At 40.4% G+C, this 72,089-nt stretch overlaps 1 protein-coding gene across 1 annotated transcript; it reads left to right on the top strand.

Annotated features, from left to right (window-relative positions):
* The first annotated feature begins 24,677 nt into the window (after positions 1-24,677).
* SLC27A6 (solute carrier family 27 member 6) lies at positions 24,678-64,364 on the top strand. Its single transcript, XM_051643663.1, has 10 exons — positions 24,678-25,191; positions 33,312-33,518; positions 34,485-34,643; positions 37,645-37,769; positions 49,939-50,133; positions 55,097-55,187; positions 57,138-57,336; positions 57,943-58,040; positions 62,082-62,212; positions 64,188-64,364. The coding sequence occupies exons 1-10, from the start codon at positions 24,678-24,680 to the stop codon at positions 64,362-64,364; spliced, it is 1,896 nt and encodes a 631-aa protein (XP_051499623.1).
* Positions 64,365-72,089: the final 7,725 nt, after the last annotated feature.

Genomic DNA, 72,089 nt, shown 5'->3' with positions numbered 1-72,089 from the left:
CCACTCATGAGGAAAAAAGAGGTGGGTTTTATGTTTGCTGGTTAGTTTTGTATTACCATTGCAGTCTCAGGACCTACCACTAAAATTTGTGAATGTACATGAATCACAGAACCAAAGAATTTCATGCAGAGTGAGGGGAGGTGGGTATTTATTCTGGAGGAAGAAAGGCATTCCCTTTCATAAAACTGGTTTCTGTGGCTCTGCTGACAAGGCTGATATTGTAGTTATATGTACAAGCTTCTTGGATGCTGCAGTTGTGACCACCCACAGATCTAAGGGGAAAGATGACTAAATGAAAGTGTAAGTGAACTTAGAACTTAAGGAATTTGTCTCAAAAAAAAAAAAAATCTTACCAGTAAGCATTTCTAAAACATTAATTAACTTACACCTTCTAGAACATTTCAGGGGAGGTTCAGGTCGCACGTTAGGAAAAGGTTCTTCTCTGAGAGGGTGGTCCATCACTGGGACAGGCTCCGGAGGGGAGTGATACCAAGCCTGTCAGAGTTCATTAAAGACAAGTCTTTTTACCATGCATACAGAAAAGCAGATTACAACCCTGTGATTGCAGTAAGTGGAAGGGAATTCTTAGTGTACTTTAAAAGAGAGAAGCACAAGGCAATGACAATATGCTTCTCAAGCAAAACACACAAAAAAACCCCCTTTTCACTGCATGGGGTTTTTTGGAATTTGGCAGAAGTTTTGTACTCGGAATTGTCAGGTCACTGAGGAGTCAAAACATTATGCAGCAAACTCTACTTCGTGCTTTAGTTATGGCTATCCAGTGTGCCTGTCATTTAAATAATAATAATAATAATAATAATAATAATAATAATAATAATAATATTTCCACCTGTAATAAAAGCATTTTCAACAGAAAGGCTGTTGTTTTACCCAGTGATTTGTCCTAATTCCGTATTTGGCTATTGCCTTGTGTCTAACCAAACATTCTTTACTTTCAAGTTTGACGTGAGAGATTCATTTCCTGCTCTGTCCTGGACTGCTAGAAGGTGTTACTAATACAGAAGTAGTAGTAACGTGGCCTGCACACGGCTTCTTTTCAGTCACAAGAACAGGATGAACACACACGTTGCAGTGTCAGGATGCCAACAAATGTTACTGTGTGGTCATCTCAAGGCTGCTAATATACGCACATCGCTGTTGCTAGCCCTTCTGTCAATCAACGGGTAACTCTGGGAGCTTTCTGGCTTCCAGGAACAGCCTGAAACGTTGTTTCAAATACCCTGAATCCTCCTGTCTTTTATTTCTGCTTTTCCTGGATGGGAGATAACCCTGTTCGGAGCGCTTCAGGCGGTTCCTCCTTCCCATCAGGGACATAGGGCGGGTTCGCCTCCCGAGGCACGTGACGCTCCTTCACACCTGGCGTGCAGGTGGCTCCGGATTCGCGGCGCGCGCCGCCTGCCCCTGTGGGGCTGCGCCGGGGCACCCAGCAGCGCAACGCGGCCTGAGGAGAGGCAGCCTTCACCTAGTTAAAAGGCCCGTGTGCCTAATCAACCTACATGAAACTAGATCTGAGGTAGTTTCCCAGCTGTTGGACCACGGGGGCTCCATCACTAAGAATCCTCCTCCATTTCTCTGAGCCAGCAGCTCCCGCCGAGAGCTCCAGCCGCGCCCTGGGACGCGGGGGAGCAAGGCAACCTGCTGCCGCACTGCTTACCGGGGGAAGCAGCTCCATCTTCCCTGGGAGTTCGCGCTCAGCCGGCGAGCACGAAGGCCTGACGCTGCAGGGGCAGCAGAGGCGCAGCTGCGGCTCTGGGGGCCCCTGCGGGCTCTGCCGCGCCCCCCACGCCGCGCTCGCTGCCCTCTGCGCCTGTAGCGCCTCCGCAGGGGCCGCGGCTCAGCAGGCTCAGCCCCCAGCCCCGCTCAGCGGCTGTTTCTGGGCAGCGCGGTCGCATCCATCACTCCTTGTCCGCCCGCTCCTCGGCGCCTGCTTCCTCCTCATGCCCCGACTGCGCGACGCTGCCTCGCCCGCTCCTCACGCAGACCCGCCTCTCCCCGCCGCCGGCGCGCCCGGGGAGGCTGGAGCTGCCGGTTCCGCGGGGCAACTACGGGCGGGATGTCGGTCCCTTGGCATCTCGGGCTTGTCTGGGCTACCTCGGGCGTGCCGGCACAGGGCTCACCTGCGGAATCACCCTGCAGGGGCATCCGGGCGCTGCCCGGAGGCCTCCCCGGGCTGGAGCAGGGCAGGGCAGGCAGAGCAGGGCAGGGCGGAGCAGGGCAAGCAGGCCCGCTCTGCCCGCAGTCACATCTCCAGGTTCCGTCCGGCACCATTTACCCTGAATTTTTATTTTTAGCCATATTGCTGCATTGCCTGGCTAAATACCTTTTTTTTTCTTTAGTGTGGGAAAATTTTAATCACTGATTATTGGAAAGCAGAAAATGGGAGCTGATTAATGCTGAAGAATTCAGAAGTCTAAAGGACCTTGAATAAATCCAAGTTTAACTGTTGTTGGGAGGGTGGAAGGGAGGAGGGCCAGAGATCCACAAGAGCTGAGCCCCTATTCCCAGACCTGCATGTGTTCTCGCTTGTTTCATAAGCCTGGAAGTGCATTTTTTCCACGCATTAGTGTGTTTCACAACCTTGAGGCATAAACTAGTTTGTAGTTACATTTCACTCTTAAGTTCTTGGAGTTTAATACTAGCTCTAATGTTGGGCACAGAGCTGAGTTTTAGTTATTTACTCACAAAGGTGTTCTTAGGCACAACTTAAGACATGACAACAGCCCATCCTCAAAGGAAAACCTTATATTAAGGTATTAAATTAGCAAAACTTTTATTTTAATAGCATGAAATGTCCTGACAACTTTGTTTCTAAGCACTGACACTGCCAGGCATATATTTAAATATATTAAAGAAACACGAACTATCACATAGCTGACTCTGCTGTGCTTAGTGTCATGCAGAGACTGCAGCAAGACCAGAATAACTTTTTTTTTTTTTTTTTTTTTTTTTTTTTGGGATTCACATCAGTTACTTTCACCATTCTTAATTTTTTCCAATCCAAAATCCTTAATTAATATGATACATTCCTGTGAAGAAGGAGAGCTAAAATAAAATCATGCTTCATTACATGTACAGAACCTTAAATATCTGGATTTTCCTGTTAAAACCAGTTTTAAGATAATACAATGGGAACTATTCATACAGATGAAGTTAGGTGTGGAGATAATTTCACAGGAGAACTTACTTGAATCTGTCCAACATTAGAAGAATAAGGGTTTCAGTGTAGTTTTGTATAACATCATTTATAACAGAATTGAACAGAATTGAAAGTCCAGCTTTGCTGGAGTTGTTAAAAAGTTAGAGTTTCTACAGTATGATAAAAAAATAAATCAGTGTCCAAAATTTTACAGATCCTTTTCACTATAATATAGTCATTACATGTATAACGTATGTACAGGGTTTAGTTACAGTTTAGTGGTATCAGTAATTGATAAAAGTGAATAATTTGCTCTTTTTTCAAACCTTAAGAGAACTATTACCACAGTTTCAATAAAATATTTCTTTAATTGTTCAAAGCTCTAAATAAGGGCTTAAAGCATCTGCAATGATTTATGTTTACTTTTGTTTTGGCAGCCTATATTCAGCAGTATCTTAACTAAATCTTTTCCATGGGGTAAAAAATGATTGGTATCAAGCCTACCTCTTCATCTTTGAAGGCCTGCCTTCCCTAGAGAATGCTTGAGATATTTCATAGAATCATAGAATCCTAGGGGTTGGAAGGGACCTCGAAAGATCATATAGTCCAACCCCCCTGCCAGAGCAGGGTCACCTAGAGTACATCACACAGGAAGGCGTCTAGGCGGGTTTTGAATGTCTCCAGTGAAGAAGACTCCACAACCTCTCTGTTCCAGTGCTCTGTCACTCTCACAGTAAAAAAAAAATATCTGATATTCACCTTAAACCTCCTATGCTCCAATTTGTATCCATTACTCCTTGTCCTATCACTGGTCATCACTGAAAAAAGCTTAACTCCATCTTCTTGACACTCACCCTTTACGTATTTGTAAACATTGATGAGGTCACCCCTCAGTCTCCTTTTCTCCAAACTAAAGAGACCCAGCTCCCTCAGCCTTTCCTCAGAAGGGAGATGTTCCACTCCCTTCATCATCTCTGTGGCTCTGCGCTGGACTCTTTCAAGCACTTCCCTGTCCTTCTTGAACTGAGGGGCCCAGAACTGGACACAATACTCCAGATGCGGCCTCACCAATGCAGAATAGAGGGAGAGGAGAACCTCTCTTGACAGACTAACCACACCCTTACTAATGCACCCCAGGATGCCATTGGCCTTCTTAGCCACAAGGGCACACTGCTGGCTCTTGGTCATCCTCCTGTTCACCAGGACTCCCAGGTCCCTCTCTCCCACACTGCTCTCCAGCAGGTCTGCCCCCAACCTGTACTGGTACATGGCGTTTTTCTTCCCCAAATGCAGAACTCTACACTTGCCCTTGTTGAACTTCATCAGGTTTTTCCTCGCCCAACTCTCCAGCCTGTCTAAGTCTCTCTGAATGGCAGCACAGCCTCCAACTAGATTCTGCCCCATTGACTACAACTCTGACTTCTTCCTTTCAACCAGTTCTTGATCCACCTCACTGCCTGATCATCAAACCCATACTTGATCAACTTATCTACAAGGATGCTGTGGGAGACGATGTCAAATGCTTTACTGAAATCAAGATAGACCACATCCACCGCTCTACCATCATCTATCCACCTAGTAATTTCCTCATAGAAGGCTATAAGGTTAGTCAAACATGACTTACCCTTGGTAAAACCACGTTGACTGCTCTTGATGACCCCCATGTCCTTGATATGCCTAGAGATAGTGCCAAGGACAAGTTGTTCCATCACCTTTCCAGGGATGGAGGTGAGGCTGACCAGTCTATAGTTACCCGGGTTCACCTTCTTGCCCTTCTTGTAGACTGGAGTGACATTTGCTATCCTCCAGTCCTCAGGCACCTCTCCTGTTACCCATGACTTGCTGAAGATGATGGAGAGTGGACTAGCAATGACCTCTACCAGCTCCCTCAGCACCCTTGGATGCATTTCATCCAGACCCACCGATTTATGGATGTCCAGACTACTCAACTGATCCCTAACCCAATCCTCATCTACCTTGGCAAACTCCTCCTTTATCTTGACTTCTTCTGGGGCTATATGAAACTGGGGCTCATGGGGAAAGCCTGCAGGAGTAAAGACAGAGGCAAAGAAGGCATTCAGCACCTCTGCCTTCTTTATATCCTCTGTCACCAGGGCACCCACCTCATTCAACAGTGGGCCTATATTGCCTCTGGTATTAATTTTGTCAGCTATGTATTTGAAAAAGCCCTTTCTATTACCCTTAACCCGACTTGCAAGGTTAAGTTCCAAGGAGGCCTTAGCTTTCCTAGTTGCCTCCCTACATTCTCTGACAACATTCCTATATTCCTCCCAAGTAACCAGCCCCTCCTTCCATGATCTATAGATTTTCCGTTTCCACTTGAGTTTGCCCAGCAGTTCCTTTTTTAACCACACTGGTCTCCTAGCTCCCTTACTGGATTTTCTACCCATTGGGACACACTGATCCTGTGCTTGCAAGAAGTGGTCCTTGAATGTTGACCAGCTATCTTGAGCCCCTTTACCTTCTAGCACCCTGTCCCATGGGACTTCCCTTAACAATTGATTGAAGAGGCCGAAGTTTGCTCTGTGGAAGTCCAGGGTTCTGGTCCTGCTGGGTATTCTGTTCCTTCCACACAGGATCCTGAACTCCACCATCTCGTGGTCACTGCAGCCAAGGCTGCCATTGACCACCACTGCTTCAACAAGGCCCTCCTTGCTGGTGAGCACAAGATCCAGCAGCGCTCCTCTTCTAGTCAGCTTGTCCACCATTTGCATTAAGAAGTTGTCATCAATGCACTGGAGGAACCTCCTAGACTGTGAAAGGCTGGCTGTGTAAGTCTTCCAGCAGATATCGGGATAGTTAAAATCTCCCATGAGGACCAAGGACTGTAGTTGTGAGGCTGCTTTCAGCTGCCTGTAGAAAGCCTCATCAACTTCCTCATCTTGATCAGGAGGTCTGTAGTAGACCCCCACAACTGCATCATCCATACCACCCTGCCCTTTAACTCTTACCCACAAACTTTCAACTTGCCCCTCATCAGCCCCTGCACAAAACTCGATACATTCTAGCTGCTCTCTCACATAAAGAGCAACTCCACCACCTCGCTTCACCGACCAATCTTTCCTAAAAAGCACACAGCCATCCATGGCCACATTCCAGTCATGTGAGCTGTCCCACCATGTCTCTGTTATTGCTACCAGATCATAACCCTTGGACGGCACACAGACCTCTAACTCTTCCTGTTCATTCCCCATGCTGTGTGCATTGGTGTACAGGCATTTCAGGAAGCAAGCAGAGCACACTGGTGGGACCAAATCCTCCTTAGACCACCCCCCTTCAGGCCCTGGTATGTTCCTCTTGGGCTTGTCCCTAACAGACCCAGTTTTCTCCCCTTCCCCCTTCACATCTAGTTTAAAGCTCTCTCAATGAGCCCTGCTAAGTCCTGCCCCAAAAGCCTTTTCCCCCTCTGGGACAGGTGCATCCCACCTGCCACCATCAGGCCAGGTGTCTCATAGAGCAGCCCATGATCAAAAAAACCAAAGCCCTGCCTTTGGCACCAGTCTCGTAGCCATTCATTGATAAGTAAACTCTTCCTGTTTATCTCTCCACCCATTCTTACAGGAGGTATGGAGGCAAACACTACTTGCGCTCCAGACCGCCTAACCAGCCGTCCCAGGGCCCTGAAGTCTCTCTTCATTGCCCTTACATTTCTTGTAATTATTTCATCACTGCCAACCTGAAAAATCAGCAGTGGGTAGTAACTGGAGGAATTTACAAGATTAGGGAGTTTCCTTTTAACATCTCTAATGCGAGCCCCAGGGAGGCAGCAGACCTCCCTGTGGGATGGGTCTGCTTGACAGATGGGCCCTTCTGTTCCCCTCAGAAGGGAGTCTCCCACCACAATTACCCTCCTTTCCTTCTTATTTGAAGAAATCCTAAGGCGTGGAGCTGAGCAACAAGTCCTAGGTGCTTCACTAGACACATCTACCACTCCAACTTCGTTTTCCTGTCCTTGAAGTTCCAAGGCCTCATACCTATTCTTCAAGGGCAATTCGGAGGGTGGAGGGGGTTGGGAGGGTTTTTTCTTGCCTCTCCGAGGACGGACCTCCCTCCATTCCTCCATGTCCCTAACGTTCTCTCCTTCTGTCTGAGGACAGGAGGGGAGGGGATCCATCACTTGTTCAATAACCTCTTCTTTCTGCCCTTGCCTCAGGGTTTGGCTCCACCAATCTATTTCGCTCTCACATTCTCTGATAGTTCTTAGTCTTTCAACCTCCTCCATCAGTTTAACCACCTGTCTAAGGAGATCATTGATTTGCTCACACCGCACACACGCGGTGCCACTGGCTCCCTCTGGTACCAGTGCCAGGCTCAGGCATTCGCTGCAGCCAGAGACCTGCACAGCTGCGTGCCTACTCGGAACCTCCGTCTGAGTTCCCACGTCCTTTTTCAATATGGTTTTAGGGCGTGTTGTCACCATGCTAGAGAAAGCTACCGGTGTCTTCTTTTCCCTGCCTCCCCTCGCGCCGCTCTCCACGTGCCCTTGCGCCACTCCCTGCTCCTGCTGCTCTCCGCTCTGCGCTGCCGCATGCTCAGCTTTTAGGACTCACTCTATGTTGTTTTAATCTCCTGGCATTGTGTAAATTAAGTTGAAAATGTTGCCTTTTGTCTAGTTCACTTCCTACAAGGGTGTAGGGACTGAAGGCTGAAAGCAATTGATAAATGGTCCCTCTGCAATTCCATCACCTTTATTGCTCCCTGTATCTGTGATTATGACAGTTCCTTGCTTCTGACAGATACCTACATTATGAGTAACTGCTACGGAAAAAAAGTTGAAAAGAAAATATAATTTATTTTAAAAAAAACCCACACAAAAAAACCCCAACAAAAAAAAACAAACAAACAAAAAAAAAACAAACCAAAAAAAACCCCTACACACCAAAAAACCCAAAACCAAACCAAACAAACACAACCACAAAAAAAAAAAAAAAAAAAATTAAAATCACATGAAAAGCACTGCTCAGTAGTAAATCTGTATTCCTAGCTATCTGGCTATGCCAGAAGATTGATGCACCTTGGGTAACACCAAGTTGCCTGTCAGAGGTCATCTGAAGAGAAGACAAGCACCTATGGCTTCCTTAAGAGTTTAGTGGGTGAGATGAAAACCGTCTGTGATAATCAGGCCATTTTCATGTTGGACTTAGATTTAGAGATCTGACATTGCTTTACAAATTTATATTTGCAAGTGTTTGTTTATATTTTTCCTTCGAAGGCTCATGGCATACTGTAAGAGCTGCAAAGAATTTAAATTAGCTGAGAATATATGCCACTGAAGACAAGTTACTGGGCAGTTCAAGGTTCAGGGTGCTTGTTGGTAATAGTAACCTCCAGCATTTTTTTATTTTCATGAGCTGAAGGAACAAAAAGCGAACAAGTCAGGAGGAAAAAATATTTTTACTAAAATAAAAGCAAACTGAGTTAAAATGTTTTACACTGAAACTGGAGACACAAACAGTAAGGAAGACCCTCCTGGATCATGGGGTTCAGGACCCTCCTGCTTTCCAAACTCCTTATGGAGCCTAGGAGTGGCTAGGTCTAATCTTATTCTCAGACTTGGACCATGGTTTATGCCTAATCGAATTATCTATACAATGTTCATATTAACATTGAGTAGCTGCATTGATTAGTAACATTTCATTAGTATTAATTCAGCATGCAATCAGTCACTTACTGAGGGTCTATCATGGGTAAGGGATCTCTCTGTTTTGGGAAAGAAATGATCTCTTAGTCTCAGGCAAGGAATCTCAAACCTTGTGAGGCATCCCTGCTCAAGAGGAGGGTCATCTGCTGTGCAGTCTAGCTGTGATTAAGGAAGAGATCAAATTTGGTGCACCATGATAATAATGTTTATAGAGTGAAGTAGGTGGCTGTTAGTTAATAGCATAGTCAAGACAGATGCCTTCGTTTTAACTCTGGTCCAACTGGAAGATGGACGCACTAAATAGACATTTTCTGAACAACCATAGTCCTCAAATGCAAAGTCTCATGCCAGTTGTCAACATTTGTCAACATCCTCTTAGTAAGCACCTTTTGCTTTTCCCATCAGCTCTTGAAGAAACAAATGTATGTGTGGCAGTTACTCAAGGGTATCAGCAGGGTAGAGCCACTGGAAAAATGCTGGAGCATCTGCGTGATGACAGGGATGAAAACCACACCGTGGTTTCACAAGGGTCTGCTACATGGAAGAGAAGACACAACTGCTGCAAGGAAATTATGTCAACAGCAACAGAGGCCCAGTCATCCTGATGGTAACAATGGAGATACTGTTTGAAGATTTGGTTAACGTGATCCCTCAGACTCTGTGGGTCATATGGAGTAGAAACATCAAGTTGTGCCTCCAGAGCCGGGCAGAAAACTGGTCCTTTTCTCACTACAGTGTCCTGCAGGCCATGGCAATGACACACATGATGCAGCAAAAAATGTGCCATCTGAGGGGCTGAGGGCAGGTTCTTCAGTGGAATAAAAATTGCAATCTAAACAAGTCTACCACCAAAAGGACCGCTGTACTCCCCTGAGATGTAGGAAAATCCACAATAAAATACACTGCAATAATTTTACATGGCCACTCAGGAGTCAGCAGGGTCCAGTAGCCTCAGTGGCTTTCTCTTCACCTGGACACAAACACTGCAAGAGCAAACATAGTTTGTAACATCAGCATGCAACACAGGCCACCAGTAGCTTCACATGACTTGATGGAGAGTCTTCCAACAATCACCACACAGCACTGTCAATGTATCATGACAGTGCTGAAGGGACCTGTGTGCACAGCACACTGTGCAGATCCTGCCCATGGTGGGAAAATCCATCTGTGGTCCGTTCAGTGCTGCACAAACTCAACATTTTCAGCATCTGAAGGGATGTAAAATTTACTCATTTTCTATATTTACTTTCTTATTAAAACAAATACTTTATGAAGCCATTTGTTGGCTGGCCTCTCTTATTGAGATCTAGAAAGAGCCACAAGGATCTCACTGTTTCTTACTGTGCCCATTACCCTGCCAACACAGAACACTGTCTGCAATTGCAGTAGCTTCCTCTGAGCTAGTCATGGAAACAGAAACAGCAGAATTAGCAGGTATGAGCCATTAAATTATGAGTTAATATGAGTTAATGAGTTAATTATAATAAATGAGTTAATGCAAACGTAATAAACCAGAACATGAAGAGAACAAATTTGGTTCTAGACCAGCAGTTGATCAATACAGACCTTCTGATTTTGAGAGTTTTCTTCTTTCTGTGTGCCCCAGTCTAACATAAGCAAAACCAGGTTTATTTGTACATTTATTTGGACAAAGTAAAGAAGATACCTTAGGTAATTTTTTTCCCTTCCATAATACAGTAACTAATTTACAGATGTATAACATCTTGCTGAAGATGGATGTTGGGGCTCTTATGTTGAACATAAGGGGTCAGGTCCAGCACTTGGCCTAGTGAGAACCATCCTGCACTGGAAAGAGGAAACATACACAATTTCAAAACACTAGCATGTGTTCCTGTTTGGTTGTTCTTAGCAAAATGCCTCACTCTTACACTGTATGGTATGAAGAGTTCAGGGCTGTAGATGCTGAGACCTTCCCAACTATGCTGCTGACTAAGAACCTTCTGAAGTCTTTTGAGCTTGGAGGTTTGTGCAACTCATTCAACTGAAGTTTGAATTTTCCAAGCTTTGAATCTCACAACACTTATTTTTCATGTCTCTAACAGTCCAATACTACTACTTACCTTACATTTCTATACTGTGTTTAGATGGCAAAGTTTTGGTAGTGGGGGCAGCCACAGGGGTGACCCCTGTGAGACGAGACCAGGCTCTGTCCCCATGTCAGACACAGCTGGTTCCAGCCAGCTCAAAAATGGATCAACTGTCAGGCAAAGCTGGTTCCTCTGTGAAAATATATTTTTAAAAGGGTAAATAGATATGAGAGTGAGGAGTGGAAAAAAAAAAAAAAAAAAAAAAAAAAGGTAGGAAACAATTCTGCAGACGTTAAGGTCAGGGAAGACAGTGTTCCAGGCTCCAAAGCAAATGTCTCACTGCAGCCCATGGAGAGGACCACTTCAGCCCGTGGAACACATAACCACCCTGCAGCACACCTAAGCAGGTAGATATGCTCTAAACTCAGCCCTATCAGAAATTCCCTGTAATGGAATAATGCTCAGAGGAGATGGGCAAAGGCTATAATAATCGTATTGGTATTGTGATTGAACTGCGTAATGCAATTGCTGAATTTTGCTAAGTGTAACTTACATTTGTATTGTGATGTCATTATCTTTTTTATCATGCTAATAAATAAAAAATCCCATGTAATATCAACTATCTTCAAATAAATTTGGTATGGACGTCACACCCTCCATACATATGTAAAAGAAGCTGGTCAGAGAATATTAGAATATTAGGCCCTCCAACACTGGAAGTTTTCAAGACTAGACCAGAAAAAATCATAAGCATCCTGGTTTGACGTCCCAGCTCATTCTGCTTTAAGCAGCGGTTCAAAGAGGAATGGTGACCTCTAGAGCTCTCTTTCAAGATCATTTGTTCTACATGTTTACATTTCTAATAAAATAGCCTAACTTTACAGTGTACTAAAAATAAGGCGGTACAGGAAACACCTGTGCTATTTTCCTCTGTTTAATTTTATCCCATGATAAATCCTTGCCTTCAAAGCAGGATTCTGCTTTATCATTATACAAACAAAAAAATCAACATTAATACATTCTTTTGTAGATAAAATATACCATGAGAAACATCTTTGCAAAATATAATGCAGAAGGATTTTTAACGTAAATTACACATCTTATTTTGAGTGAGTTTGACTGACTTAGAAACAGAGAACAAACAAAAATGTTTTCAGATATTTTGAGGTTTCTAAAAATGAAATGAAATTAAAACATTTAAGAAAAGACATTTTCTGTGGGAGAAAGAAAACTTGCCAAGTATGTGTGATTTTTTTTCTCAGCAAGCTAGTACCAGACTTCATCAGTTTTAGTATTTATGATCCCATTTGCAGGCTAGCTCCATAACTGACCTCTACATTAATTGGAAAGAAGCACTTAATCTAACACTACTCCAAATAGAAACCTGAATAAAACCTGCCTCTCTTCTTAGGGGCTGCTGCATCTCTTTGAGCTGTCTCTTGCACTCTGATTGAGTTTTATTACACTCTAAAGTTTTGTTTCTTCATCTGCAAAGAATGCAGGACAAAACCCATTCTAAACCAAATCTGTTGTGCTTCCAGTTCCTGCACTTCTGGAAATTATGTTCCAAAATCCATCCTTCATTTATCTGATTTCAATATTTATTTATTTTTTTGCTGGACTGAATGTTCTCATTGGCCAAAAAAAAAGATTAAGTTCTACATAAAAACTCATCCAAGCTATCAAAACTATGTTTTGGAATGAAGAAATTATTTTCACAACTTTTGTTTAAGCAACACAGTGGATAGCTCTTCTGGACAATTCTTGCCACTTCTAGATTTTGCAGAAGAAACAGAAATTAAGAGAATCTATGGATCATGGAAGGAGGGGCTGGCCACTTGAGAGGAATATAGGACTGTTGTCAGAGGATGTAGGGAGGCAATTAGGAAAACTAAGGCCTCCTTGGAACTAAACATTGCTAGTGAGGTCAACGGCAATAGAAAGGGCTTCTTCAAATACATAACTGACAAAACTAATACCAGAGGCAATATAGGCCCACTGCTGAATGAGGTGGGTGCCCTGGTAACAGAGGATAAAAAGAAGGCAGAGGTACTGAATGCCTTCTTTGCCTCCGTCTATGCTGCTGCAGACTCTTTTTAGGAGCCCCAGATCCTTAAAGCCCCAGAAGAAGTCAGGATAAAGGAGGAGTTTGCTTTGGTAGATGAGGATTGGGTTAGGGATCAGTTAAGCAGTCTGGACATCCATAAATCAATGGGTCTGGATGGAATACACCCACGGGTGCTGAGGGAGCTGGCAGAGGTCATTGCTAGGCCACTCTCCATCATCTTTGGTAAGTCGTGGGCAACAGGAGAGGTGCCTGAGGACTGGAGGAAAGCAAATGTCACTCCAGTCTACAAGAAGGGCAAGAAGGAGGACCGAGATAACTATAGACTGGTCAGCCTCACCTCCATCCCTGGAAAGGTGATGGAAAAACTTGTTCTTGTCGCTATGTCTAGGCATACCAAGCATGAGGGGGTCATTAAGAGCAGTCAACATGGTTTTACCAAGGGGAAGTCATGTTTGACCAACCTTATTGCCTTCTATGAGGAAGTAACTAGGTGGATAGATGATGGTAGGGTGGTAGATGTGGTTTATCTTGATTTCAGTAAAGCATTTGACACTGTCTCCCACAGCATCCTCATAGATAAACTGAGGAAGTGTGCTCTTGATGGTCAGGTAGTGAGGCAGATCATGAACTGGTTGAAAGGAAGAAGTCAGAGAGTTGTGGTCAATGGGACAGAATCTAGCTGGAGGTCTGTGACTAGTGCAGTCCCTCAGGGGTCGGTACTGGGACTGGGACTGTTCAATATCTTCATCAATGACCTGCACGAGGGAACAGAGTGTGCCCTCAGCAAGTTTGCTGATGACACTAAACTGGAAGGAGTGGCTGACACACCAGAAGGCTGTGTTGCCATTCAGCGAGACCTGGACAGGCTGGAGACTTGGGCAGGGAGAAACTTGATGAAATTCAACAAGGGCAAGTGTAGAGTCTTGCATCTGGGGAAGAACAACCCCATGTACCAGTACAGGTTGGGGGCTGACCTGCTTGAGAGCAGTGTAGGAGAGAGGGACCTGGAGGTGCTGCTGGACAGGAGGATGGCCATGAGCCAGCAATGTGCCCTTGTGGCCAAGAAGGCCAATGGCATCCTGGGGTGTGTTAGAAAGGGTGTGGTTAGTAGGTCAAGGGAGGTTCTCCTCCCCCTCTATTCTGCCTTGGTGTGGCCACATCTGGTATCTTGTGTCCAGTTCTGGGCCCTTCAGTTCAGGAAAGACAGGGAACTGTTTGAGAGAGTCCAGTGCAGAGCCACAGAGATGATGAAGGGAGTGGAACATCTCCCTTATGAGGAAAGGCTGAGGGAGCTGGGTCTCTTTAGCTTGGAGAAGAGAATGAGGGGCGACCTCATCAATATTTATAAATACATTAAGGGTGAGGGTCAGGAGGATGGCACCAGGCTCTTCTCAGTGATGACCAGTGATAGGACAAGGGGCAACGGGTGCATAGGAGGAGCATAGAAGATTCCACGTAAACATCAGAAAAAACTTCATTCCTGTGAGAGTGACAGAGCACTGGAACGGGCTGCCCAGAGAGGTTGTGGAGTCTCCTTCACTGGGGACATTCAAAACCCGCCTGGACACGTTTCTGTGTGATGTACTCTAGGTGATTCTGCTCTGGCAGGGGGGTTGGACTAGATGATCTTTCGAGGTCCCTTCCAACCCCTAAGATTCTGTGATTGTGTGGTTCTCACAGGAATTGCCCCTGTGGCCCTTCCCCTGCTATCAAAGCCTCTCTACCAAAGCCTTACTACACAGTGCCAAAACACCGAAGAAAACAACAGCTCTAGCTTAACAGACCAGAGCAGCAAAAGAAAGTAGTCGCAGCATAAAACAAAATCAGTCGAAGTAGGGATCTTAAAATCTGAAAGCCCTTCTTTGCTACAGGAAGGCTCATTGCCTAAGGCCACAGTCCCTACTTAACACTTTGTGGCAAACATGAATCTTGAGGAGGAAGGCCTTTGTCATTGAACTAAAATTGCTTTCCAAACACATTTCTGGTCAAGGTCTGATTTAGAAACTTTGTAACAGTAATAATGACACATTCACCAACCCAGAGCAATTATAGCAGGGCCTATTGTGATTGTGTGTGCTTGCTTGTTTCATGTAGAGATTAATTAATTAATCAAAAGCTTAATTTAGCTTTTTGTAAACTTAATGTTAATGCAATATTCATCATATTCCACTTTTTCCTTCATGCTGAGTTTTTTTTGTTACTGAATCCTAGCATTTTGGTGATTTCAACAACAACAACAAGCAAGAAACTGTGTTTAGCTTGCTTGTGGTTATTTCAGTTTTCATTTTTTTGTCTCTTCAGCTGGATTTCTGCTTCCCTTCCTCTTAATTTTGCAATCCTCCTCCTTCTGCAACCAACTAAAAAAGCTTAAATCTTAATGCCCAATAATTGGCACCCTCCCTAGAGTCGGCTACCCACCTTGTACTGGAGGGAACCCAATTCTGAGGGGTGCGCAGCACCCAAAATCTTATTCCTTAATATTCCTAGTGGAAAAGAAACCAGTGTCAGGAACTCCACACACTTTCAAAAGTCCTCAACTCTTGTGTCCTCCACTTTTCAAAGAAACTAGGTGGCCGGGATCTTGCATGCTACACTTCAGCACTTCTCCCAGGCTTGTTACAATCCCACTACTAAAAAGAACATTGATGTTTTGGATCATCTGTCCTATGGACACCTATGTTCATCTGGCACATAGCTCCTAAGCACTGTCTGTAAAGGAACTTAAGCTTCGGGAATTGAAACTAGAAAAAAATTTACTATAACACAAGATAAAATGTAAAACGTGGGGGAAGAACAGGTAAGTATCTATATACAAAACCAATCTTGAGGATGGCAGGGATATGGGAAAGGCAGGGCAGCTCCAGGGGAAGGTCCACGGCTCCCCTCAGCACCCTATGCAGTTGCATTCTGGAGCCAGCTGGCGGGAAGCTGAAGGAACCAGCAGCAGCCCCAGCAGGGAGAAAGCAGCAGAAAGGGAGAAGGGCCTGGCTTCCAGCTCTCCTGGCTTTTATAGATTGTGACAGGAACTGACGGGAATACTGACACTTCCAGTCTGTCAGGGGCCAAAGGACCCTCTCTCTCTGTAGGTTCTGATACTGTGCCGGGGTCTCCCAAACCATAACAATAACTCAGGGCAGGACTAAGTGCTTAGGGCTGAGCATAAATCGGGTTTCCAGGCAGAGGTTGCACAAGTGATTTTCCCTGAGGCCCTAGGACAATTTACAGCAGCCACCTTGGGGCTGGTCCTTCCAACGTCTGCTTGACAGATGGCGGGCGCTCTCTTAGCAGCCCCGTGCAGTCCTGTGCCTCCTCTTGCCTCGCAGGAGCACCCGGCCCCTTCTCCCAGAGCAATATCGTGCATCCTCCCTCCCCCGTGCAGCCACCTCCCCCCGCCGTGCTGCACCGGAGTCAGCACGGGTTCAGAGCAGCACCTCAGGAACCCCGAGAGGACGCGTAGGACCAGGCTGAGCGCCCCTGCTCTGAGGGGGCCCTGAGGAGTCTGACAGGGATCCAGGGCCACCTGGTGCCTCTGGCTTTGCCAGCAGCTGGGCTGGAAGCACCTCAGTGACTGTCCTCATGTAGTTGTGACTGCAACTCTCCCTGGCCTGTATTTATCTGTACAGTGCAATGGAAGGGCTTAAATCTAGATATATAAGCTGAGAACAATAAATGACAGGCATGGGCTTTTTATAACTTGAAATTACTTTTTAATTAAAGAATTAAAATAGAATTAAACAAAAAAGGGGGGAGGGATACCTGCTGCCATCAGCTCATGAGTACCTGCCATGCCCACTGTGCCTCCTGCCAGCTGAAGCCTCATAGCACTGCTCAGCCCTTCTGCCCTGGGCTTCCCTGGGGGCTCTACAAGTGCAGAGGGGAAAGGCAGAGGCAGGGGTCAGCAAAAAAATAAAGAAAAAACTCCTCAAGCTGAGGCTGATAAAAGGGCTTGCTCTCCTGCCAACCAGTGCTGAGGTCTGACCAGTGGGGGAAAATGGCAGCGCAGCGCCAGGTAGAGTGGGCACAGTGACCCAGCCCCACCTGCCAACAGGAGCAGCGGTGTCAATGTGGCAGTGGCAAATTGTCCTTTTCCCTCCCATGGGAGGCCACCTGGGGCAATAAAAGATTGTTAGTACCCTCAGGGACCTGACCCTGTGGTATTGATAAGCAAAAGGAAAATACCAGACCGAAGCAAAGAAATATTAAGCTGTGTTATACTTGCTTTATTCTGTGACAATGGTGCAGTTCCATGGTCAGGCCATTCCTCTGAACTGATAACAGCTGATGTGAGGAATAAAACTCCATAGCCCCGAGAAGCTGTAAAGTAGGTATTCTTTATTGCAGCTCTGGGGGATCATGCCTTCCATACACACACACCAACAGATAAAAGTGATACATATTTATTCACTTAAAGCATACATATGCATTACTTTTCTAAAAGATAGGCAGGATTAAACGGATTAGTTCCCAGAATTCATGATAATATTTAAATTATTTTCCCCAAATCATTAACTTAAAGCTACGCCCATTCCTGCATGCGCACTGCCTCTTGGTAGTCATGGGCAGGTGTCTCTTGGAGGAAGGCTCGTACTCCTCTTCACTGTGCTGGGTCATGTTGTTCCTTATTCTTGCAAGTTGGCTGATGTACCCAGCTGAATCCTGCTTCTTGGGCTCTCAGGTGAGACACATCCTAGTTCAACACAATACCCCTAATAAACATTAACAGATTCTATTCCACAGCATCATATAGGCTTAGAAATTTAACCCCTAAGTCTCTAATTCAATACAAATGCTTAGTACTGCTGTTTTAGATGACAAAACCAAACTCTCCACTGTATTATTTTAAACCAGTCATGTGTGAAGGTGGAGGTCAGGGATTCTTCCATTCAGGTCCAAGGCTAGGCAGTTTCAAACAAAAGGTTTTTGCTTTACTCTTTCCAAAATTCTTTGTCTTTCTTGAAATGTAAGCCCCAGAACTGCACACAGTACTCCAGGTGAGGCCTCACCAGGGCAGAGTAGAGAGAGAGGATAACATTTCTTGACCTGCTGGTCACACTCTTCTTAATGCACCCCAGGATGACATTGGCCATCTTGGCCAAAATGGCACATTGCTGTGTCATGGTTAACTTGTCCACTAAGTCTCTTAAGTCCTTCTCCCCAGAGCTGCTTTCTAGCAGGTCAGCCCTTAACCTGCAGTGGTGCCTGGGCTTATTCCTCCTCAGGTGCAGGACCCTACATTTGCCTTTGTTGACCCTCATGAGGCTCCTCTCCACCCAACACTCTGGCCTGTCCAGGCCCTGCTGAATGGCAGCACTGCCTTCTGGTGTATCAGCTACTCCTCCTACTTTTGTATCATAAGCAAACTTGTGGCAGGTATACTCTGTCCCTTCATCCAGGTCGTTGGTGATTATGTTGAACAAGACCAGACGAAGCACTGAGCTCTGAGGGCACAACAGGCCTCCAGGGGACAGGTAATTTATGAGGACCACAAAGAAATAGTGAAGTTATGCAGAGGGAAAATCAGAAGGACAAAGCCCCAGTAGAACTCAACACCACTGCAGTTAAAGACTAAAAGAACAAGGAAGACACACCAGGGTTGAAAGAGTGGCGTGTTAGTAAGGGCCTTCCAGTTGTTGCCCTGAGGCATGCTGTGGACACTGCAGCACAGGCATAGTCTTACAGAGATGACCCACGGACTCCATAAGAAATAGGAGACATCAGTGTAGCATCTATGAAGCACCTTAGGGGAATAAAGGGGTATGTCTGCAAGAAGGTGACATGGCTGGCAGCCCAGCTAAAGTGCCTCTACCTAAATGCATGCAGCATGGGCAACAAACAGGAGAGGCTGGAAATTACTGTGCTACAGGAAAGCTACAAGATAGTGGCCATTACAGAAACTTGGTGGGATGAATCCTATGACTGGAGTATGGCTATCGATGGCTACAAGATATTCAGAAGGGACAGGAGAGGAAGAAGGGTTGGAGGTGTTGCCCTCTATGTAAAGAAGTGGGTAGAGTGTAAGGAGTTGTGCCTAAAGAATAGCCATGAGCAGGTCAAAAGCTTATGGCTAGGAATTAGGGATAGAGATAACAAAGGGAGCCTTGTAGCTGGAGTCCACTACAAGCCTCTCGATCAAGTGGAGCCTATTGACGAAGCTTTCTTACTCCAGCTCCAGGACACATCGCGCTCACAGGCTCTCATCCTGCTGGGGGATTTCAACCACCCCAACATCTGTTGGAAAAGTAGCATGGCAAGCTGTAGGCAGTCCAGGAGACTCCTGAGGTGCCTTGATGACACCTTCTTAAGACAAGAAATTGACAGCCCTACCCAAGAGGATATGTTATTTGACCTAATGGTCATAAATGCAGGTGTGATCATTTTAACATCAGGGATGTCAAAGTTGAAGGCAGCCCGGGTTGCAGTGATCACACACTAGTGCAGCTGACTGTCCTAAGGGGTATGAGGCAGATGAGAAGCATAGTCAAGACTCTACATTTTAGGAAAGCGAACTTCCAGCTCTCCAAGGAGTTAGCAAATCCCGTGGGAAACAGCCCCTAGGGACAAGGGAGCAGAAGAGAGTTTTTAGATCCATAAGGATGCTTTTAATAGGGTGCAAGAGATCTCAGTCCCCAGGTGCAAGAGATCAGGCAAGGAAGACAAGAGACCAGCATGGCTGAGTCAAGACCTGCTGGTCAAACTAAAAGGCAAGATGGAACTACACAAACAGTGGAAGCAGGGACAGGTATCCTGGGAAGAGTATAGGGATGTTGCTCGGTAGTGTAGGCATGAGGGCAGGAAGGCCAAGGTGCAACTGGAGCTGAACTTGGCAAGGGATGTAAAGAAAAACAAGAAGATCTTTGACAGGTATGTAAACCAGAAAAGGAAGGCTAAAGAAAGTGTTACCCTCCTGATGAGCAACAGTGAAGTATTCTCTGCATGATCAGGAAGTTAATTCACTTTTGAAATAAAGGATGTGTCTTGGGAAATAGTTAATCCTAGCTGAGAGTGGCACATAAAAATATGAAATTTTCTTCCGAAATTGGATTTAAGATAAAATAAATCTTGAAAATTTTTCAGCAGTCCATCTGTAGGCTCTTTCTATTATGACTCATAATCATGGTTGACTGATTTTGTGGAAACTAGACTGCAAGTTGTTTTTCTCAACTTTTCTTACTCGAGAAGAAAAGCAGAGGCCTGGGAACAATAATGGAAAGAACCAGGATACTCTGAAACTCTGAGATAGTAGCCTTTTCACTCTACTTTTGCTAACTTCTTGTTTGCAAAAGACATTAGAAACAGGTTTCTAAAAGCACCCGGGGAGTTATTTCATTTTGAGTAATTTCTCATCTGTTTTTTTCTGGGCTTTGGTTTTTGTTTTTCAAAACTCGCATTTCCATGTAGAAATATCTGACTTTATTAAAATAACATCGGGGGAAATTAAGCAGAAAATCTCAGTTATCTGTATTCATAATACATATTAAAAACAGTTATTACCTGTCTTTATTAAAGTTTTATCATTGCAACTTTAAAAATAATTACTAAGACAAATTCAAGCTAACAATCTGAAGCAATCCCACATAGAGGTGATTGAACATTATTACCATGTGGCAGTTATTCAGTCTTTGTGTGAAGTGATTTGGTGGTCTAAGCATGGTTCCTGTCATAAGTGCTGCAAAAAGAGAGAATGAACTGGTTTAGCTCAGAAGCCAAAGACTAAATTACCTTGGAGTTGTGGAAATGGAGTAGCAGTGTGAAGAGGCATGTTACAGATCGAGACAGAAAAACAGCTAAGAGCTGAAAAATGGCCTGTCTCAGCATGAGAACTAAAAATAAATGTTTGCCACATTGAAAGCACCCAACAAGTAGTAACAATGCTTGAGAACAATGTGTTTTAAACCTTCCCCTTTAATGAGAGCCATATTTTAAATGAGATTGTTTTTTATATCACTTCTGCTCTCATAGACAGACTACTGTGTGCAGACCAATTTGTTAATGAATTGGCATTTGAATAACTGCTGCACAGCTACTGCTTACACAGAAGCATAACTCAGGAGGGCATTTAAAATAGTTGTTTTTAATGTATTATATGAAGTTTAGCAGATGAAAATGAGAGGCTATCCAGTAAAATCAGTCAGCTCTCTGCAGGACATCACCAAATGTCCCAGAAACAAAAGATTTTGTCATTAGCTGCACTAATAAAAGTTAAAGAAATGCTCATACTGATCTTGTCCCCAAGCAGGATCCATTTACCTGGTGTGCAATATTCAAGTTCACACACAGGGTTGAGATACTTGCTTTATTCCTGTTCTACACAGAAAGGGGTGCTAGGTCGTAAGTCCACAAACCAATCACACCTCCCTTGTAACACAGGATTTCTCTTATATACCAAAAAACGTAAAATTATTCCATCTCTAAGTATGTCAATATAATTAATCTACGTGATTGGTTGACTAATTCTTCACCTTAGCCCAATCTGGTAGCACTTCTACTGCATGCTCAGCTTCTGTGTGGTCAATCCAACTCACAGCTAAACAGTATATCTTGGCAAACACGGGAAGTGTTCTGCAGGTTTTCCTGAGGCTGCAAAACACCGAGGGAGTGGAGTGACAGAGACAGCAGCTGCAAAAGTAACATGGCAAGCTGTAGACAAATGCATGAGACTTCTGGAGTGCGCTGAGGACAACTTCTTGAGCCAGGTAATATACACCCCTACCAGAGACAATGTGATACTGGATCCAATGCAAGTGAGCTAATTGATGACAGCAAGACTGGGGGCAACCTGGGCTGCAGTGATCAGCTACCAGTGGAGTTTTCAATCCTGAGGGATAGGGGTCAGGCAAAGAGTATATTTAAGGACACCAAACTTTAGGAAAGCAAAATTCCAGCTCTTCAAGGAATTAATCAATAGGACTCCCTGGGAAACTACCCTCAGGGACAAGAGAGCAGAGCTGGCAGATATTTATGGATGCTTTCCATGGAGTGCAAGAGCTCTCAGTCTCCAGGTGTAAGAAAACTGGCAAGGAAGGCAAAGGACCAGCACGGTTGGGTTGAGACCTGCTGGCCAAACTAAAGGGCAAGAAGGCAAAAAGAAAATGCAAAAGCAGATGGTTATCCTAAGAAGAATATGGGGACACTGCCCAGTTGTGTAGTGATGAAGTCAGGCAGATCAAGGCACAGATGGAGCTGAACCTGGCAAGGAATGCAAAGACTAAAAAGAAGAGCTTCTACACGTATGTCTGCTAGAAAAGGAAGATCAAAGAAAGAGTTCCCACTCCAATGAGTAAGACTGACAAAGTATTAGCAAAGGATGAGAATGCTGTGGTTCTCAGCAACTTTTTTGCCTCAGTTTTCACTGGAAACCTCTCTTCCCACACCTCTCAGGTGGATGGACTGCAAGGCAGGGACTGAGGGAGCAAAGTCCCTCCTACTATAAGAGAAAATCAGGTTCTCTGGCAGTCTGAAGAGCCAGCTGTCTATTTTTAAGTCATAGGCATTCTTCTAGGAATTTCTTTTTCATCTTTTACTGCTGTAGAACTCAAAACTTCTATTCCAGAAGGGCAGTCACTACTTCAAGTATCTGTAGATTACTTCCTTAGTATCTGTGGAGTATTTTCTATATTAAAATGCATAATATGTCAAAATTATAATATCAAAACTACACGGCTTTTGCACTACAGAAGCATTTCACTAATGTGTGTCTACTTTGCAGCATTGCAGCATTGAGATGTTACAGGGAAATGTTTTAGCTAACCACATTTTTTTTAAATAATTTTTTCTTCCATCTGAGTTTTACCAGAAGAAAATTAAACTCATTTATATTTCATTCCTGGAGCATAACATACTTTCAAGCATCAAAATATTTTCCATTGAAGAGAAATTAAGAAGAATAAATACTGCATACTAAATAATTCAGTGGTCAGTGATTTATCTGTGGTAGGAGTTTATGAGTTCTACATAACATCAAGAGAAAAATAGATTTGAGCTCATGACATAAAACAAGGAGCTGATTTCTTGCTACACAATTGGGGTTTTATTTACTTGAAAAGAAATAACACTAAATATAATAATAATAAAGAATATATTATAAAATATTAAATATATTATATATAATAGTTATATATTATATAATATATAAAATTATTATTATATTAATAATAATTATTATTATATAATATTTAAATAATACTACAGAGACCCAACTGCATCCTGGGCTGCATCAAAAGAAGAGTGGCCAGCAGGGCCAAGAGGCGATTCTGCCCTTCTGCTCTGCTCTGGTTGAGACCTCACCTGGAATACTGTGTACAGTTCTGGTGCCCTCAGAACAAGAAAGATATGGACCTGTTTGGAGAGGGTCCAGAGAAGGGCCGCCAAGGTGATCAAAGGCCTGGAGCACCTCTGCTATGAAGGCAGGCTGAAAGAATTGGGGTTGTTCAGTCTGGAGAAGAGAAAGCTCTGGGGAGACCTTATAGCACCTTCCAGTACTTGAAGGGGCTACAGGAAAGCTGGGGAGGGGCTTTTCACCAGAGAAGATAGTGATAGGACAAGGGGTAATGGTTTTAAACTGAGAGTGGGGAGATTTAGGTGAGATATTAGGAAGAAATTCTTCACTATAAGGGTGGTGAGGAACTGGAATGGGTTGCCCAGGGAGGTTGTGGAGGTGCGGAACATGACAAGATTCTAAGCTATTCTAGTGTGATACTGTCAACAGGCAGACAGAGAAGTTTGTACTGTGAACTACCTTTAGTTATGGTCTTGCAACTTCAGAACAGTCTGACTTACTCAAAAGCACAGTCATATCCTCTTTAAAAATGTAATTGCTGTAGGCTACAGTTTTAAAGTAAGTACATACCTTCTTATGTTTTGTCATGGTGCACGAGAGTAATTAATGGCCAAAATAAGGACAGAAAATGTGTCACATGTAAAATGAGCTCTCACTGTCCACGGAACTCCGGACTCAGCGGCGCTAAAACACACGAGCACCACAGAATGCTCTCCCAGGGGCTGCAGCTGTGGGTGCCTTGGATGGCAGAGGAACATCGGGCGGTGTCAGTGCCTGGGCTTGACAGACCGCAGCAGCAGCTGGATCGCAGGTGTGACTGCTCCTTGCCCTCGGCGTCCCTTCAGCAAGAAGACGACAGTGACATGTTACTCGCCCTCACCGGCGCGTCCCACCGTCCTCCTCGGGACCGCAGCCCCAGCCCCCGTTCTGCCGCCACCGCCGCGGCAACGACCACCCCGGGGCGAGGCTTCTCACCCGGGAGCCAACCGAGCCCCCGCCGCCGGGGGTGGGGTGAGGCAGCTTATGCAACCGGCTCAGGGAGCAGCCGCCCCCGCTGCACCAGCCGCTCGGTCCACCAGCTCCCTGAGACCCGGGCAGAGGGAGCCGGGGATCCGGCCCCAGCCCGCTGCTGCCCCGGGCGTGACCCCCCGCAGCTGAGGGGGCCGCCGCAGCACCGGGAGGCCTGAGGGCGGCCTGAGGCGGGCGGATGGGCGGGCGGCCCCGGGCGGGGGCCCCGCGGGCAGAGCCGGACGGCGGGGTCGGCGTGTGCCGGCTTGTCCGACTCCTCCTGCCCTGCTGCTGCCTGGCCGGGAGGTGCTGCGTGCTTCCAGGGCGGCGGAGCAGCTCTCCGGAGGAGAAGAGAGAGGGAAGATCCTGAGCCCGTACCAGCTTTCTCGTCCTTCGCCCCCTGACCGGCTGCAATCCGCGTCCGGGCGCCGTGCGTCGAGCCGCCGGGCCGTGGGGAAATGAGTGGGTGGTACGACCTTTGTTCCCTTCTAGTGCTGCCCTCCTGGGTACCGAGCACTGCTGCTGGGATTGTCTCCTTGCACCTCATTCAGAAACTCCTCTTCCCCTACTTTTGGGCTGACCTGAGATACCTGCTGAAAGTATTGATCTATGGGCTGAGAGTGGAGATGTACCAGCTGCAAGGCAGGATTGTCACCGTCCTGGACAAGTTTGTGAAGCTCTCTGAGAAGCAGCCCCACAAGCCGTTCCTCATCTATGAAGGGAAGGTGCACACCTACCGGGATGTAGACAGAAGGAGTAACAGAATAGCACAGGTCTTCCTACATCACGGCTGTCTGAAGAAGGGAGACACGGTGGCCTTGCTGATGGGAAACGAGCCAGACTTCATCCACGTGTGGTTTGGACTGGCCAAGCTGGGCTGTGTGGTGGCTTTCCTAAACTTCAATGTCCGCTCCAGATCTCTCCTGCATTGTGTCAATAGCTGTGAGCCCAAGATGCTTGTAGTGGGAGCAGGTAGAGTATATGCCTGATTCATACATTCAAAGCTTTTGCTGTTACATCTCCACAGTGTATATCTCCCTCTAGCTCCTTTATTGAAAACCTAATTTTCAGATGTTGACAGAATAAAAGAAGTGTAGGGTTAGAAGGAGTTCAAGGAATGGTAAGGCTGAAGCCTCTCAAGCATGGTGTACATGATTTGGGGACATATGTTAAAGCTTTCCTTAAAAGTATGAGTTGCAGGAAAGTTTTCAACATCAAAGTACTGCCTGTTTCAAGCATTTAATCACTTCAATAGTTTCTTAATGTCTTAGAAAACATTGAAATTATATATTAAGGATAATTTTCCATTTAATTCCTTTTTTAGATAGTAATTTTTCATCTTATTTATGTCACATGCTTTCTTCTGTAACATCTCCACATCTTTCTAGTGGTCAAAACCACTGAAAACTAGGTCTGTGCTCAGACTGTAAAACCTTTACTGTACAGCTGTTCACAGAGGTACAGCAGTCTTCCAGGGACTAAAACTGAGAGGGTATTTTACAGGTGTAGCACAGAGGAGGTTGATTTATAATAAGCAACTTCTGTTGGTGTTGTAGAAGAAATCACTGTCATTGAATAGGAGCTAAGAGTGTGTGATGTGTAGGTTTCCAGACTATTACAGTTTTATTAAGTGCTTTGAAAGAATGTAATATATTGATGTAGGTATAACGTGCATTGTATATGCAAACTGGGTTTCAATTATGTACATGTATAAACTGAAGACAGGTTGAAAACCTAAACTTGCCTCAGCTTTTATAATCAAGTGCAAATGAACCTGCAATGGTAAAAGATCACACAGAACCTTGATGTTTGGTCAGAGGAGGAGATTTCAAAATACTAAATATTAATGTTGTCCTGGCACTCTATTATTTCTAGTCTACTTTACCTTATTTGTCTTTCAAAACTTCTTGCCTTTCTCCTCTTATACAGGTTGTGGGGTTTGCATCAATGACACATAAATGTTGGAATTCCTTTCCATCTGTTCTCTGCTGCTGCAAATTTCTGCTTTCAAAAATGTTTTTAAATTTTTCCCTTGCATATTTTTAATTACAAGTGTTGGCATTCTGATTTTATATGGTATGCTGGTTTAAGAATGTTGAACCAACTTGTTGTAGAAGACAGTCCCTGTTCACAAAAGGGTTACGTGCAAACTGGTAATACAATAGCGACATAAGCTGACATTTTATGCATGGGTTTTATTCTCTGTATTAAGTTTGTCAGTCCCTTGAGCCTGCAAGGCTCCACAGTATTCTTCTTTGGGTTGTTGAGGCTTTTTAAAATCTGTATCTATGAAAAAAAGTTGAAGACCTGTTAGGTCCTTGTTTATTGGCCATGTCATATGGAAAAGGAGCCTCTCCAAAGGAGTCAAGGTTTTGCAACTCACAGTTCATGTACCTGTTGGTGACTGTGAAAACTAAGTCCTAGCACTCTTGAAACAAAACCATACATAACTATTGTACATAATAATTTCCCTCTAATGTTCGCAATTTGCAGGGCAGTATTTAACACTGAGGTTATACAACCAGTGAGGTAATTTCAGAGGTCAATTACATCTTTTTTGACCAGTGTTAGTGTGTGTTTCAAAGGACCCTTCCTTATCAGTAGGCACGACTGGAACTTTCTTGAGTGTTTTGCTCTTGTGGCACTGTTTTCCATAGGATTGTGCATAGCTGGAGCATAGTTGGTTTTGTTTTTTTCCCCCTCCCTTACATATATTTATTTATTTATATTTACACCAAAAAAAATCAATGTCTGGTTCAGTATCTATCTTTGTCATCATAGTCAGACATGATGTTTGGCAACTAAGATTGTTTTCTTAATCAGAGATTAGTATGTAATGTTATTGTTTCAGGATAGTGGAAACTAATTTTCAAAAATATGTTGACTTTTTACCCTCCACAAACAAACATAGGCTTGACCTAGGAAATCCCTTTCTTGTAACTGTTATAAAACTATCTTTTTAATATGTTGGATGACCCTTGATCATGTTTATATACTGCAGCACAACAGAAATCATGGTGTTAACAACTTGACCATGAACTGGCTGTGCTCAGCAGGACCAAAGTAGCTTTTGAAATCCTGAAATGGCACATTAAAACAGGAACCCATATTCAAATCCACTTAATAGAAAGGATTCATTTGTCCTGGAGGAAGATGTCTGTTTCTGCTGGTATCTGGAACAGTTTCCACAGATAATACTTTATTCCTAAATCTTCCCTACTCAGAATGGTGGTGTAGGCTTCCTCTGCATGAGTTGATTGCATCTTACAGCTTCATTTGGTACATCTTGTCATTTTTTTAAAAAAAAATTGTGTTGTTTTTTTTTTGCAAATGTGATACCTCTACCCAAATAGGCTAAGTACTATTTATTGCTGCAATTTCTTCCACACATTGTTCAGTCTTTCATGCTGCATCTTGCAAAATCACTTTCATTTGTGAAATTTCTACTCTTCAGTTTTGTTTTGAGCCTGCATATTTTTCCGAGGTTGTGGTTTGGTAACCTGGTCCACCTAGTATAATCTTGTCTTTCCTTCAGCACTTGCAGTCAGACTTTCTTCTGGTCTGACAATTCTCTGATATTTCAGTCACTTTTTCTAACTTTAGATTAGAGTCTTCCAATAGTACTTAAGTTCTGAGGGTTTGATTTTGACTTAGGTATTCTACAAACACTTTAAAATTCAATGTTTTAATCTTAAGTCTCAGATAAGTTATAAATACTTCAAAATTTCTCCCTCTTGTCAGTTCTTATATGAAATGGGTATGTCTACAAGGTTGATTTTTTTTCTATGACAGCAACGTTCTTTTAATTCATTTAGCATGATCTACTAACTTGTTTGTTTGTTTTCCCTTTTCATCCAACTGCAGGCTTTGAGGCAAATATAGGTTCTCTGATTTGTCCGTATTTAGACTTCGTGTTCCTTCCCGGTATATTCAGTTGCCTTTTTGGCATAGAGGGCATTTTTCTTTAACTACTTTAATTTCTCTGCCGTGTTCTCAGATCATTTAGCTCTTGCTTTAATTTGTTACACAACATGCTCACTCTTCCGTTCCCAGAAACCCTGTCTGTTACCACTCCCATTCTGGGGAACGCTTGTTGAAAGAGATTAAAAACTTGGAGTTCAAAACTGCATTTTTAGCAAAACAGTAGTTAATTAACATATAAGTAAATGAGGAGCTTTTAAAAGACAAAAAGAAGCAATATACTTTTCTCTATCAGACTGCCAGTATTAACTTACTCGAACAGCAGTTTGGCCTGTTTAAAAGTCATTAATCCTTAGTACTTTGTTACCGGATTATGCCACCTATTTTGTTTAAAAACTACAGGTTAAACAGAGGAGGAAGTAATTGCTTAAAATGAAGACACTTTTTAAGGCTACACTTATATTCATTGGAGTCTTGCTTGACCAAGGGGTTATATTTTATCTTTGGAGCTGACTTGTACTTTCTATTATTATTGCTTAGTGACCATAAGTGCTGAGTGTAAGGAAATACTTAGGGCATCAAGTACAAGTAATAATTACTTTCTGAGGCCAGACAGTGTGGGAAAGTTTGGATTTGCCATAGGTTACTGAAAATATCAACCAGGGAACACATCAAAATTATATAAAGACCATTTCATACAGTTTTCCATCTGAGTAACTTTCTGTTCGGTACAAGCTGATTTCATAATCTGATGTGTTCTTTTCATCTGTGTAAAACTGTGTCCTTGCCAACACGATGCACGATTTCTTTGCTAGAAAATAACATAAAAACCCTTTTGTGTGACTTGAAGGCTAGAAAAATAGTTCAAAACCCGAACATATTTTCCTTGCTTTCTCAAAAGATGTAATCAAGTTGTATATGAATGCAAATTTAATTCAACAGTTTCACAAACTTTTTGTTGAATAATGAAATGCTTGAAAGTAAAAGGGGAAAAAAGCAAAAACAGTGAATATGCATATTCATCTTGATCCATTACAGATGTTTTTCTTTCCTGGGGAAGCCAAATAGTTAGCAAATGGTGATATTCATATACAAATTATGTAAACAATGCACAGAGAACTGACTACATTGCCAAATTTAAATAAGCGGTAATTTCTTCCAAAACAAATAAACCAAAACCTGAATATACTTCCATAGTTTAAAAAGCAAATAGATACTTGAGAGAAATTACAGGCTTAAATAGCTGATTTTCTTTACTGTAATAGCTTTCCTATACAATAAAGTACACATACCATGTACCTCTAGAAATAAACAAACTATAGTTCCTCAAAAAAAGGTCTTCTTTTTTTTTTTTCTTCCTGACACATGGACAAGATGATATGTAAACACCAATGAGGCCTACTCAACATCTGGCACAGATGTTCATGGAATGAAACAGTAGTTGACTGGCATCAGAATTATTCTTTGGAAGTACGTTAGTACAATTGAGAGTTATCTTCAAACACCCTGTGCTCCTGTGTGTTTCAGAAGTAATTTTCAGTTCCTGGCACTTTGAATACAGCTGTTTTAAATTACCTTTTATATTCAGGAAGTAACTTACTGTTTCTGCTGTTCTCTACTAGCTAACTAGATATTTCAAGATAATGTGTAATTACAAGCTCTTTACATATTGTTCCAAGTACTAGAAACCTGAGCACAGTATTCTCTGTTCATAGTTCAGCAGAAGTAAAAAAAAAACAACAAGCAAGCCTCTGTGCAAAAACAAAAAATGCAGGTTTTATGAGTGAGTATTGAGAGAACAAATACTGTGTATGTTTAATTTGAAGGTTGATCTTAAATAGAGTAAGTATGTTTCAGTCTACTAAAAGGGACGTAGGCCATCCTGTCATTCTTGAATCTTAAAGGATTAAGTTAAAATTAATAGTTGCCATCTTTCTTCCTTTGAAGGAAAGGAAACAAAAGATGGAAAAACAAAAATAAGAGGTAAGTCCTCTTCTTTTGGACACACCTGCACTTCCTATTACGGAAATACACAGAGAACTTGGTGCACATCTTACCTAGAAATTCTGAATACTAAAAAAAACTATAAATATTTGTGAAATGTCATGCAGTCCTAAATAAAAATGTCTTCTATAGAGAAGTTAAGAGTTTGTAGGTAGTACAGCTTCGTCTTCATCACTTTCGAAGATCTAAAAAATAAAACAGTTCAGGGAAATGAAAGAAGGAATGAATTTAACTATTGAAAATGAGGAAACGCTGCAATGATTCCACTGGTATCTGTGGTCATTGAAAAGAGTGATACTCACTGAGGGGGGTTTTTTTTTGCCAGGCCTTTTGCAAGAGAATAGTTTTTAGTTAAACAATAGGGGAAATTTAATGTAGAATGACACAGTTACACAGGATAATTTTGTGTGATAGCTTTTTTTGGGCAGCTTTGCTCAGTATTGGTACATCACATTTTCTAACCAGAAAGGACACTACATAGGATGGACAGCAGAATCTGGCTTAGGTGATTACTGGAAGCTGGAGAAGCCAAGAAATTCTTAACATTCTGTAACAATGTACAATGCTTAACATCTTTGCTGGCACTGTAGTTGGATCCAGTGCACCAATAAAGACAGATATATGCCTTTATCCTTTTTGAGAACAGAAGTGGGACTCAAACCACTTCTAATACTGTGTTTGTTTTGCTTGATTCTCAGCCTAACTTGTACCTACAGAAACTATCCTTAGTATTATTTAGGAGACATACACATACAGTTATGTATAGTAGGAAAACACGAATCAGAATTAGATGACAAAAAATATATTGGTATTCTGTCACATTGGTTTGTTACTAGCTGTTTTTCATTATAAATAATACTGTTATATTTTCATATTTATTACATGAAAAAAACCCACCCTAATTTTATTATATGATAGCGAAAGAGAACTAATATGCCAATGAACCCTGAATTTTAGTGCATTAAGTTTCCTGCAGTTAACACTATCATTCTTAACATTATTTTTTATTCTTATTTTTTCATTCTATTGCTATGTGCAGTGGAAGGGGACTGTACTCTAATGATTCAAACTGAAAGCTATTAAAAGAAGAGTGGCCAGCAGGGCCAGGGAGGTGATTCTGCCCCTCTGCTCTGATTGAGGCCCCACCTGGAGTACTGTGTACAGTTCTGGTGCCCTCAGCACAAGAAAGATATAGGCCTGTTGGAGAGGGTCCAGAGAAGGGCCACCAAGATGATCGAAGTCCTGGAGCACCTCTGCTATGAAGGCAGGCTGAGAGTTGGGGCTGTTCAACCTAGAGAAGAGAAGGCTCCAGGGAGACTTTACAGCACCTTCCAGTACTTGAAGGGGTTACAGGAAAGCTGGGGAGGGGCTTTTCATCAGAGAAGATAGTGATAGGACAAGGGGTAATAGTTTTACTGAGAGTGGGGAGATTTAGGTTAGATATTAGGAAGAAGTTCTCCAGTGGTGAGGAACTGGAATGGGTTGCCCAGGGAGGTTGTTGATGCCCCATCCCTGGAGGTTTTTAAGGCCAGGTTGGATGAGGTTTTGTGCAACCTGATCTAGTGGCAGGGTTCCCTGATCATGGTGGGGGGTTGGAACTGATGATCTTTAAGGTCTCTTCCAACCTTAATGATTCTATGATTCTATAATTCTATCTGTCTTTGGGGTTTTCATCAGTATTTGAGTGATTTCTTTGTGAAGTTATTCTGCAGTGAAGGAAGGCTGGAACACAAATAATTTAATGTCACACTCCACCAGATCTATTAGCTACATGTCCATAAAATATATAAATCTTGTACTTTATAGGCTTTAGGTTTTTGAAATGTATGTTTAGTTGGCAAGAGTGGGCTATACCTCAGTTCTAGTAGTAGAGATTAATATAGCATTCATTAAAGTATATATGGCAGTCTGTACTTACAGAAGTAGTTTTCTGAAAGATAAAAAATCTTCAGTTATTTTGGCAGAAAAATTATGCAAGGTGGTTCTCTTAATGGTATCCATGTTTAATATCTGTGAAATGTGCTGGTGCTGTCAATGCCTCATTATGAGATTCATGGTGCGTCGTGGCAACTTTCTTCATCTGTAAAAACGGAGGTAATAACATTAACTTATACCCATGGGAATATTTGCAAGATTAATTACATAGGCTGAGATCCAGCAAAGCACTTAAGTGTAAATGGGTCTTTAGGTGCATGAATAATTCTATTGAAAGTAATATCATTCCTATGTCTGAGAACTTTATTCAATGAATAGTTTAATGCCTGTGCAGTGTTCTGAGAAACTGACAGATAGTAAAAAATGCTTTAAAAGGTCAATGCAAATACCAAATGTATTACATAAGGATTGGTCTCTCTTTATATTTGTTCTTTTAATTTAGTGTGGGAGTCTCTCACATGTTTTATTTCCTGATATGCTGCTGGTTTTATTTTGTGAGTTTTTATTTGTATCCAAGTAAAATCCAATAGTAGGAATAGCTTTCAGTGAATGAACATGAGTGTGTAAAAAAACCAAAAAAAGTCTGATGTACCTAAAATCAGATTTGTTGAAGTGTCTGATACACTCAAAGAACTACCTAAATAGCCACATGGTTCTTTGGTAATGTCCAAATAACCATGAGCCTTTATCATATTTCTATTCTGTGAAATTTGGTTATCTACATACATGATACAGTTTTTTATTTGTATGTTTCTTTTAAACTCTGTGCTTTTTTAAAAATACTGCTTGATGAGAGATTGCTGTGGAGGGTATCCAGAGAAGCATGCACTGTAATTATCAGCTATGTATATATTTGCCGTGCATCTTTAACTGATTTCTTCATGATTTGTTTGAAGTTGAAGCTAAACTACACTTCATTCTGGTTTTAGCAATGACTAAGGGTTATCCAAATTGTGGTGGGAAAAAGCGGCCTTGTAGTCAGTGTTCACCATTTTGCCTTGAGTGCTAGCTGACAATCAGACCCTGTTGGGTCAACAGTATTTTTACCACATTATATCCTGTTTTAGTGAATTTGTATTCTAGCTTATAATTATTTTATTGAATGTATTTATGTCCATTGAGGTGACTTTTATTCCTCTTTCTACTGTAAGAAGCAAAACTTTGAGGAAAAAAAAATTATTCACTAGTTTTGTGAAGATATAATGTAACATTATTTTATGTTAATTTTTAAGATTTGCTTGGGACGCTGGAAGAAATTCTTGCTGACCTCCAAAAAGACATTAGTGTTTGGATAATGACCAAAGACTCTGCTTTACCAAGTGTGCATACCCTGTTAGACAAAATAGAGGCTGCATCTGAGGACCCTGTTCCGGTTAATCAACGCTCTGCCAACAACCTGAAGTCATCCGTTTTATATATATTTACTTCAGGAACAACAGGTACAAGTCTGCTAAAGAGCCTGTATTTTCATTCAGATTTCATGTGGAAACCTGATTTTCCACAACTGTAATCTTACGGTTCATCTTTTCATAGTAGAATATTAATTTTTTGCATAGAAGCATTATGGTAGGAAGTAAGCAGGTCTCTTTTCAGTGACTGCTTATCTCCAGTGGTTTATGGGCTTCTCTTCCTGTTGTTTTGTTTGTTTGTTTGTTTGCTTGTTGGTTTTTTAATTTTTTTTTTAATTTTGCTGTATTTTGCAAATATTATGAGAAGCTTTACCTCTTATTACTTCACTAAGGTGTTTATAAAATATTTTGCTTTTTCAGTGGGTTTACAATGATAAATATTATTTTCTGATCACATACCACTGCCCAGCTAATATAGGTAACATTATACAGAGAACTTTAAAAAACAATCTTCAAACAAGCAAATTGATACTTGTTTTTTTCTTCATTAAGTCATGTTCTATGCAGGTCACTGCACAGAAAGAAAATAGGATTAAGTGACTATAGCCTTTTAGTTTAGAAACAGATGGCTGAATTTATTAACAGTGCTCCAGCAGCTAAGAAGCTAAGACTTAAAAAAAACCCTAATCACTGACATGAGAAGTGGCATGATGCTGTTAAGATAAACAAATTGGAATTCTTCTTCAGTTGAATAAAACAGTTTTAGTCACAAGAGATTTAAAAATGAAGTTGCATGTATGGGTTTGTTCCCTCATACAAAACTAGTATTTAATTTGTTTGCTTCAGGTTCTGGGGAATGGTTATGAAATAAAAATGTCAGTCTAGAGTAAAAATTTAAGAAGGTATAATTATTGTCAAGAGGTCAAATATGTTTATAACACTACTAATATAAATATAGATGAGCTTGCCAGTCAAAAGTAAGGAGGTCTAGGTAAAAATGTAGAATTCTCCAGGTAGGAGGATTTTGTTTGTAATAGTTTTGTGTTCTCATTACAGGTCTTCCAAAGGCTGCAATCATCAGTCACATGCAGGTTCTTAAAGGAGCTGCTGGACTGTGGGCTTTTGGTGCTACGACAGAAGATATAATTTATATTACTCTGCCTCTTTATCACAGTGCAGCATCTCTTCTTGGCATTGGTGGATGCATTGAATTGGGTAGGGCTCATTATATTTAACTGTGTTGTTAATAGACAATTAATTATTATAAAAATATATAAAACACACCTAGGTTCACTCATTAGGGGAACTAAATTTTTTTTTTTTGCAATAGCTCTATATTTCTGCATTAGTTATAGTAATTAGTGTCACAAATGTTTTTACTTTCTTTTATCATAGAATTGTAGACTGCCAGCTTGGAAGGGACCTCAAGGATCATCTGGTCCAAGCTTTCTAGGTACTCCTATACTTCATATGAGGTGGCTTATGACCCTGTCAAGCTGAGATTTAAAACTGTCCAATGTGGGGGAATCTGCCGCTTCCCTTGGGAGACTATTCCAATGTTTGATTGTCCTCCTGGTGAAAAATTTGCTTCTTGTATCCAACTGAAATCTCCCCAGGAGCAACTTGTGCCCATTACCCCTTCTCTTTTCCATGTGACTCCTCGTAAATATAATATTTTGGCAGTGTATGAAGTGCATTAGTATATGTAGAGACTAAGCATTATATGGTGGAATACAGTAACAGAATAGTTTTGCACTGCCAAGTCCACCACTAAACCATGTCCCTAAGCATATCTTCAAGTCTTTTAAATACCTCCAGGGATGGTGACTCAGCCCCTTCCCTGTTCCAGTGCCTGTCAACCATTTCAGTAAAGAAATGAATCAACACGGTCAAAAGTCACAAAATCGCAGCTTCCTTTCTTAGCAAAATGATCATTGTTCTCAAACCAACTTGAATTTCTGCAACTCAAGATGAAAGGTATAGAGGTTAATACAGCCAATACATAAAATAATATATCAGCAATCCTCAGGGATAGTTCAGCTCCCCATAGACACTCTCTGAATGCCAGTTGCAGTTCACCAGTTCAAGTTATTTCTGGAGATCTTCAGATTTAAGTCCACAATACAGGTTGAAGCCACCTGTTCTTCTAGGGATGCCTTTTTCACTCTAATGTAGTGGATCCAGGAGTTGGCTCCTTCTGTCTTCATTGCTGTGCATGTAGTCAAGATCACTAGGAAGAGTGCTTTACTTTTATGGCTCAAGTTTGGATGTATACCAGCTCACCAGGCTGGAAGGTGTGGGCTTCCCATTGGGCATCCAATGGGAGTGGGGCTCGCAGGGTGACATACCCCTTGCTCGGGGTGAGGTCCTAATTCTCATCAATGCGATATGTAAAAGGAGGACCGGGCAGGCAGCTGCGGATTCCAAACATGTTTGGCTCCAGTTCTGGTGTCAGGCTTGGGCAGCTGAAGCCAGGCAGGCTCTGGAGAGCAGCAGTCCCTTGGGGAACGGGCTGGCTCCCCACAGAGCAGGTATGGGTGGCTCTCCCTTCACATGTGCTTGCAAACTCAGCTCTGACCCCCTGTTTTTTTCCCCGTGCCAGTTATCAAGCCTCTACATGCACAATTTTGTATGCTACCACTGTGTAGTCTACAGGATGGCTGATGTGGAGCGTTATCCATATGTCATTTACGCAACTCATATGGGATAAATACTCTGTTCAATGACTTCACTTTCCTCGTCCTCCCTTATTCAATTATCTCCTTCTGACATTGTACTTTTGAGTTGCTCACTGCCTAACATGGGAGGGGATTTGGATGGGTCCCTGCTCAACAGGTCAATGTGTGCTGGAGACCTGTCTGATTCCATACTCCACTGTGGGACTGCAAGATGATACGTGCAATGCCTTATGGCCATGCCATCTGGGCAGCCAAAAATGGTGTTCCACATTTGAGATCTACATCCAGTGTGCAAAAAACAGTTCACACACAGAGTCAAGATAAAATTTTTTTATTCCAGTTCTGCACAGAACAAAGGGCAAGGTTTACAGTACACAAAGCTGGCACAGCTTCCCCACAGTACAGGACTTATTTTATACACCAAAAAATGCAAAATTACCTTGTCTCTAAGTATACTGATATAATTAATCTAGAGGGTTGGTTAACTAGTTCCTTGCTTCCACTTAAAGTGATAGTGCTTCTACTTTTCCCTATACATGCTTATGGTAGGTGGGTTTTTTTGAGTAGGAGGTCCTTTGATCATAAAGGAGGATATTTTAATGTTAATGAGGTAAGTTTGCAGGAAGTTTAATTATTCATTGTTTTCTATCACCTGTTTCACTTAGTACTCAGGGCTAAGGACATTAATGGTTAGCATTTTCCGTTCAACTCTTCTTGGTACCAAGATAAGCTCAGTAAAGACCCCCTTCAATCTTTTATGCTGACCTGGCTTTTTCGACATCACCACCCCATCCTCACACTCTTCCCCATTCCAGTATTTGGTCCCTTCCATGACAGAGAGTCCTCATGAACCCCTCTGACATGAGTCCCTCTCGTGAGGTGTAGTCCATCAGGAACAGACTGCTCACAGGCTTCTAACAGTCATGCACAGTCACCTCCCCTGGTGTGGGGTCCTCCAGGGCTGCAGATCTGCATCTGTTCCGCCATGGTCCTTCATGGGCTGCAGGGGAGAGTCCGCTGTGGCATTTCTCTTCCCCCTCCTTCCTCACTGACCTCTGATCTCTGTTCAGGTATTATTCTTGCCTCCCTTTCTCTCCTGTCCCCCCTGCAGATCTTTTTAGCAGTTTCCTTTTCCCCTTCTTAAGTATGTTAATCACTAAGGCCTTGGCTAGAGACAGGTCTGGAGCCAGGGGGAGCTTCTCACAGGAGCCACTCGTGTGCCCCATCCGCTGCTGCCAGAGCCCCACCACAGAAACCCAACCTGAACACCAATAAAGAGAAGCTGTCTTCTTGTTTTTAACATCTTACCTATTGTTTTAATATTTCACCAAGGAGGAGACTGGGCTAATCTCCCTTCTTTGTCTACCAGGTTTGAATATAGGGGTCTTGTAATAAAACAGCTTGAATACCATATAGTTCTCTGAATGAGACTGCTTCTAGTTCCTTCTGTGTTCTATGTGATAGAAACAGTGAACATAGCTAGCTAAGCTGCAATATAGAGAACATACTTCATTTCCTTTTCTGCTGTTTCTGTGAAGGTGCAACCTGTGTCTTAAAAAAGAAGTTCTCAGCTAGTCAGTTTTGGAGTGACTGCAAAAAGTACAATGTGACTGTCATCCAGTACATTGGAGAGCTTTGCCGTTACCTTTGTAGCCAGCCAGTGGTAAGTGGATACAAAATTATGGCTGTTCATCTTTAGGTGATATGTTGTTCTTGATGTGTTTATGCTAAAAGGGAAAGAAAACGTAGTGAACCTGTCTCTCTGCCTTTCCTTTTTATGTGAGGTTCTTCAAATATTTGGTGATCTGTAAATGATTTAAAAAAATGGCTTGAATAAAGAAGATATTAAAGTATTAAAAGTTTCAGATCAAAACCTGATTAATTATAATTTAGTGAAAAAATACTGTTTCACAGACTTTTGCAGTGTAAGTTCAGAAAATTGTTCAATGTCTTTTCAGAAATATCAAAACTGTGTTTCTTAGCACGTAAGTATATCAGAGGTCTCAAGTTTTGTAGGTCAGATTTTAGCACTGTTTTAGCTGTGGCATGTGCTTATTTTGAGACTATCTAAACCATATTTTAAAATTTGGAAGGGGTTTGGTCTAGATTAGAGGTTCAAAGGAGGAATGCCTTTTGTTTCAATTAGAAATCTATTCCAGATTAAAAAAAGCTAGCTTTGTGAAAGTTACATTCCTCTCTGAAACTTTGTTAGCCCTAACTTGAAAGCAGTTCTTTTCCCTTGTCAGTCAGTGCTATGATGGTCTTTCTGTATAGTATCAAATGCAAAGTGTAATGTGAAGTATGATATCGAGTACAAAGTATAGCTGACTCAGGTTAATTTAATTAACTCTTGATCTGCCTATTTTCTTGTATGTGTTTGCTTCTATGTATTGACAATAGGGAGAGCCTCAGACGTTTGGGCTAAGCTAGGTGTTGCAAGCCGGTACCGGGGGGCTCCCGGCTGTCAGGTGCTTTTGCGACTCCCCCTCCTGATGTGGAGGGGTTTGTGAATGAGCCCGAGGGTCACACGTGGCACTCGCCTCTCACGGAGGAACAGCCACCACTGGACCGTATTTCAGGTGGTAGTTAGAAAGCACCCCCACCCCACCACGCTCAGAAATTGCCTCTAAAGCCAAGATTTACTCCACAAACTAATAGGTTCATTAAGGGTTAACACAAACCGAGGGATGATGTTTAGGGACAATGCAAATGTGAATGGCTACCAGGGATATAAATATATATGTAGTGAGAAAGTGGCCTTTAGGGAGGCGATGCAAGAGGTCCTGTGCTTTTGAGGGAGAGGGTTAAGGACCAAGGCTCAGGCTGGACCCGGGGGAGGCAGGCAGGCAGGGTCCCAGCACCAGTGTCCGCAGCAGGGGGGTGTCCCACGCAGAAACCGTCCGAACTGGCCTCAGGGAGGAAGGAAGGGCCCACCTGCTGCCCTCGCTGCCTTTGATACCCCCGTGACCCACCTGTCCCCTCAGTGTCACTGTCTAGAGCCAATGAGCGTCCATGAGCCCCAGCTTAGGGCGGTGACTGCCAGGGGCACAGGATGGCTTGTCCTTGTCCTTTCTGTTCCGGGCGACATCTGTTGTTTTGGGTTCAGTTGTAATTGAGTAAAAAGTCTGTTTTAGTTCATTAGCTGGGCATAATCAGGAGAGACGTTCGCTGGCTTAAAAGGTATTTTGCTTAGACTTGTGTGGGGAAGAAAATAACAGTTTTCCACACTAGGTGCTTAATATTTATTGGCATTTATTCAAATGTATAGAATAATATAAATTGAATGGGTATAACCTGTTGCATAGCAAATCCAACTGACTTTCTATCCTCAAATATTTATACTATATATGTCAAAATTAATATGAAGCAAACATTCATAGTCCAGTATAAATTATAATTCATTTTGCTAATGCTAACAACTTCCATCCATTTATGAGATGCAGGTTGTCCTATTGAGTTTCAATAATAAATACTAAATGTTACATTATACATTGTCTTATCTGGTTAAGCCTTTTAATAAATTCCTTTACAGTTACTTATGATCATAAACAGATTTTATTTTTTATATTAAATAAAAATACTTAACAGCTTCCAACATTAAACAAAAATCCACTTTTAATTTAACCAAATATTTAGGAGAGCACAAAGATATTTGTGAAAATGTACAGAAGTTAGATATAATGCAACTGTTACCTGTGCATGCCTCAGCAAAGAACTGGCTGTTATGTGAAATCAGAATAGTGATACCCTTCTGTCTCTCTCTCTGTTTCTTTTTTATTGATGTTTTGTTGTTTGTTTAATTTTTTAATTTTTTTAGGTTGTTTGGGGTTTTTTTGACTTTATAATAAAAAAAAAAAGTTACAGGAAAACTCAAGTTAATGGCCATAAGGAAAGTCAAATCATATGAAGGTCCTGCCTTTAAAAATTGTGCTTTTTCTTCATTGCAGGCTGGCCTGGTTTGAGCCAGGATGAAGCCACTTTTCCTTTTACTGATTTTTTTTTTTTCCTTCAGTAAACTTTCTTTTAACTTGTAGCAAAGTGTTCCAGCTTGAAATGATAACAAACACTGGAATGTTTTTGTAACTGCTGGGACTCCGAGGTTGTGTCTTTGCTCTACCAGCTCAGACACTGCGGGGAGATCTATGAACCCCCGTAGGAGGCTGAATTAGGCAGACAGCAAAACCGGCCAGAGATATTCCATTCCATGTATCTATGTAAGCTCAGAGGAAGGTCAGAGATCACAGAAGACAACTTCCTCCCTGCTTCTTCTCTTCTCTTCCATCCATGGCCGGCATCCAGGGAGGACTCCGTCCATCCATCACCATCAACCCCCAGGCTCGAGCTCTCCTGACCCTCATCACTCTCTGCTTTCTCCAGCAGCTGCTCTGGTATTTTTTGGGACTGTTTACAGCTCAGGAGATGCTGTGGGAGCTGCTGGGGGTGAGGGGAGGCAATAGGGGTTTTGTACATTTCCTGAACACATTTGTATATAATGGTATGTATTTTCTTTTATCATTAGTGTTTAATTAAAGCTGTGTCATTTAGTTTTTAATCCAGAAAGTCTCTGTCCCTCATTCTCTCTCTCCCTTTTGCTACTTGGATGGGAGGGGGAGGGAATCAAGAGCAATGTTGTCTCTGTTTTAATTGCCAATCTGGAGTGAAACCGTGACAATGAACTTAGTAAACCCTTTATGAAAACTGGTGTTCACTTCTGCTTGTGTTCAAAGTCTATTTCACAACTATTTATATAATTGCTTTGAATTTTTCTGTCATTATCTATCCTGTTCTATGTCCATTTGGTATTGAGCAAGTATTACCCTTTGGCATCAGATCATCTTCCTGTATTCTTGGGGTTTCCTCAAATGTATAAGACTACATATATCAGCTTTAGACTTTATTTTGTTATGCTGAAGCAAGCCGGTTTTTCTGCTAGATCCATTTTGGCCAAGGCTTCTTTGGATGGGATTAAGCACTCTGAAGAGACTTTAGAAAAGATGCTTAAGAATTTGATTTCATTTAAACTCTTTTGTGTTAGGACAACAGTAATTTATAACAAGAAAACAAGGAAGTCAGTGCTGCTGGAGTAAACAGACAAAATTTACACATATTTCTCTGCTGTTTACTCCAGCGTTGTGGAAAGAGATGTAAGAACGGGGTTTAGGTATATTGGATAGCTGTCTCCCACACTTTTCTTTGAAGGAAATGAATTTGATATTCAGGTAAGGAAGGAAAAGTGAGTCAGCAGGCATTTCTCTACAATGTAGGTTTTACTTAACATCTCATTCTAGTCCCCATTAAAGTTTAGCTCAATTTATGTTCATTGTTGGTACTGGGACCGGTGTTGCTCAACATCTTCATCAACGACCTGGATGAGGGTACAGAATGTACCCTCAGCAAGTTTCTGATGACACCAAGCTGAGAGGAGTGGCTGACACCAGAAGGCTGTTCTGCCATTCAGAGAGACTTAGACAGGCTGGAGACTTGGGCGGGGAAAAACCTGATGAAGTTCAACAAGGGCAAGTGTAGAGTTTTGCATTTGGGGAAGAAAAACCCCATGTACCAGTACAGGTTGGGGGCTGACCTGCTGGAGAGCAGTGTAGGTGAAAGGGACCTGGGGGTCCTGGTGGACAGGAGGATGACCATGAGCCAGCAGTGTGCCCTTGTGGCTAAGAAGGCCAATGGCCTCCTAGGGTGCATTAGAAAGGATGTGGTTAGTCGGTCAAGAGAGGTTCTCCTCCCCCTCTATTCTGCATTGGTGAGGCTGCATCTGGAGTATTGTGTCCAGTTCTGGGCCCCTCAGTTCAGGAAGGACAGGGAACTGCTTGAAAGAGTCCAGGGCAGAGCCACAAAGATGATGAAGGGAGTGGAACATCTCCCTTATGAGGAAAGGCTGAGGAAGCTGGGTCTCTTTAGTTTGGAGAAAAGGAGACTGAGGGGTGACCTCATCAATATTTACAAATATGTAAAGGGTGAGTGTCAAGAAGATGGAGTTAAGCTTTTTTCAGTGATGACCAGTGATAGGACAAGGAGTAATGGATACAAATTGGAGCATAGGAGGTTTAAGGTGAATATCAGAAAATTTTTTTTTACTGTGAGAGTGACAGAGCACTGGAACAGGCTGCCCAGAGAGGTTGTGGAGTCTTCTTCACTGGGGACATTCAAAACCCGCCTGGACACCTTCCTGTGTGATGTGCTCTAGGTGACCCTGCTCTGGCAGGGGGGTTGGACTAGATGATCTTTCGAGGTCCCTTCCAACCCCTAGGATTCTATGATTACTAGAAATTGTTATGTTTCTCATTAATATATGAAGTAAAAATTTGTCAAGTCTCTTGCAGGTTTTCAGCACAAACCCCAAATAAATATTTTAGACCACTACTGTGTCACAGTTATAAGACTGGTTATTTACCAGTGGGAATTTGTCAGTTTATTTATTCTTCTATTAACCTATGTGTTCTTCAGAAAGTTCTGTGACCACTTCTGTATGTCATAAGCAGACATAGTTCTTAATTCAAGTTGTTACTGATTTATTACAGTAGTAACAGTGTCAAAAAGAAAAACTGAACCGTGTTTGTAGTAGTTGGAGAAAATAAAATTTGTAGACTAAGAACTTATTCAGCACATCTGAAATTAAGTTTAGAAATGGACCTGGGATTTCAAAACTGCTCTCCCCCTCCCCTCCAGACTGTATCAGTTTATCTAGTAAAAAATATATCACAACAAACTTTGTACTTTAGACTGCCATGATTACAACAACAGTACAATTTTTAAAAGGTTTATTGAAAAGCAGATAATAATCTCATCCATTTTGACTACTCCCTTCTAATATTTAAATATACTGGTATACCTCTCTTGGTATGCTGTCCTTCATCTACGTGATGATTTTGTGTCTGTTTTCTCATTCTTCCCACTAATTATGGTAAAGATTTTTAGGTTTCCTTCCTGAAAAGGTCTTCTGCAATGTTCATAGACTTTCTCTGGTCATAAGAGGCATTGGGTCTTGATACCTAGCATGGAAAGCTAGCTGCGAAGTGAGCTACTGGTTCTAGAACGGTGTATTAAGACTTTTCTGAGTCTTTAAGACATCATGTATCTTGACTGGTCTCCTTCCTTCCAGCTTCTTTTTGTAGATACTCATCTTCTGGATTAAGCTAGTGGAGTCATGCAGAAAATGTCCTGATAATAAAGCATAGGCATCACAGTCATACTTTTACAAAACAAAACTTCATATTGCTCACAGAATACTGTGTACAGTATGGAGCCAAGTAAATAATTTGTGCATGCTTTAATTCTCTGACTTGACCTTTGGAAAATTTTGTGCATTTGTTTTGACTTGTGGGCTTTTGGGGCAAACACCAAAAATACAATGCTCTACTTCATAGTACTTTGTGGAACACAGGCAACAGTAGCTTTTTAAATTATTATTGGTAGAAATTTTCTGAAGAAATAGAAATACAGCTAAAAAAAAGATTTCCTGTTAGAAAAACATCCTGGTTTCACTGGGACGGTATCATAGTCCAGCCATGGAGGGCAGGCCATGAGTAACCCCAAGTCATCTGGGAGCTTAAGTCAGGGCAGCTGACCCAGTCTAACATGTGTAGCCCGTACCACTTACATTGTGATCTTTATAAAAGAAGAAAGTATGTTGAGTGTGGGAAGGTTCCTCTTGGCCCACTTGTCTCTCTGGTATTTCTGGGGACTAGGCTTAGTATAAGCTTATATCCTTTATGTTGGTGTTTGTATTAATTTTGTTATTTCGTTACATCTGTGTATATTTCAACCCATGGGGCTTCTGTTGTCTAACAGATTCCAGTTTGCTTCTGGGGAGAGGTCATCAGGTGAGAGAGCTGCTTCAGTGTAGCCACAGACACTGGATAAATGGAGACAAAACACTAAAGGAAGAAAACTCTTGTTAGAATGTAATCCTATTAGAATATGAGGAAATTGAATAATGAAACTATGGTGAGAGTGAGCAATACTAAAAAGCAAGTAACGAGATCCTGAACTGCCGGGATATGTCCTATTCCTACAATTCCTGTTCCTTCATTATGGTTCATCTCTTCCATACCTTTCCTGTTTGTTGTTTTTTTTTTTTTACTTGTATTTTAAAATGTATGTAATTATTTTGCTCAAAAGATCAAGTTGCAATTTAGAATTAGGTATTACTGAAAAGTGAATGTAAGCATGTATCTTGAAGAATTTTTTACATCACCATGACGACAGTAGGATATCTCTCATAGTCTCTGTACTAACTACCTGGTGCCCTTTTTTGCAGGGCTAATGTGTCTACAGGGAACTGGTGCATGTGTTGTTATGTGCGTTCCTTGTAAATACATTAATGTAAATCCTATGTGGTCTTTCAATCATATTTTATGTTTAATAAATGCATTTCTCAGACACTGAAATTGTGTTCAGTTTCATCAAGGCCATAACTCAGGAAACATTTATGGAAATGTTCATTTCTCCTTCGCTTGAAGTTGCCTTTGCTTCTCTCCATTTGACTTTTCTTGCTGTTAAAATGGTTAAAGTAGGATAATTAACCTGTTTTCGTGTATTTTTTTAAAGCAACTGCTATGTATGTTTTTATATAGCTGCACCAGTTAATATACTGCTGATGGCACTTCAAAAAGGCATTTCTTTTATCAACAACTTAATAATGAAGATACTGCACATAATTTCCTCCTTAAGTGACTGGCAAATGAAAAATTGCAGGTATGTGGTATTTAGTGCAATAAGATACATCTAGTTGTTTAATTACTATACCACTGAAACAAGCACTCAAAATGGAGAAAGAGTGTGTCAGAAACTGATTTATGATGTATGCAGTTATTTGGTATACTGTTCAAAGATCTTAACAGAATGAAGAACAGTCCAGGTGTAAGAACATTTCATACTTATTAATGCTTTAAAAAGGCACTGAAAAAAATGTTTCACATTTACTATTGGAAATAAGTGGATATGGAGTGAACCCACATTTAATTTCAGAATCACTCTGTAAGAAAAGAAAATCACAGGGCAGGAAAAAAAAAAAAACCCAGACATTTTTAAAAACTTTGGAAATATGTTCTAAGACTGATACTCTAAAACCTGTCTTCCTAATTAGCTGATTAGTCACATTCAGAAACACGCATCATGAGCAAATTATCTCAGGGGACACTTTTTTTTTTTTTTTAACTGATTTGTGATAATTAACCAGGGCAAAGCATGAAGTCCTTTGTAAATGAGAATAGTGAAGGATTATAGCTTTTAGTAAAGGAAGTGTTAACTAGGTACTATGCTGTTGCATCTATCTAGGGATACACGTGCAGACAATTGCTGCATGTTAAGTGGCTAAGGTGCCACAGCTTGTTCAGATTTCAAGAACTGACAGGGATAGCAAAGCTTTTGTCTCAGAAGAGGTGTGTACTAGGTGACTCCTTGGAATTCTTCCTACTTCTATAATTCTTTCTACTGTATGAACGTTAGTTGATGAAATACCATCTGAATATGGCAGAAACTTAAAGCATGACTGTTAGGTGCTATAGTCTGCTTAAAGCATAAGTTCCTGCATATTTGTTGTGTTCAAATTTTCATATATTAAGAGACCCTACGTGTGCATCAGTCAATGATGTTTCTAGCATTTGTTGGAATTTCTGGACTCTGTAGTAGCAGATAAACATTTATCTTGACTGTAATAAGGCTTCTGACACTGTTACACACCAAGCAAATGGGCTAGGAAAGTGTAGCCTTTAGAGTATGTGGAAGCTGTTGAGAGAAGTCTTAAAAGATACTCATAATTTTTCACTCTCCTTTGGGAAGAATGAATGGAGAGGCAATGCATGGGACTGGCCAGGCTCTGCTCAGTGTTCCTGTAAGTAATGTGGATAGTGGATTAAAAACAGTTACTACATTTGTAGATGACACGATATTTAGAAGAACCATATGTTTACTAGACACAGGAATAAAATTTAAAAGAATGTAGAGTACATGAAGAAATGTACTAAAAGGGGGTAGCTGTATGTGAAGACATTGAGGAAAAGTGCCAGTTTCTACACTTACATGGAACTACAGGTTTGTAAGTTGTGCCAGGGGAAGTTTAGATTGGATATCAGGAAAAATTTATTTACTGAAAGGGTTGTCAGGCACTGGAACAGCTTGCCCAGGGAGGTGGTTCAGTCACCATCCCTGGAGGTATTTAAAAGACATGCAGATGTGGTGCTTAGAGACATGGTGGTGGACTTGCCAGTTTGCTAGGTTAGTGGTTGGGCTTGATGATCTTAAAGGTCTTTTCCAATCAAAATTACTCTATGATTCCCATTTCCTTCCCTTATTTATTTTATTTTGTTTACTACAGCAGTTTTTTGCCACATTGCCCATAGATACAAACATGCCTGCCCTAGAGTTGGACTCTGACAGTGATCTGGACAATATATGGATGATTAATATATCAGTCAAGTAATGAAAAAGATGTTAGAATGGCAATTTCTGTTTCATTTACTATGGTTCATTTTCTATTGTAAGTTAGTTACAGGTAAAGCTACCATGAATTAATGTAATATATTAATTATACAAAAGTTTATGTAAAAATGTGAAAAAAAATATCTATACTAATTTACTCATATGTAAAAGTAATGTGAATTATCAGTGTTTAAAGTTTCCCTCATTATAATCTTTCTCTTCCTACTCATTAATCTTGCTGGGAGATTAAAATGCATATAGTTTCCATTCTTACAGTTGGAAAGACTGCTAAATGCATGACAGTTTTAATTCCTTTTGCCTAGAAAACCCTGCAGTACTCTTCAGGGAGTCTGGGTACAACTGTGATGGACATTACTGAATCATAAACATAGCAGTTGAAGCAATGCAGTCTAACAGAAAATTAGTGTGTATATATACATGCATGTTTGTCTCTTCTGTTCATTGTGGAACACATTATTTGTGAAAGTATCCCTTGTGCTGTTTTTCATATCTCTTAGCAGAGGCAGTACATTTGACTAATTCAGTGGCATCAGCAAGGGATAACTGCAGTTGAATTACTGAAGTTAATTTTTGTTTAGCATTGAAACTTTAAGGAAAAAAACCCACTTTAAAAAGGTTTACTATATTACTTGAAAGATTCTGGACAATTTTCTAGGAGGGGTAGGGGGGAAAGTTAAAAGCTTTCCTGATTAAGTTCAAAATAGCACTGAAACTTTTTCTCTTAAAAAAAATAATAAAAATTTCTCTTATTTGTTGAGCTGTCACCGTTTCACTCAGGTCCAACAACAATGCTCTTGATCCCTTCCCCCTCCCACCCAGATAGGGAAGGAGAGAGAGAAAAACAGAGAGAGTTTACTGGATTGAAAACTAAATGACACAGCTTTAATTAAACACTAATGATAAAAGAAAATACACACTATTATATACAAATGTGTTCAGGAAATGTACAAAACCCCTATTGCCTCCCCTCACCCCCAGCAGCTCCCACAGCATCTCCTGAGCTGGGAACAGTCCCAAAAAATCCCGGAGCTGCTGCGGAGAAAGCAGAGAGTGATGAGGGTCAGGAGAGCTCGAGCCTGGGGGTTGACGGTGATGGATGGAAGGAGTCCTCCCTGGACGTTGGCCATGGACAGAAGAGAAGGGAAGAAGAAGCAGGAAGGAAGTTGTCTTCTGTGATCTCTGACCTTCCTCTGAGCTTACATAGATACATGGAATGGAATATCTCTGGCCAGTTTAGCTGTCTGTCTAACTCAGCCTCCTACGGGAGTTCATAGATCTCCCCATAGTGTCTGAGCCATCAGAGTGAAGGTGCGACCTTGAAGACCCAGCAGTTAAAAAATATTCCGCTCTTATCAGCCTTAGTCGGAACGCTCTGGTGCTAGTTAAAAGAAAGCTTACTGAAGGGGAAAAAAAAATTGGTAAAAGGAAAATTGACTTTATCCTCACTCAAACCAGGACATGAGCTTATAATAATTTTGAATGTGTAGTAGAACAGAACTTCTTTCAGATGTGTGGAAATCTAAGCTGTTGCATTGTGACTCTGCAACTGAAGTTGAAAAAACAAACCACTCCAAACATTATAGTTTTTAGACACTTTGTTGGAGGTCATGTCCGCAGTCAATTTCATTGTACTATGTAGTGCAGCACTTGTTAATAATGATTTAGCATGAAATCAGTGAAGTATGAGCTTTTGTGTTTAGAAACAACTTTTGCTGCTAAACCAATGTAGTAGACAAGAAGGTAAAAGGAAAGAGTTGGGTTGTTGTAAAAACAGAATGGCTAGTGACTGAGAAAGGCTGATGAGCGATGTAGCTTTGAGATAAGATAGGATAGTGCTTCAGATTGTAGCTTGTCAAGAGCTGTCTGCATCTAGTGAAATGGGTTAGTTCCTTGCCAAATCATTCCAGCAAGAAGATTTAGTTTTCAGGGGAAAGACTCTGAATTTCAATAAAGGAATTTTTGTTACTTGTTTTGAAGAGGGGAAAAAAAACCCCACTTGGTTGATCTTTGTGATTTAGAGGAACTTAAAATTTCACTGTGCTTGCAAGTTTTGCTACAGAAGTGAGAATTTACAGTCCTCATGAAAAACTGAATTTGGGCAAGACATAAGCCTCTGAGGAACTCTTATGTCTGTGTACTCTGTAGAAGTTTTACTGTTTTTAACATGGAAAATATTTTATTAAAAATTCCTGTTTCAATCAGCTGACCATATCTTTTAGTGGAAATAATTTGATGTGCTTTTATGCTAGATTAAAGGTGCTGAATGGATCTTCATTATAAAGATGTATCTAATTCATACCAGATTAGAGTTGGGAGGGGAAAAGGAAACTAGAATAGAATATAGGAAATATCTGCTTTCTTTAGTGTATATATATATGTGGATATATGTACATGAATATTTAAAGAGTGTGAATATTCATGAGTGTGTAAGTATGTAGAGAGGAGTTTGTGTGTGTGTATAATAGAAGTGTATATAGACAGTGTTGCAGTACCAGAGTTCTATGCAGTTCTAAAGGTATGTGATACCAAACTCAATCTATATTTATTTTGTGCTGTCTCATTTCTTGGACATTCTGTATTGCCACTTGCAATGATTAAAATGCAGTCTTATTAAAAAAAAAATAGGTAAAATTTTAAAAAATCACCCAAAATAACAACTTAGATCTTTTGCCTTCTACTTAAATCTGATTGTATTTTAAATATGCTCCATGCAATTGCAAGGTTTGGGAATGTGTTAATAAAATCAGCAAGTCTCACTGAACTGCATGTATACATACTATTATGTGGGAGTTGAAAACAGTAAAGACTCAAGATCACCAAGAAACAACGTATTCCAAGAAACATTGAACAAAACCTTGGAAGTCTTAATATTGAAAGAAATACAAAAGATTACTCATTTGCAATGTGTGGGAAGGAACAAGTATTACAAGCATGTGAAATCTTTCTCTTATAATCAGTCTGCAGTTACAAGAAAGCAACTATTAATCTCTGCTAACTTTAATCCCTTGAGAGAAATATTTCCTGCTTTTCTCTGTTCCCAGTTTTCTAACTACTCTGAGTGGAAACAAACTGAGATGACACAACTTTTAAAATATGGAAGCATTTATATAAATTAATGTATCCATTATTCAGGAAATAATTTGCTTGTTCAATAAGACAATAGGTTTTTTATTGCAGTTTGCTACATTGTAATAGTAGAAAAGCTATTCCATCTTTCTTTCACTTTTAGTTTTTTCCTTTTTTTTGTTTTTGTTGATACTTAATGTGTTTAAGGAAGGTACATTTACCACACAATATATGCAACAATCAAATGCAATTATCAGTGTATTTTAAATTATATTTTATATTTTAAATTATATATTTCTTTTTTTTAACAGAAGGAAGGAGAAAACAATCACAATGTTCGACTGGCATTTGGAAATGGAATAAGAAATGATGTATGGAGAGAATTCTTAGACAGATTTGGTGCTGTTAAAATCTGTGAGTTTTATGGTGCTACTGAAGGAAACATTTGTTTCATGAACCACACAGGAAAAATTGGATCTGTTGGAAGAACCAATTTCTTTTACAAGGTGACTGTTTAGTTACATTGTACTTTGTAAAAGGGAGTGCTGAAGGTATATGTGTTACTTAGTATGAATATGGAAAGACTATAAGTATTTTATCATCCAGAAAAGGCCATTAATTCCATTTAGAGTGATCTGAAATCAATTCTGTTCTGTCTTTTTCAATACTCTTTTTCCTAGAAAAAAATCTTTAGTAAGCTTTCAGTTATTTCTGTAGTTTCAGTCATACGGAAAGCAGCTAAAGCACATTGTGAGCAGGTTCACTATCTGCCTAAGACCATTCTCCAAGGGTCCTGAGGTTTGTTGGCTCCCAACCCTTCCTGCAATGTACACATATTTGGTATTCTATGACTGCTGAGTTCAATGAGAAGAATGAAAGTTGTTGCTGCAAACCAGATGCAGTGCAGAGACAAACTACCTGGCCTTGGTAATATGGGATGGTCTATCTAGCCAGGTCAGTGTGTTGATTATTACCAGTTCTATGTGGAAATAGAACTTCTCCAAATCTCTGTCAAATCAAGGAAGTTTCAGAGACTACTCCAAAGCTCCATCAGGAGTTTTTTCGTAAGTTATGTGTTTTGGTCCAGAGAATTTATGGTTGTGTGACATACACAGTCTCTCTCAAAGGATTTGTGTTGGTGGAACAACATGGCAAATTAATAATAATATTATAGTTACATGTATAAAATTAAGAGTTCTGCAATCTGCTTCTGCTAGCTTTGGTGCAGTTCCTCTGGATGGCTGTTCCTTTGGTCTGCTTCATGACACTTGTTAGCAGAAGCAGTTAACTCCCTTGTCTGCTGAAGCAGACTAATGTTGAACAAGGGCAGTTTCAGAGAAGCCTGTAAGAGGATAAAGAGAGAAGGAATGCTAAAAATATCCTGAGAAGTACTTCTCTAGGTTGTTTTTATTATTTTTTTTTTGAAGTATGTATTTAAACAAATATTTTGGGGACCTTTTATGTGTTTTTGATTACTATGCAATTGGTGTGTTGTGACAAGCTAACTACGTATTAATTAAATGGCTAAGTTCATTTTTACTTCAGGCATTTTTTTTGTGGTTTTTTGATATATATTACAGGCTATAGATCACTAAACAATGTGTTCTGAAGTGTAGCTGGTTTTTGTTTTAGTTCGGTCTGATTGACATCTGCTAGACATCTAGTAATATGTAAAGGAGAGCAACTTTTGTTTCTGATTTTCTGACCCGTGAATGATCTGAAGTTGGAAAGGGAGATTGTCTCCTGCTGGAAAGCAGAGAAGGCACAGACAAGGTCCACCCCTCCAATTCCTAGGTTGTTTTTTTTTTTCTTCAAAGAGATGGTGCATCAACTTTTGAAGCATCATTCTCTTGACACATGGGATGATACAAGGAGATGCTCTTAGGTACAGTGGCTAGGAATTTCCTAAACACCTGTTTCTTAAATTGGAAATAGAAAGAACCGAGGGAAAAAGGTGGCTTGTGTTTACATATATGTCATAAAGTCAAAGGAAGAAACTTTATTCCCAGTGGCATAATTGCACAGTCAGAATGAAGTAAATGCAGTATAAAAGGCATACATACAGATGCTGAGTCATAGTGGGAGTAGTAGCAGCTAGGTTCCAAGTACAGTATTTTTAGCATAGGAAAAGGAAAAGAAAGAGGAAGGCATTTCTTTTGTAGGCAATGGCAATGGCACAGTTTCTAAAGCTGAAATGCAAGCAAAAGTTAAAGCTTTACAAGAAAAATTGAGCTCTCAGAATGAGCAAAGTAGCTTTTCTGTCAATCACTGTCACGGTTTGGGAACACATATATATGTAGAACCTTAACATTTATCACAACACACTTATTTTCTTAAAAATGTGGAAGATGCATGTTAATAGGAAGAAATAGATGAATAACACAGCAGTTGCCAGACAGCCAGGAAGCCACTGTGTGTGAGATCTTAACTCAAAGCAATGCTCTTATTTGCACTAGTTTAGTTTCACATTCATGTAACATTAACAGTGTATAGACTAAACAGTATTTTATTATTTAACTATCTTCTTTGTAAAATATTTTTCATTTTACCAGCTAAAAATTTATTCAGAGGCCTCTATTTTTCTGTTCATTGCCTCCATATGAACATCCTTCTCGAAAGTTTTAACGTACCACAGTTTCAAGCACATGAACCAATCACTCATACATGAGCATAGTGTGAAACTAAACTAGTGCAAACAAGAGCATGCTATGAGCTTGTTCTTTTGATCAACTATTAAAAATGTATTTTTGTTTCAGTCTTAGCATAGAAGGAAAGCGCAGTGGTGAGCATTGAAAAGATCCAGTGAAACAAGTTCATGCATTTGAGACTGAAATTGGTGTGCTTGTATTTGATTTTTGTTGCTATTTATTCAGAATTCCTTGAAAACAAAATGATGTGATACAGCTACAATAAAATTTCAAATTAGGATAAAATAATTATGCAACTCTTTGTCCAAATTAGTTGCAGAAACACAAAAAGGCTTATGTTTTAGCATCCTACTCATTGTTTCAGTCACTTTCATAACACCATCCTAAACTTGTGTTGCATTTCTACGTTGTGAAGAGTGTAAGAGTTTTTTTGTATGTTTTTAAAGTTGTTTTCTCTGCTTGCTAAGTTTTCTCCAGGAGAATGTATTTGTACATCCTTGGTTTGACTAGTTGTTAAATAGATTGCTGATAAACATTTTGAAAATGGAAATCGAATCAGAATTCAGAGCTGCTGAAAAAAGTAATGTGGAAGCAAAAAAAATGTACAGTATGTGGAAAAAGGGACTGGTCACTTGGGAGAATTATAGGAATGTTGCCAGGGTATGTAGAAAGATGAAAGCCCTCTTAGAACTAAATCTAGCAAAGGAAGCAAAAGAGAACAAGTAAGGGTTCTTCAAATACATCAGTGGTAGAAGGAAGAATAGGGAAAATGTGAGCCAACTGCTGTATGAGCCCTGGTAACAGAGGATGAAGAGAAGGCAGAGTTACTGAATGCCTTCTTTGCTTCAGTCTTTACTCCTAAGACCAGCCCTTCTGAATCCTAGACCCTGGGTGTAAGAGAGAAAGCCTGGAGGAAGAAAGACTCTCTACCGGTCAATGAGGATTAGGTTAGAGAGCAGTTGGGTAAACTGAATATACACAAATGCATGGGCCCTGATGGGATGCACCCAGGAGTGCTGAGAGAGCTGGCTGATGTTGTTTCTCTACCACTCAATAATTTTTGAAAGATCATGGAAAACTGGAGAAGTGCCTGAGTGCTGGAGAAAAGCCAGTGTCACTTCAATCTTCAAAAAGGTCAAGAAGGAGGATCCAGGAAAATACAGAGTGGTCAACCTCACCTCCATCCCTGGAAAAATGGTAGTGCAGCTCATTCTGGAGGTCATCTCTAAGCACATGGAAGAGAAGAATGTTATCAGGAGTAGCCAGTACAAATTCAGGAAGGGGAAATCATGTTTGACTAATCTGATAGCCTTCTATGATAGTGTGACTGAATGAATAGTGTGTCAAACAGGTCATAGGGGGTTCTCCTTAGCCTCTACTCTGCCCTCAGGAGACCATACCTGGAGTACTGTGTTCAGTTCTGAGCTCTCCAGTTCAAGAGGGACAAGGATATACTAGAGAGAGTTCAATGAGGGGCTGTGAGGATGATTAAGGAACTGGGACATCTGTCTTATGAGGAAAGACTGAGAGACCTAGGGCTGTTTAGTCTTGAGAAGACTGAGAGGTGATACAGTGTTTACAAATATCTGAAGGGTGGGTGTCCAGAAGAGTGGGCTAGTCTCTTTATAGTGGTGCCCTGTGATAGGATGAGGGGCAATGGACAAAAACTGGATCACAGGAAGTTCCACCTAAACATGCAGAAAAACTTCTTTACTGTAAGGTTAGTAGAGTACTGCTCAGAGAAGTTGTGGAGTCTCCTTCTCTGCAGACTTTCCAGACTTGTCTGGATGCTTTTCTGTGTGACCTGCCCTAGGTGTTCCTGCTCTGGCAGGGGGGTTGGACTCGATGATTTCCAGAGGTCCCTTCCAACCCCTAACATGTGGTTATTCTGTGATAATCCCAAACTGGGCAAACTGAAGATTTAGGATAGCTACAAACACAGTAGCTCGTCTAGTGTCAGGCATATGATACCTGTCACTGTCTCTCAAAAGTCTGGATTTATATCACAGTAGAAAAATGAAGTGAAATAGGAGTCAGACCCAGTATATTGGAGAAAACATATATTGCAATTTCAAGAGCTGATAAAGAGTGTCTTGCCATTCCCTTCAGCTTATTCAGATCTATGTTCTCTGTCATCTTTATACAAGAGGAAGGTTAGTTGGGAAACATAACTAGGAAGTCAGTTAGGTGAGCAGTGTCAGGACTCAGTGTCCCCAGTATTTTAGAAAAATGCATAAGTAAGCCTGATGTAACTGTGGAACATGCACAGCTACATAATCGTTTCAAAATATATATGAGTACATACCCTTCTGTTGGTGCTCATGTTAAGACTTTCTGCCATACACCAGCCAGAGAAAGCCTGAGAGAAAAACTGAGGCTAGATAAGCAAGAGTAAAGCCCAACAGGAAGCAGGTTTGCCGTTGTAAAGAGATTTAGTCCTTTGTTTTTCTATTGCTTTATGTGCCAGAAAATCCCAAGAATACTTTTTCTATCATCATGTCAGTTAAATTCCACATATGCTTCTATTGCACTGACTCGTGCAGGCTCTTTCACTCATATGTGGATCCCATAGCTTATTTGTAAGAAAATTAACAAAATTATGGTTCTATTTTTGAAAGTTACATGATTATAAAAATGCTTTGATGTTGCCTACCCGCAGGAAGTGGCATAAGTTTACATACAAAGTATTTACTGTTTTAAATGAAACCACAGTGTACTTCAAGATGAGCAAGACTGGAATAAAGGTTTCCTTGCTTTTATTTGCTGCCACCAAATGTTGCTGTATAGATGAATAACTGATTACCCTCTTTCCTTCTTTTAGCTTTTTTTCCCATTTGATTTAATCAAGTATGATTTTCAAAAAGATGAACCAATTAGAAATAAGCATGGTTGGTGTGAAAAGGTTGAGAAAGGTAAGTATGTATTTCAATAGGATATAATGGTGTTTCGATTGGAATATAGATACTCCTGAGAATTTTTTAAAGGAGTTTTGCTATTGTATTACTGTACTATGCCAACATCAACTATTACTCTTTGCTCTGACAAAAGCAATATGATTTTTGATCCAAGACAGAACTTTATTAAACATACTAGAAGCTTACACCAGAAACACTTAGGAGATGCTTAGATATAATAACAGAAAAGCAATGTTCAAAAGTGATGATGTGATATGCTCTCTGAATATGTAGGTGACATCTGTGTTTTTTAATGGAGGTTAACGTAGTGAGATGGTTGTCTGAGAGATCTAAAAGAAAGACTGGTGGATTAGAGCAAATGCTTTTTGGGGAGAGATCAAGTATTCCAGACTAAGTGGGTAGACTGAACAATCATTTTGGTTGTGGGGGTTTCTGTGTATTTTTGGTTGGTTGGATTTGTGGAGGTGTTTTCTTGTTTGTTTGGTTGGTTGTTTTTGTGTTGTTTTGGTTTTTTTATTGGTTGGGTTTTGTGGGTTTGTTTGTTTGTTTGTTTTGTTGGGGTTTTTTGTGGTTTTGTTTTGTTTTGTTTTGTTTTGTTTTAAAGAAGTTGCTTGATTATAGCCATTTTGAAAATACTTATAAAATATCTGGTGTGTCTCTATTATACCTGTTTTCAAAGTGTGTATCAGATACTGAAGCATTTCTGTTGTACTTCTGGAAGGTAATAGCTGTAATGAATGCCTGGAAGCTGAAGCATGAAAGACTTATATTAAATGTCAGGCAGACAGCTTTAACAGAGAGCTGAAGCAGATTTTTCAAAGGAGTTAAGAGATTCCCAAAAAGGTCTTAATCAAAGATGAGCACTTTCCGGAAAATACAGCCCCAAACCCATTAAATTGTATAGGAGATTACCTCAAGAGATGTCAGACTGACTTGCAAAGGGAACACCTGTTCTAATTCTTTTCCAGTTATTGCAGTCAGTCTAATTAAAAAGCATTATCTTTATCTATAGACATTGTCTTACTTATGCCCTGTATCTTCAGAGCACCATGTGACATAATCAGTGAACTAAATCCTTAAACACTAAAAACTAAAACCTTAAACATTACTAGTTTAAAAAACCAGCACAGCTCTTTTATAAGGAGGCAGTCTTAATTAAAAATTTGTATGTTTCCATATTTATAATTGTTATCTCTGCTACAAAGTAATGTAACTTAACCTTTTTGGGAGCACATTCTGAACAATAAAACTTAGGAGTTCATACAGCTATTCCATTTTCAGCAAACTAAACCCCTCATACTCTACATGCATAACAGGATAATCCTTTGCCCATCTCTCCCTGTTTTTCTAGAAATAAATTGTATTAAAACATTATATTTCAATCAAAAAATAAAGCAGTGAGGCTATAAAATATTAATGAAAATCCTTAAGAAGTGTTCTGAGAACTTTGGGTAAAAAGGGTAAATTGAGGTTTAAAGTGTCGTTTCAATGCATGCTCTTTATGAACACTATTTTTTTTCAGTAGAAAGCTGATGAATGTAAGACACATATTGGAAATTCAGTAAGGTGTGGGGAGGGGGACATGATAGTGACTTGAAGCATGCATTTTGAGAGGACAGTAGACCTAGTAATGAACTTACAATTGCTGACAGTTCTGGGAGAAAACTGATGATTCTGCAGGAAGAAATAAAAAAAACCAACAACTGGGAGTTTGAGTGGACAATATTGTACTGTGTCTTTATTGTCAATTTGCATTTAGAGATGACCACAGGAATGGTAAAGCAGTAGAATAGGTAAGGTTTTATTAATGGATTTTATATACTGAACCCTGCCAAACTTGGTTCCTAGTGTTCTACAATTGTATGTACCAAATTAATATTAATGTGTAAAGTACAGGAAATTTGAAATGATAACTTATGCTGAAATTCTTTCAACTTCTCTGTATAGGTGAGGCAGGTCTTCTCATTTCCAAAGTCAATGCAAAGAACCCTTTCTTTGGTTATGCTGGCAATAAGAGACACACAGAAAAGAAATTACTCTGTGATGTATTTAAGAAGGGAGATATTTATTTTAATACTGGCGATCTGATGGTTCAAGACCATGAGAATTTTCTTTATTTTTGGGACAGGATTGGAGATACCTTCAGGTAAAATAGTTGTTTGTTTTCACATTTCTTAATTAAAAAGCATGGTCATGCAGAATAGAGTAATACTGTTCTACTTGTTTTCAACCAAAGTATTCAGTTTGTTACTACTGTGATGTAGTTTATAATCATCTTGAAGTGGATGACAGGCTTAATTTTGTAAAAAGTGTTCATGTGGAGTTGGATAGCTGATTTCCAGAATGTTTTGTAGGAATTACAGCTCTTTGAACAGTCCTTCAAATAAGCATATTAACTAGTGATGGTTTTGCTGTGAGCAAGGAAGTTGGATACTAAAATGAAGAAAAATGTACCAAAAATCAAGACTAGTGAAATTTTATATGCTCAGATACACATTGAAATTTTGAAAACCATTATAACAGATTATAATAAGCTTTTATTGTGCTCTATAATGATAGCTAATATCCAGTATCATTAAAATTGAAAATGTTGGATTCTGGTGATCAGATCAATATACCAATGTCAGAAGTGGGAACAAATTTCAGGTGTTTCTATTCTGAAATTAATAGAGTTCCTACTAAATTTAATGTTTTTAAAGAGGACGTGTCCATATGTTTTCATGGGATTGAGCTGCATTTTCACTTGTTTTAGATGGAAAGGGGAGAATGTTGCAACCACAGAAGTTTCTGATGTCATCTTAATGTTGGACTTCATACAAGAAGCAAATGTGTATGGTGTATCTGTGCCAGGTAAAAGAAGCTTTAGTTCTGTATTTTTTCTTCCCCTGGGTTAGTTGTTACCTTCATAACTCTTACTTATAGGTCTAAAACATGAAGTCACTCTGACTGTGTAATGCTTAATATCTAGATAAAGTGTAGATGTAGATAACGAAAAAAATCACATTGTGAATAAGCCAACAAATTGTGCATTTTTCTGTGTATGCAGTGGTGTGTATTTTTGAAAAGTTACCTTTTGTAAATCTGTGATAGATACATAATCTAAATTTAAGCTTAAAGACTTACTAAAATGACATCTGTGGAAAATCCACATATCTCTGTGTCAAAGTAAAATGTCAACAAGGTAAGAATTAAAGTGTATAAACACATTATTCTGTCTTCTTTCACTTTTCAATTAGCCTCATAAACCTCATAAACAGATACATTACAAAACCAAGGACAGGGTGAAAAGAAAACTAAGGTAAAAATAAATATTAAGGAAATACATAAATTTTTAAAATCATTGTTCTTGGTTAATTTTCATGAGATCATCTGAGCTTGATTCCCGTTCATGCTAAATCTTTACTTAAAATGTGTACAAGCTCTGGCTGGGATAGAGATAAGTTTCTTTATAGTGGTCTGTATCGTGCTGTGCTTTGCATTGGTGACTTAAAACCAGGTTGATAATTTACCAACACTTGGCTAGCACTGAACATATCTTGCATTGTATCAAGACTTGCTTCTTGCAATGAGGATGCTGGTGGCTAGCAAGAAGCTTGGAGCATACGTAGATGGGACACTGAGCCCAAACTGACCAAGGGGATATTCCATATGATATGATGCTATGCTCAGTAATAACAGCTCGGAGAAAGGAAGAGGGTGATCTGTTTGTGGTTATGATGTTTGTCTTCCCAAGCAACTGAGTGAGGCCCTGCCCTGCAGGAAGTAACTGGATGGATACAAGCTCTTCAGAAAAGACAGGCAGGGGAGAAGAGGAGGGGGTGTTGCCTTCTACATCAATGATCAGCTGGAGTCTAAGGAGCTCCTCCTGGATGGATGAGCAGGTGACTGAGATCTTGTGGGTCAGGGTTTAAGGGGAGACAGGGGCAGGTGATATCATAGTGGGGGTCTGCTACTGCCCATCTGATCAGGAAGACTGAACAGATGAGACTCTCTGTAGACACATAGGAACAACTTTGTGGTCACAGGCCCTGGTCCTCATGGGGGATTTCAAGCATCCCGACATCTACTGGAGAAAAAACATGGCAAGGCAATTCAGGAAGTTCATGGAATGCATCGATGGCAATTTCCCTCTCCAAGTGATAGAGGAACCAAGCAAAGAAGGTGCTATGCCAGCATAGCATTGTACTCACCAACAAGGATGGGCTGGTGGACAATGTGAAGCTTAAGGTCAGCCTTGGCTGCACTGGCCATAAAATGATGGCATACAAGCTCCTTAGGGCAACAAGGAGAGGGTACACAGGAACCTCGCTACCTTTCATTTCAGGAGAGCAGACTTTGACCTCTTCAGGGATCTGCTTGGTAGAGTACCATGGGATAAAGCCCTGAGGGGAGAGCAGCCGAAGAAAGCTGGTCAATATTCTAGGATTGCCTCCAAGCCCAGCAGCAATGAGTTCCAGCAAAGACGCAGACAACACTCAGATGTAAAAAGAAATTTTACAGATGGTGGAAGCAAGGACAGGCAGCCTGGGAGATGTACAAAGAAGTTGTCTGAGCAGCCAGGGGTCAGGTTTAGGAAAATTAAAGCCCTCCCCTTGCCAATTAAATCTGGTCGGGGGCATAAAGGGAAACAAGAAAATCTTCTACAGGTACATCAGTGATGAAAGGAAGACTAGGTAAAATGTGGGCCCTCTCTAGAACAAAACAGGAAACCTGGCCATGTGGGATATGGAAGAGGCTGAGGTACTCAGTGACTTCTTTTCCTCGGTCTTTACTGGCAAGGGCTCTGGCCATACCACCCAAGTTGCAGAAAGCAAAGGAACTGGGAGAAGGAAGATCCACCCACTGTAGGAGAACATCAGTTTCAAGACTACCTGAAGAACCTGAAGGTGCACAAGTGCATGTGACATGTTTAGATGCATCTGTGGGTCCTGCAGAAAGTGGCAGATGAAGGTGCTGAACTGCTTTCCACCCTATTTGAAAAGTACTGGCAGACTGACAGATTTCCCACTGACTCAAAAAGGAGGAACATAGCCCCCATCTTCAAAAAGGGAAAAAATGAGGAGCTGGGGAAACTACAGGCCAATCAGTCTCACCTCTGTGCCCGGTGAGATTATGGAGCAGATCCTTGTGAAGGTTTTGCTAAAGGTCATGAAAAGTGAGGGAGTGGGTCTTTGGCAAATGACGTGGCTCCAGTAAGGGCAAACAATGCCTGACAATATTTGTTGTTTCTTTACAGTTGGGTCACAGCTTCATGGATAAGGGCAGAGCACCTGATGTCATCTACCTGGATTGTGCAAAGCATTTGATGGTGTTCCACATGACATCCTGGTCTCTAAATTGGAAAGCTATGGATTCAATAGATGGACCACTCTCTAGATAAGAAATTGTCTGGATGGCTGCACTCAAAGAGTAGTGGTCAGCAGCTTGATGTCCAGATGGAGATCAGTGAGGAGTGGTGTTCCTCAAGGGTCCATACTGGGACTGGCGCTGTTTAATGTTTGTTGGCCACATGGACAGAGGAACTGACTGCACCCACAGCAAGTTTGCTAATGATACCAAGTTCTGTGATATGGCTGGTGCACTGGAGGGAAGGAAGGCCATCCAGAGGGACCTTGACAGGCTTGAGGGGTGGGCCCATGCCAACCTCATGAATTTTAATAAGGCCAAGTGCGAAGTCCTGCACATGAGTTGGGGCAATCCCAAACACAAATACAGGCTTGGCAAAGGCAGGATTGAGAGCAGCCCTGAGGAAGAGGACTTGGGAGTGCTAGTTGATGAAAATCTCAGCATGAGCCAGCAATGTGCACTTGCAGCCCAGAAAGCCAACCATATCCTGGACTGTATCAAAAGAAACATAATAAGCAGGTCAGGGAGGTGGTTCTTCCCCTCTGCTCTTGTGAGACCCCACGTGGAGTACTATGTCCAGTTCTGGAGCCCCCAGGACAGAATGGACATTGAGCTTTTGGAGTGAGTCCAGAAGAGGGCTACAGAGATGATCAGAGGTCTGGATTGCCTCTCCTATGAAGACAGTCTGAGAGACTTGGGCTTCTTCAGCCCAGAGGAGGTTCCAGGGAGAATTTATAGTGGTGTTCCAGTAGCTGAAGAGGGCCTACAAGAACTCTAGGGAAAGACTTTTTATGAGGGCATGGAGTGCTAGGACAAGAGGGGACAGTTTGAAGCTGAAAGAGGGTAGATTTAGCTTAGATATTAGGAAGAATTTTTTTGATGTGAGGGTGATGAGACACTGACACATTTTGCCCAGGAAAGTTGTGGATGGCCCCTCCCTGGAAGTGTTCCAGGTTGGAGGGGGCTTTCAGCAATCTGGTCTATTAGGAGGTGGCCCTGCCCATGGCAGGGGGCTTGGAACTGGATGATCTTTGAGGTCCTTTCCAACCCAAACCATTCTGTGATCTGCCTGATCATGGGAAATAGTGAACGAAGTCCTGGTTTTGCTTTACTATTGCATGCAGATTTTGCTTTCCCTATTAAATTGCCGTTTTGAGAGAAGATACTAACAAGAGATTAAGTCTAAACTGAAGAGATTACATAGTTGGCTAATTCTGGAAGGTGGCTCAGCACTCTTATTTTTTGAGAAGAATGGTACTGATGTTTATTTACATGTATTGATTAATAGTGAGCATGGGACTCCATTTCCTCTTACCTGCCAAAGTAATTTACTGCATTATTCCTTAATTTATCACTTGAGTAATCACCAGGTATATGTAGTACCTTTTAAAATACGAATGTAAACTTCCAGTTTTATGGAAACTCAGAAGATATTATATCACTATCGGTTTATTTATGCACTATAGTTTTCTTTTCTAAGGTTCACCACTAAAGTGTCAACATCATTCTATTTTCAAAATTCTCATCTCACTTCCTTTTCCCCAGATCATGAAGGAAAAGCAGGAATGGCCTCTCTTGTTTTAAACCAGAACACATCATTAGATTTGGAACAAATGTACAAGCACGTAGTGACCTACCTACCAACTTATGCATGTCCTCTTTTTTTAAGAGTCCAGGTAAGCTGCGTTATTGCACAGGGCATATAAACATGTACATAATTTGAACACAGAGGTACCAAAATGAATAACTGAAACTACTTGTTCATATACCACTTTATTGGTTTTATAACGGGTCCTGTTTGCTGTCTTCATTAATGGAGTCCTGGGAAAGGAATTACACAAGAATCAAAATTTGCAGATTAAGTTAAAACAGGAGGAATTGTACTAATGTGTAAGGATAGAGATCATACAATAGCATTTAGGGAGATTAGAAGCATTAACATGGGAAAACAGAAAGATTCAGATTAGTAAAATGTGAACAACTGCATCAGAAGAAAATAAATCTAAAATCCATTTAATGGAGTGAAAATGAGAAAAGAGTAGAGCTAAAGCAGGAGACACTCTGCACAATAAATGAAATGCTATTTGCTGTGTAAGATAATGACAAAAGTTAAAGCATTTGTAAAGGTACTATGCAAACTGAAAAGGTAAATTTAAATTGTAAGTTATTATCAAAATTGTTGAAGTCATCCCTATTTGTATACTAGTACTTTGCTGTAGTAACTGTCCAATTTGGGAAAAAAATAATTCCTACCCCCAAAAGTTAAAATGTAAATGTAATACAATGAACTACATATAGCTAGAAAAAAATGCATGAGTATAGAAAACATGCAATACTGATTATCACACTAAGTGAACTTTTATGAGTATCTTGATTTCTAGTGTTTTGAAAACATTATGACAAAGGCAAACAGAAAAAATGTTTTAAATATATTTATGAAGGAAATCTCCTAAGTTTGAGGAAAAGATTAAAAAACAAACCAACAAACATTGTTTGACAAGAGAAGATAAGTTATGTAAGCTGGTTTCCTGGACCAATCAGAGATTGAATACTTTTATGGAATGAAGGGGGAGAAAGGAAAATGCTATGAAGAACCTTCAGATTTAAATATATGACTTTGTATGTGTCTCATAAGTCCAGGAAGATACCTTTTGCAGCAGCATTGTGATATGAGCGAGCAAGATTATACTTGAGAATGTTAGGGTAGTCAGTTTATTAAAGGATGAGAATCTAAGTCTAGATTTATTGCTATACAGATGTACAAAAAAGCCTTTATGCTGGGTACAAGGAATCTGCATCTGGGGTAAGCCTAGATACCAAGTCTCTGGAACTTTGATTAGTATTTAAATGTCTGCCTTAAAGATGAATTGCTATTGGCACTGCTGTTATTTACCAGGAAAGAAGATATTGGTTGGAACTTCAAGGAAGAAAAATTACGCAATTGAATTCATCTGACATGTAATAATACTTCATAAGTTGTCAGCATGTTTCTTAGATCAACAAAAGCAAGTAGATACAACCTGGAGGTAGATCTGGAGTACATACAGTAGCTGAGTTGTTGGAGAATGTTTCATTTTTTGAGATTGTTTGCATATTTAGAAAAATGAAAAGACAGAAGACAGCAGTCAGACATCATAAAGCGGGGCTTTTTGCAAGGGACATGGTGATACTGAAAAGAAGCTTGAAATCCTTATAAAATGTGTGATAAAGGTGTCTTTATTTGGACCTGGCTGAGTATGAACTAATTTGTATGTGATCCTTTCAACCCTTTATTTAAGGTGACAAAAATAATATTGATAATTTCCTGAGTTTTATCAGTAAGAAGTTCTTGATAATGACTGTTTGTACTCTCAGATTCTCTCAATTTATAATGTGCACAAATGAAGAAGCTATATTGTTACAGTAGGCTGGGGCTGCATCATAAGAGGTACTATGATAAGACACTGCACAGTGATGCAAAAAGTAAGGGGTTTTAACTTTTTTTGAACATGCCTCCAAATGTTGGTCCATAGCAGCATGAAAGTTCTAGTTTTTCAGTGTGATGAGAATAAATAAACCTTATATCAAGTAAAATTTTCAAAAGCAAGCATGAATATGAGCAAAATGATAGAAGTTCTTCTATTGAATAATGGATCTTTCTCTATTCTATAGAAAAAAATGGAAATGACTGGAACATTCAAACAACAAAAATTTCGACTGGTGGAAGAAGGTTTTAATCCATCTACAATTACTGATCCTCTTTATTTTTTAGATAATTCTAAGAAAGCATATGTCTTGTTAACCAAAGAAGTACATGAGATGATCTTATCTGGGAAACTGAAACTTTAATTAACCTAATAACAGGCAATTAAGGGACAGTATGTTTGAGCTACTGTATGAGAAAACAGTAACATTAAATGCCAGTATTTATACATAGTAATATCGAATAGCATTTTTTATTCTTGATATTTATGCTCAGATATGGTTTGTATCTTTTCTCGCTTGATCATTATGATTCACTAATTATTTTTTACTTCTTGAATCCAATTTCTTTGTAAATTACCTGTAAAATGTGACTGAAATTTATTTCATCTTAATTTTGGAATACAAATGCTGAGTCTGACTTTTTCTTAGTACTAAATGATCATAGATGATACCTGGTATGAAAGATAGTAGAAAAACCTCAACATATAAAGATACTGTGACAGAAGTTGTTGCTTCTAGAGAGAACAAATGCCAGTAACATCTTTTGTTTTAATGTAGTTTACATTTCATATAAACTTCTGAATATTTATTTTAAGAAACAAAGGCTTCACAGTGGTTACAAGAAAAACTAACACTTCTGCAGACAACTTTTCTGATGGAACATAATAGGAAAGAGAGTGAAGCAGAAGAAAGCCATTCACATAAACCCAAAAATAAAATTTTTACGCTAACATCACTGCTGAGATTTTTTTGGTCATAATCCATTCATTTGTTAAACTGGCTGTTTGGAGTGTCAAATTCTGAAGACTAGAGCAAACTCCTGTGAAGTGTTTAGCAGCAGAGCAACAATAGGTGGAGAAAATGTTCACAATTAATAGGAAAAATTACATATATATCATAAAAAGAATTATTACAGCACAGTCATGCATATTGACTAAAAAATAGCTTACTTACTCTTATTAATGACAGCCAAAGATTATAATTTTGTGAGTATAAAATGAAACAGAGATTTTAAAATTCTAAATCATATGTTCTAATACATTGCTTTTTAAAAGTTTTAAAATAAAAGTACATTTATTAAACCAGATTCTATACTGTGTGAAGTCTGTTTTGTAGCTTGTTTTGTTACAGTACCTGCATAGTGTCCTCCTCAAATGGATCATGATGCTAGCTTTAATTAGTCAGAAGCAGTACCTGTGGTACAGAATACTGAAAGGGCAACTGTCTTCAACACTGGGCATTGTGGATCTCTCTTTTGTTATAACTGTGGTATGAAACCAGGCTCTCATAAAAGAGTAGGATGTAGCATACTTGTTTCTACTTTGCTCATCTAACAAAGTGTTAAAATTGTGTCAGCTTTTGATTCATGGATTATCGCTTTATTTTCCTTAAAAACCCAAACCGAGGGTGTGGTAAAAAAATACGTGAAGATTCATAGCTTGCTTGTATTTCTGAATACCATATTCTTTATGGGACTGTCAGTATAAACCAGTAAGCTTGCAGTCTTGCAATCTGCAAAGCAGTAAGACCAAAAAGTTCTTACGCAGTGCTTTATGGTAGATGTTAATATAATTAAGTACATAATGGAGAAAGCAGAGAACTGCTAGTTAAGCCTGGAAGGGGCCATGATGCTCTAGCACTTCCTAAGCAGTGCCACTTTTCCTATATGTTTTTTCATGTAGTTTGCAAAACAGTTATTGTGACAGAAAGCTAGGGCTGGGGGGCTCAGGGTGCTGACAATTGTTCAGAGAACTCATAGAATCAAAGAATCATTTGGGTTCGAAGGGACCTTAAAGATCATCTTGTTCAAACTCCCCTGCTGTGGGTGGGGACGCCTCCCACGTTGCTCAAATCCTCTTTCAGTCTTGCCTTGATGCTCCCACCCAGGATGGGACATCCACAAGTTCTATGGGCAACCTGTCCCAGTGTCTTACCACTCTCACAGTAAAGATTTTCTTTCTTAATATCTAATGTAAATCTACCCTCTTCCAGTTTGAAACTGTTCCCTCTTGTCACAGTGCTACATACTCTTGTAAAAAGCCCTCCCCAGCATTCTTGTAGGCCTGCTTCAGGTACTGAAAGGCCACTGTGAGGTCTCCCTGGAGTCTTTTCCAGGCTGAGCAACTCCAACTTTCTAGAACTGTCTTCATAGGAGAGGTGCTCCAACCCTCTGATTGTCTTTGTAGCCTTCCTCTGGACTCACTCCAAAAGCTCAATGTCCATTCTGTCCTGGGGGCTCCAGACTGGCAACAGTACTGCAGGTGGGATCTCACAAGAGCAGATTAGAGGGTGACAGTCACCCCCCTGACCTGCTTATTATGCCTCTTTTGATATTGTCCAGGATATTTTGATATTGTTGGCTTTCTGGGCTGCAAGTGCACATTGCTGGCTCATGCTGAGATTTTCATCAACCAGCACTCCCAAGTCCTCCTCCTTAGCACTGTTACAAACTCATTATCTGCCCAACCTGTATTTGTGTTTGGGATTGCCCCGACTGAGGTGCAGGACCTTGTACTTGGCCTTACTTAATGAATTTGGCACAGGCCCACCTCTCAAGTCTGTCAGGGTCCCTCTAGATGGCATCCCTTCCCTCCAGTGTGTCAACCACATTACAAAACTTGGTATCATTAGCAAACTTGCTGTGTGTGCAGTCAGTTCCAAAGACTGACTTCCTCTTTGTTGGGATACAGCACCCCTGAGCTTGGAGGAGGTGGTTCTTGAATATTAATCAGCTTTCTTGGTTTCCTTTTCCCTCCAGGGCTTTATCTCAGGGTAGTCTACCAAGCTGATTTCTGAAGAGGCCTAATCTGCTCTCCTGAAGATCAGGGTAGCAGGCTTGCTATGCACCCTCCTCACTGCCCTAAGGATCTGGAACTCCACCAGTTCATGGTCACTATAGTCTAGACTGCTCTTGAGCTTTACATTCCCCACCAACCTGTTATTGTTGGTGAGAACAACTTCCACCATAGCACCAGATGAAACCATTGCTCTGTTCTGCAGATAGATTATGTTTTCTAGTCAAAACCTGCAAATATCAAGTATTTACCATCAAGTCAAACCCAGTTTTGAGAGTTAGGTTATAATTTTGAGGAAATAATTGGTTGTTGAAATAAAAAATATTTTATCTTACTCTCATCCTACTGTGTGTGCTGAATATACTACAGGATGACTTTTATTACTGCAGTAAAAACTATGCAGTTTTGAAAGTAGATCCTTATTTCTGTAATAATCCAAACATAAATCTTGATAGAAAGAGACAAAGAGACTATAATTTTAGAAAAGCATGGATTAAATTCCAAGGATGTGGCACATTTTGAAGTGCTACTACTTGCAGCTGTTTCACTTATAGCCTTCCACCTTTGCCATATTTTTTGTTATTTTAAGCATATCTATACCTCTCTCTCTCTCTCTCTCTCTCTCTCTTTATATATATATATATATGTATTATATATTTATGTATATGTACAAGAGAGATCTAATTTTCTGCTTTATTTGAAGTCATCATGCTTAGGAGCAAATGTCACTAACCTCTGAACTGCTGAAAGAAGCAGAGTAGCTACAGGCAGTGCGGTGGATAACAGTGACTTTACAGTATGTAAGAGAATGTAAGTATATAAGTAAATATGCCTGAGAATAGGATCCACAAGTCAACTCAAAGATCAAGAACTGCCTAAATCAACTAGTAGGGAACAGGAAGAAATCCATCTCCTGTCAGCACGTCGGAATCTAATTCTCATTTGCTGGCCACACAGACGTATTTGAGCTCTCTCCTGGAATGACACAAAATTAAATTCTTTGCAAATTATTTTAATTCTACAGATTGTCAGTAATAAAATAGCTGTATACATTCAGCTCAGCTTCTATCGAAGTAATTAATTAGAATTATAAAATAAAGATAGGAAGGAAAATTATTTCTTGATGGCAAGTGAGAGCACTGTAACCTGTCATCCATCACTGCAGTACAAAAAGCCATATTCTGCTGTAAAATGAGGAAAACCTCTTTTGGAGTATAAGCAATATGACTCTGTTTCCATTGTCCTGGCCATAAAAATCCAATTTTTGTGAAGAGAAGCTTACTTCTACCCAAATAACTGTAATCTGCCATTAACAAAGTGGTTTTGTTGGGAAATTCATAGTTTGAAAAAACATAGTCTGACTCACCATTGTCTTAGTCTGTTTTTATAGTGGCATATCTCTGCTACAATGAGGAGTCCCTATGCCATTTGTCAGGAATTATCTCAGCTACCTTGAGGCAGTACATTTTCTCCAGATCTACAGATTACTTCTAGAGACCTTTTGGCTTCCTCTTGTGTTATATTAAAACTAAATTTCTTTAGAGAAATGGGGTATGCAAGAAAGCAAAAAGTCAGATGTTTTTGAGATCATTGACTTTGTTTAGCTAGCTCATAACTTTAAATGAAAAGAAGGCCTTCAGAACTAAAATGTTGATCATATAGTCTGTTTTTCTTGAGCATCTCTATGTGACATTGAGTACAAGTATTGTTCTTCTTAGACAATATGTGACCAACCTAGCAAAGATAACCTCTGTCTTGCTTTGTTAAACAAAGACCAGTGTCAGAAAGGGGTTTCTAAAAACTGTTTCTAGAGAAAAACAGTTGGCAATTCCCACAGTTATGTTCAGAACCTGTATATTCAGTGATCTGCAGAATTTAAATGGAAATAAGTATTTCTGCATCCCATAAATCACAGTATCTTGTCTTGTGTCACCACCATCCTGTCTCTTTTTATAAATAAAGCTGTTACATATGCTCAATACAGGAGCCAGCAGGACCGTCAAACTATACAGTGACATCAACTGAAAATGTACACTACATAGTGTATGACCTCCTGCATTTAGTAAAATATTAGAACACAAAGTATTACTCATTTGATCTAATCCTGTTGAAAAAAGTAATTCTACATAGATGTTCCTTGAGCTGCAAGAGAATTAGGTGTTTGCTGTGCCATAAAGATTGGAGTAACCCAGAAGCAGTTATTGGAAAAATTAATTTCATTACCAAAATTGCAGGGTTTTTTAAATCTTACTACAAGCTTTTCTGAACACAGCATTCATATTACAGCTTTTAGGTCACACATATGGCACCTGCTGGTGCTCATGGAGTTTCTCTCACCGTGAATTCCTACAGAGAATAGGCCATTGCACCTAGCAACATGGGTGTCTCAAAGCCGTAACTTCGTGGTTGGCACCGGAGTTTTCCTTTCCCTTTTCCAAACACCAAGTAATGCATATGGTCATTCCACTTTGAAGTAACCTCCAAGAATTACTAGGAAAAGGGAAATAGATTTAATCTATTGAAATGTTTAGTAGCATGGCTAATGCTATTCAGCTGAACCCACTGAAAATAGACAGGGAATAACTTTGGCCCTGCATATTCCATTGAATCATCCTTTGTTGTGTTTTTTTTTAAAAAAAAAGCTCCATTCAAATTACTTATTTTTTTAGCCCTAGCTTTCAACAACTATTCATTCTACAGCCCATTTTTTAACAAATAGTCACATGAATCCTACTCCAAGAAGTAGAAATCTCCTAAAAGACAAAGGATGTTAATGAAAAGAAAAGCACCTTTATTTTTATTTTCACTTGTTTTCATCTTTTGCTTTTCCTTCGATGCTACAGCACTAAGGTCCAACCCAAGAAACAGTTTTGGAACTATGAAATGTCTCATGCACATTTATGTATTTTGTTCCAAAGTGGGTCAATTGCCACTCAGGTTCACTACTAAAAATATAATGTATTAATAGTATAGGTATTGCCAGAACTGGACTGACAATGAGGCTATTCATTCTGGTCTCTCAAACAACAACAGATTCTAGGTAAAAATACCTGCGCTATGGACCTGGTATTTCTTCCATGTTCTGTTACCTGACTTAAAAAACAACAACAAACCAAACAAAAAACCCCACAACAATAAACCAATTTGATACTTTTAAATGAACAGGAGACAAGGATAATTTGATACAATCACTCATGGATTGAGTTTATAAATTATATCCTCAAAATAAAATATTTATAACTGAGTATTGGGATGATTACTTTAAAAATAGATTAAAAGGACATGAACGATGACAATGAAAAAGCAGACAGAACAAATTCTTTCCTCCTGATAAGTCTCTAATAATTTTCTGTGTGTTACAGTTTGATGATATGCCTTATAAGAGTGGAATTAGACTTTCCAGTGTAGGTCAGAAAGCATGTCAAAGAGGAAAGCATATAAAAAGAAATGAAAAGGCCAAATGTGATAGAAGCAGCTTGTTGATCAGGGTAGCTAATCACATGGAGAAAGTAGCAGAGAGGGCAAGAACTCAGTTGTATTTAAATTAACACTACAGAGTTTAGGTCTAAATAATAAATTCATATTTTAAAAGGTTAAAGATTAACTTGTTCACCTGATGATTTATTTGTGAAAGCTAGGGCTCATACTTTGTGCTACACTATCATAGACCTCGTGTCAAAACCCTACAGGCACTTTGCAGGCTCTGCCCCCACAGGGTCTGGCCTGTCCTGCTGTGTGCCAGCCCATTCCTGCTGTGCTGCAGCCTCCAGGGCTTGCATGGTTCTGGGGGTGAAGAGGTGCCAGCTGCCTCACCGACCCTTCCTGCCTTCGCCAGGAAGCTGCTTCTAGCCTCAGGCCTTTGAGCTATGTGATGGTTATCACTGAGCCCAGAGAGGTAGTTTGCTGATCCTAACCTTGACCTGCTGTGCCAGCTTGACCTCAGATCTGCCCTCATGCTAGAGACTTGGCTGTTCCTCAACTGCTTTGCTTTTCTGGGGTTACTGCTGCAGAAACGTGGTGGGAAGACTTGCACAACTTGAGTGCTGAGCTTGATGGCTAGTAACTTTTCAGGAGGGATAGGCAAGGGAGGAGAGGTGGTGGGGTGGCCCTTTATGTTAAGGATAGTTTTGAATGGTTGAGAGTGTCCCTTGGGAGACAGTCCTGAAGGGGAAAGGAGCCCATAAAGACAGGTGCATTAAAAAAAACCAAACAAACAACAAAAAGCTTATTACTGTTTCTTGAGAGCTCAGCTCTGTTTTCAGAATGTAGTAACAGGAATTATTTAAACTGATCTTCAATAGCTGAAGAATTATTGCATTGACTATTAAAATGCATCAAATGCTTTCCTTTTTTTATTAGTAAGTGTAAACCACTGCTTTAGTTATTACAAAAAAAAGTCATACAGTTTACAATTAAAAGAAAAGTAGGTCTTAACATAATAGTGATAATCTGAGAAACTGAATAGCATTTGTTATTCCTTGCAAATCAGTTACAAAGAACAATCTAGACAGTACAGCTCAAAAAACCAGAACTACTCCCATTTGTGGAAAAAGTGTCACAAGCTACCTATCAAAAGTCCTTGAGTACAACATATATCTTCCAGCATGGAAAAGTTTTCCACAGGGTACTAATGGTGAAAGGCCAGTCCTGCAAGGAACCAGCATCTCACCATAATTATTCTCTTCCATCCCTAAATGTGACTTGCTGTCTCTATAATCCTTCCTCCTCCTGTGGGAAGCCGTTCCTCCACAGAGATGCTTTAGCAGCCCTGCAAGTCAATGTATATAATTTCTGTACATTCATGGCTCACACGCTCCACACAAATGACTGGTCAGAAAATCTTGCCCATCCTACCAATCAGTGGCTATATATATATATTACATTGTGTACTCTTAGTTATCAGAAATATGAACACACATGGATACATTTAGTAAAGCTCTTGTGCAAAAAGCCAAGAGCCGTGATAGCTGTGGACAGAGACAGACTGCCAATGCATGAAGTCAACAAAGTAACGGGCCGAGATGGCAACAAAACTGGGAAGCAAGCTGAACCAGCAGCCACGCATTTGAACAAA

The sequence above is a fragment of the Apus apus genome, chromosome Z (genome assembly GCF_020740795.1).
Source record: "Apus apus isolate bApuApu2 chromosome Z, bApuApu2.pri.cur, whole genome shotgun sequence".
In the NCBI taxonomy this organism is placed as follows: domain Eukaryota; kingdom Metazoa; phylum Chordata; class Aves; order Apodiformes; family Apodidae; genus Apus; species Apus apus.
Note: the sequence above shows the minus strand (reverse complement) of the source record. Positions and strands in the feature narration are given on the sequence as shown.

Excerpts from the sequence above, each read along its gene's own strand:
- SLC27A6 (XM_051643663.1), top strand. The coding sequence starts at position 24,678 with ATGAGTGGGTGGTACGACCTTTGTTCCCTTCTAGTGCTGCCCTCCTGG. Across the intron at positions 37,770-49,938 it reads ACCTTTGTAGCCAGCCAGTG|AAGGAAGGAGAAAACAATCA; the intron begins GTAAGTGGATAC and ends TTTTTTTAACAG. Across the intron at positions 57,337-57,942 it reads AGGATTGGAGATACCTTCAG|ATGGAAAGGGGAGAATGTTG; the intron begins GTAAAATAGTTG and ends CACTTGTTTTAG.